The sequence below is a fragment of the Ochotona curzoniae genome, unplaced genomic scaffold (genome assembly GCF_017591425.1).
Source record: "Ochotona curzoniae isolate NIBS_2020 unplaced genomic scaffold, NIBS_Ocur_1.0 contig_2321, whole genome shotgun sequence".
NCBI lineage: Eukaryota > Metazoa > Chordata > Mammalia > Lagomorpha > Ochotonidae > Ochotona > Ochotona curzoniae.
Window position 1 is genome coordinate 18,741,813 of NW_024465421.1, and position 72,089 is coordinate 18,813,901.

At 43.3% G+C, this 72,089-nt stretch overlaps 1 protein-coding gene and 1 non-coding gene across 3 annotated transcripts; both read right to left on the reverse strand.

The window, feature by feature from the left end:
• Positions 1 to 10,085: 10,085 nt before the first annotated feature.
• Positions 10,086 to 49,599, reverse strand: ATF7IP2 (activating transcription factor 7 interacting protein 2). 2 transcript variants are annotated; one of them, XM_040973349.1, is made up of 11 exons: positions 48,893 to 49,599; positions 31,262 to 32,106; positions 28,334 to 28,455; positions 27,122 to 27,256; positions 25,932 to 26,027; positions 21,620 to 21,777; positions 16,410 to 16,483; positions 15,144 to 15,208; positions 14,283 to 14,358; positions 11,583 to 11,647; positions 10,086 to 10,834 (listed from the first exon to the last, which is right to left on the reverse strand). In XM_040973349.1, exons 2-11 carry the CDS (start codon positions 32,094 to 32,096, stop codon positions 10,421 to 10,423), a joined length of 2,040 nt encoding a protein of 679 aa, XP_040829283.1. In that variant the 5' UTR covers positions 32,097 to 32,106; positions 48,893 to 49,599; the 3' UTR covers positions 10,086 to 10,420. The 2 variants fall into 2 exon arrangements, with proteins under 2 accessions (XP_040829283.1, XP_040829284.1); XM_040973350.1 differs by lacking the exons at positions 28,334 to 28,455; positions 48,893 to 49,599 and having other exon boundaries at positions 31,262 to 31,607.
• Positions 49,600 to 58,880: 9,281 nt separating this feature from the next.
• Positions 58,881 to 58,987, reverse strand: LOC121152086. The gene has a single exon (XR_005883223.1). It is a non-coding gene; the product is annotated as a U6 spliceosomal RNA (small nuclear RNA).
• Positions 58,988 to 72,089: the final 13,102 nt, after the last annotated feature.

Consider the following 72,089-nt stretch of genomic DNA (forward strand, 5'->3'; position numbering starts at 1 on the left):
CGTAGAGAAATAAGAATAACACTTTTAGTGTTTTCAGCAATGCATTTTGAACACAGGTAGAATTAGTTACAGAGAAACCAGCAACTTCAGTAACAGTGCCAACGTTGGGAAATCCGGACGGGGACATGTTAGTGCTAGCTGATCATTAACCAAGGCCCACTGGATGTTTCTGAAACCCAAAGCATGTGTGCCAACCTGGCGTTTGCCGTTGGAAGCATCGTAGCCTGGACGGGCTGCCTTTGCAGCTCAGCCCAGCATGCTTTGGCAGAACACTGGATGTGCCATGGTCCGCGAGATACAGAGCTGGGTCCTCACTCAGGCCATGTGGTGGTCCTCAACTCCTGGGACCCACCCAGGGAGTACAAGGCGGTGACCACGAGTGGGATCAGGGTTAGGGCAGCTTCACACATTGATGTTCTTAAATGCATTGTTCAACCCTAAAGCGTTAATACTAACTCCTTGACATTTAAATCCTAGTTCCTTAAAGTAAACCTGTTGGCAAGTTTCCCTACTGGTCTCAGAGAGACTTTCTCTAGTGGGTTGTTTGAATCAGGATCCAAACAAAGTCCACGTTTGCTTTTGATCAGGACGTTTGGAACAGTGTTCAAAAAGGCCAGTCTCCGCCGCCTTTTAGCCAGTGGTTGTTGAAGACACTAATTTTCCCTGCGGCATTTCGCACATCTGGATAATTGTGGGTAATTGTGTCCTCAAAGTGCTAACTTATCTCCTGAGCGCCCTGTCAACAGGTGGCCGTACGCAGAGGCTTTCTGGGAGTCAGATGGAATCTGGAAAAAATTGTCTCCTGGCTGGTGTTGCCTATTTCTTACTACGTTTTCACTAGGAAGCACATCATGCCTGGGAGACACTGGAAGAGGCATCCGGAAGCCGTGGTGTGTTACTGGTACATGAAAGGCAGTTGACTCACAGGAAACTTCTCAAGAACCGTGAACAGAGGCAGAGAGCTCTGCAGCCCCCGCGGGATCTGCACACGCCAGATGGCACACCAGCAAGACCCCAGTGTTGGCGAGAGGGCGAAGACACTTTAGCCACACAGGTTAGCAGCATTTAACACTCTCGGTTCCCAGCTGAAAGAAAAAATGTATAATGAAGAAATTTGTGAGCACAGAAACTAAACATCAGGAAATTAAACAATTACTGGCTGCAAACAGTCATAATTGCCTTTTTAAAAAAAAAAAAGTGTTAACTTCTTGCCAAACCTCCAGTTAGCAGCATGTCTGGGGTGTGGAAAAGGCATGCTAGGATCCCTTTCTTGTTCGAGAGGGTGACAGAGATGTCGACAAACCTCAGTCTGTGTGAGGGAACACCCTGTCCTGAATGTATGTTAACATGAAAACATCCCAGGGTGGCATCGTGCAGACACACATCAGAATAGTTCAGTGCCCGGCTGGAAATGAAGGGTACAGGAGGCTTCAGTGCAACAGGGTTGATGTGAGTTGAGCAGTTGAAGGGCCCGTGTGCCCGGTGCCCGTGTTTGCAGGTGCTCCCTGCGATGCCTGCATCCCACAGGCAGGTGCCCTGCTTAGAATGGGAGTGTGGTGCAGAGTCGTGCCCTGGCCTGGAATAGCCACGCCCCATATCGGGGAACCTGGGATCAGAGCCTGCCTCCACTTCCAACCTAACTTCCTGCTCCTGTGTACCCTGGGAAGCAGCAAATAATGGCCCAAGGGTTGCAGCCCATGCCACCTCTGCAGGAACCTGGGCTGAGCTGCTGGCTCTGGCTTTGGCTTGACCCGGTTGTGGCTGCTGCAGCCATCTGGACAGAGAACTGACAGATACAAGGTCCTTGTCTCTCTCTGTTGCTCTGCCTTTCAAATAAATCATGTAATAAAAACAGGTGAAAAGGAATGAAATTGTTAGGGTATGCAGTGATGGATATGACACTATTGAGCTTTACCTGGGTTTGGTGTGTGGTGCCGGATTTTTGAAATCCCCAGATAATCATCAAGTCTGAAGTCAGTGCTGAGGCATAAAGGTCATTTATTCAGGTTAGCCTAGGTCTTCCAGCCACCTCCCCCAGCCCAGCATGGCCGGAGGGGGAGGGGCAGCTGCAGCCGAGGCTGCTGCAGGATCCTCAGGGAGGGCGAAAAGGAAGAGAGCACGTGAGCCAGAGAGAGAGAGAGAGAGAGAGCCCAAGCCCCCCAGTTCTTATACATTTCAGGCTATTAATTATACAGTCATGATTTAGCAGGCTTCTATTGGTGGGTTTGAAGCAAGCAACTTTCAAAAAGTACAAATTGATAAGCTATTGGGCTGTGAATCTTATCAAACACCAGGTACCTCCTTCCTGAGGAGTGGTCTGCCAGGTGTCCTGCCAGGTGTCCTGCCGGGTGTCACACAGACTATCAGGCCTGAGGTTCACACAGCCCCCAGCCGAGCCATTAAGGCAGAATCACAAAAGGCAGAAAACGCCTAGGTTCTTCAGGTGTTTATGGAAAGTAGTGAGGGTGAAGCCGCCCCTGGCACAGCCTCCAGTGTCCCAGGAGATGGAACAAATGCTTGCCTTGCCCGCATAGCTTTGTAAGACTCCTGAACCCCTTGTGGATCTATCTGTGCCGAGCCCAGACACTGACCTTCCAAATAACCTGTTGATTTGTCTAGAAAACGGTTTAGCTGTCTGTTCTCGCTGAGGAGTCTAAACAAAATGCCTGCGAACCTGACTGTCCAGGTCAGGCGAGCTCTTTTCTCCCACGTCTCTGAATGCTGGCTTGTTCCTGGTTTCACACTGGGACCTCAAGCAGTGAATGGGCTGTGGAACCGCAGCCACACCTCCCCTGGAGTCCCCAGGTGGCATCTTTTCTGCTCCATTGCTCTCCCAGCTCGCTCCCTCTTAGACGTTAAGACCCCCTCTGCTGCCCCCGCAGAGCCTCTTACTACTGTTTGTTCTGAGAAGTTAATTTTGCAGTTGCACTTGAATGATACTCCAGTTCACCTAAGGCCAGACTGCTCTTGATTTACCTTTTTCGTTTTTTTTTTTTCTTGCAAATCTATAAGACCTTAGTGTACTGATTTTTCTCCTTTTGTAGTAGAACAGTTTCAAAATTATTTGACATTTGAGTAGAGCCAGGGCCCCGAGCCCTCTGGCACCTTTCACTGTGTTGCAGTTGCATTAGCAGGGAGCTGCATAGGAAGCAGAGCAGCCAGGACGCCAACTGGCACACAGAGGATGCCAGGGTCAGATCAGCCTGCTGCACACCCTGCTGGACCCCAGGGCCACGTGTTACATACACGCCAGAGAAACTGGAAACCAGAATCCCTCCATGTCCAAATCTTCCCCACCCCCATACACTTGTGCTTCCTAATTTGTCAGCAAGCAGAGGATAAATTAGTGTAGAGGAGGCTCAGAAGTTCTTCAGCTGACAGTTAAACAAACCAGTGCGTCCTTGGCCCTCTGCTACCAGGTGTGGAGTGGGGGAAGGTCAGGAGCAGCTGGAGGATGATGTTATAAATGTGCTGGGGAATGTCTGGGAGGAAATGCCTTCAACTGGCAGGTGCAATTACCTCCCCCGCAGGGAGAGTGAGTCAGGGATGGGAGGTGGCGAAGAGGCCTTTGGCTTCTCAGCGTCCTGTCTGTAATTGTCTATGGGGAACGTGTCCTTTTGTAAAGGGTATCGTCCATCTGTCTCCATGGCTACCCCCGAGTGACGTGCCACCTCTGTGACCGCTTGCTCCGGGACTTTAGCAGTGAGGAAAACGTGAGATTTCTGCTATTCGTTCCCCAGCCTTTGCAGCTGCTTGCTTGTTTGAAAGACAGAGTTAAAGGCCCCGGCACAATGGCCCAGTGACTAAATCCTCTCCTTGCATGCGCTGGGACCCCATATGGGCACTGGTTTGTGTCCCAGCAGCCCCGCTTCCCCTCCAGCTCCCTGCTTGTGGCCTGGGAAAGCAGTCGAGGACGGCCCAAAGCCTTGGGTCCCTGCACCCGCATGGGAGACCTGGAAGAAGCTCCAGGCTTGGGATCAGCTCAGCTCTGGTCATTGCAGCCACCTAAAGAATGAGCCAGTGGGCAGAAGTTGTTTCTCTCCTCTCTTTAAATATGCCTTTTTAGTAACAAAATCAAACAAAAAACTAAATAAATCTTTTAAAATAAATCCTTATATGTATATATTTTTTAGAGATTTATTTATTTTTGGAAAGTCAATTTACAGACAGAAGGAGAGACAGAGAGAGAGAAAGATCCTTCATCCGCTGATTCACTCCCCAAGTAGCTGCAGCGGCCGGAGCTGAGCTGATCCGAACCCAGGAGCCAGGAACTTCTTCCAGGTCTCCATGCGAGTGCAGGGTCCCAAGGCTTCAGGCTGTTTTCAACTGCTTTCCCAGGCTACAACCAAGGTGCTGGATGGGAAGTGGAGCAGCCAGAATACAAACTGGTGCTCATATGGGATCCTGGCCCACACAAGGTACTAGTAGCTACCACGCAAGTAGCTAGTAGGCTACTGTGCTGGACCCAAATTAATAATCTTTTTTTTTTAAAAAGAAAGTCAGAAGAAAAATTTTCCATCTGTTGGTTCACTTCCCAAATGTTTAAAAATGGCAGGACTGGGCCAAGCCAAAACTAGGAACTTCATCCAGATGTCCCCCAAGGTTCAGAGGCCCAAACTCTTAGGCCATCTTCTGCTGTTTTCCCAGGCACATTAGCAGAGAGCTGATTGGTGGAATAGCCAGACACAAACTCAGGTGCAGAGTCAGGTAACCACACAGAGTATAATTGGACTCCAAGCAGGCTTTATTGAGAGTGCTCCCAGGTGAGGTTCACTGGTCCAGCAGAGACGGCGGGCCAGAGAAGTCGCACCCAGGGGTCGGGGCTGGGTACTTCTATGTGGGGATCAAAACAGGATGCAGGGTGGGTTAGTTTGGGGGATTAAAACAGGATGTCAGGGTACAGTTGACAGCCACCACTCAACTGCCGGGCCAGGCAGGGACTTGTAGATGTTAAATAAACTTCCCCAGGCTCAGTCGCTTTGCTGCCTGCTCCTCCTGGGCCCCCTTCACGCACCTGGCTAGGCCTTGAAACAGTTCTCATGTTGGATGCCAGTGTCGCGGAGGCTGGCTTTACTGATACGCCACAACCCCAGCCTGCGTGTGATCTTTATGTTTAAAAATTTTTTTTTGGTAAGATTTGTTTATTTAGAAAGGGAGAGAGAAAAGAGGAAAGAAGGAGACAGAAGAGAGAGCTCTCTCATTCTCTGGTTCCACAACACAGAGCTGGGTCAGGCCAGCACCAGGAGCAGCAGCTTCTTCCAGGTCTCGCCCGTGTGTTCAGGGACTCAGGCCGGCTGTTTTTCCAGGCACAGTAGCCGGGAGCTGAAATGGGAGTGGGGCAGTCAGGACTTGAACTGGTGCCCACCAGGGATGCTGGTGTTGTGTGGTGGTCTTGCCTTCACCGCGCTGTCCCCTCACCCCCTCCACGGGCGGCGCTCTAGTGCAGTGCAGGTTAGAGCTGATCAAGATTAAAGTAAGGAAGACACGTGTAGGGGAGAGAGAACTCATCCAACTTGGGGGAAACGTGATGGACCAGGGGCCATCTGAGATGCAGTAAATGCGGAGCCTGGTGAAGGACGGGCCTGGCAGCAAAGGGGAGGGCGTAGGGTCCAGCTGGAGGACAGGGCACCTCCCACAGTGCAGCCTCAGCATCGAGCCGAAGGAAGTGGTGCGGGCAGAGGTGTGGCTGGGAGAGTGCTGGCCCACAGAGGAAGCCAGGACAGACATGGGGTGGGGGCAGAGAGGGTAGGGGTGAGAGCCAGGGGGTGGAGATGGGTGCCAGGAAGGCTCGGCAAGTGCATGTGCTGCAGGAAGCTGTGGCTGAACATGCGTGCAGGCAGGCAGGGGAGGCACGGCACCCCAGGCAGGAAGGCCCTGGTGCCTGAGGCTGTTGAGCACATGGCAAGAAGTAGGTTTGTTTATTGCTTCTCTCTTTTCCTTCCTTCCAGTTCTTAGAATAGCATATTCTCATTGCACTTTGCAGTCCCACGTTTGACACCCCGATAAGTAAACATGTCAATGCACGATAAGCAGAAAGTGATAACGTAGAACAAAGAACAAAGCCCGGACTGTACGCAAAGGCGCCCCACAGTAATCGCAGAATGCCACCCTGGCACCTGCGGAGTACATGTTTTTGAACTCTGTGCTTTAGTAATCCTATGATGTCCATCTTTTTGGTATCGGTTTATTTCTCTAAGCCAAATGGCTTCCAGTTGCATTCACTTAGTTGCAAAAGGCAGGATTTTGTTCTTTCATGGCTGTGTACATTTTCTTTATCCTCATGGACTGATGGGCATCTGTCAGGATGGTGGATGCCATGCCCTAGACATTATGAATTGAGCTCCTATAAGGGATAACTCTCCTATATGCTGGTTCCATTTTGTTTGGGCAAATACCCAGCAATGAGATGGCTGGGTCACTTAGTAGATCTATTTTCAGATTTCTTTCTTTTTTTTTTAAGATTTATTTTCATGACAAAGTCAGAGATAGGGCCCGGCATGAAGGTTTCATTCAGGCTCGAGCCAGGTCTTACCGTCACCACCCCAGCAGGAGTGGATGGAGGCCCCAACCTGCACCTGCCATCAGCTCCAGCCTGGACACCTCGGCTCGGTTAGGGCTTTTTTTTCTTCCCCCACAGAAGCGCTGGAATAATTGGCCAGCGTTTAGTGAACATCTTTTGTCATGTTTTTATTGGCCATACTGTCTTGGTAGGAAATTACAAATTTGAAGCGGGAAGCTACAAACTTATCTTCAGTATGCAGGGCAATACGGTAAGACGGGAAACCAGACAAGCTTATCTTTGGAAAGCAGGGCAGAGGGGGCAGCAACATTATCAACAGCTTCAGCAGACTGAAGCTTAGTCGCTAGGAGACTGGAACTCTGTCAGCCAGCCGGGCTCCACACCATCCCTGCATATCAGGGACGAATCTTACTTAGTCTGGTGAACAGTATCCTGTATCTGATGCATCTTGGGATTCAGTTCTCTAGTATTTTGTTGAAGATTTCTGTCCATGTTCATCAGTGATATTGGTCCATTTTCTTTGTTGTGTCTCTGATCCTAAATTAAGGTGATGCTGGCTCACTGAAGGATTTCTCCCCTTGAGTTGTTTCAGATAGCTCAGAAAGAATTGTAATTGGTTCCTCTCGCCTTTGGTGGAGTTCTGTAGCGAAGCCGTCTAGTTCTGGGTTTTCCTTTGTGGCAGCAGTCTTTATTATTGATTTAATCTTCATCTTAGTTACTGGTCTATTCAGGTTTTTTATGTCCTCATAACTAAAGTAGGTTGTATGCTTCCAAAAACCTATTTCTTCCAGATTTTCCAAATTCTTGGCACACAGTTGTTTGTATGAATTATTTGTATATTTGAAATATCTTTTATATTTTTAAGAGGTTTATTTATTTTATTGTTACTTGAAAGAACTTACTAAGGACTTGGCATGGTGGCTGAGTGGCTAAATCCTCACCTCACATTTGCTGGGATCCCATGTGGGTGCCAGTTCCTGTCCTGGCTGCTCTGCTTCCCATCCAGCTCCCTGCTTGTGGCCTGGGAGGGGAGCAGAGCATGGTCTGAGGCCCTGGGACCCTGCCCCTGCATGGGAGACCTAGAGGAGGCTCCCTTGGCTCCAGCTGCTATGGCCACTTGAGGAGTGGGCCAGTGGACAGAGGACCTCTTCTTTGTGTAAATCTGACTTTCCAATGAAAATATTTTTTTCTTAAAAAAAAGATGTAAATTAAAAAACAAATTGATCAACTACACCAGCCAAGAGTTGGCAGCATGCCCCACATTGGGGACCCTGGGATGGGTGCGAGGCTGGGTGTGGCCTCTCCCCTCCCTCCAGATACAAGAAAAGTTCTGTGCTAGTCTCACACAGAACTGGTTACATAAGGAAAAAGGGAGAAGGGTGAAGGGAAAGAGGAGGTGGATACAGGCTTAGGAAGAAGCAGGCAGTTCTTGAGTACAGGTCTGCACTGCCTTCATTTTGCAGACAGGAGGCTCAGAAGGATGGAAGGAGCTGCCCAAATCTTGCTTCCAGACCCGAGCATCCATTCTGTAGCCCAGTAGTGTATGGCACATGCTGCTTTCCATTGAAGGCTGGGCAAACTGCCATGCTATTCAACTTCCCAGAACAAGGGCCAAGGGTGACCAATGGTAGAAAAGGCCACGCAGTCTCCGTGCGTCTGGTGTTGAGCCTGGAGCCAGCTTGGGTCAAGCCAGCCGGGAGCAAGGCTGCTTGTGCATCTGTCTGCACACTACAGCCTTCACGTGCTGGAGTCACAGGCTGAGAAAGCACGGTGTGGCACACACACGCACCTCGTCACTGCATAGCAAAGGGAGCTGTGAGGTCACGGTGTTGGGAACAAGCCCTCCACCTGCCACACTGATGCCCTGTCCTCACAATGCCTGTTCCACTTGTGCTTTCCAACATTTCAGGAAGTATTTTCCAATCTTGACCCAGCCGCAAACTGCAATCCTGGCACAGGCAGCTCCAACTTAACTACAGAGACACTGTCTGAAACCCTAACTTCCTCCACCTTGTGCTTCATATTGTGTCAGAGGGTCCCTCTCACGGAGAACCAAAGGTTTGCTTTCCTTTTACCTTGCAGCTTAGAAATGTGCTCTGGTAAAACCAGACTGTGTATCTGGGGTTTCAAGCTGGAGCACTTTTCATGTTCCATGTGTCCGAGCACTTCAGTATGGTATGCACAGTGTAACTGTGGCCATTAGAGCACCAGGCAGTCACGACACTGTTCCCTACATCTGTGGCCCTGGGTGTGAGTATGAGTATATGTGATGGACTGTGATGTACATGAGCAGTCCCAACGTTAAAATCCAGTAAGTTGCAGCACAGGTTCCTCTCTTATGTGCTCAAGGCGGAGGCCCTGGGCTTCGTGGCTGTTGTGTGTGGCCCCTTAGCTTTTTATGGTATCACCAATGTTAGCGCACTGGTTAGTGTGGTTCTGTGGCTTAAGGAAGACAGACACTTGCTTCCTGGGGTGAGGTGCTCGTCTGTCCTTAGCCTGACTCTCTTCCTGTGTCAATGGTAGTGAGATGGAGACTCTCGCCTTTGCTTCTACAAAGGAGACGGTGATGCTGCTGAAGGTCCCCCTCAAAGCTGTCTGCCTTGGCGCCTTCAGTGTGAAATCTCCTTGAGGCATGTGAACTCATCAGGCTTGCAGATGCTTTTTCAGTAGCTTCAACTTCAGTGATGGCCTTCAAGATCTTGCTCTTGGTGCCAGGTCTTTGCTAATTCGCATCACCCCGAGGGTCCAAGCCTTGCCCAAGATGAACTCCTTGTCCTGCACTGCAGGGCATCTCCCATCCCCCTGCAGTCCCTGAGCCTAAGGTGAACCTCGAGGAGGCCAATTCTCCTCACTATGTAGGGTATAGAATCTGGCTCTTTGTTATGTTTTAGACAAACACTGGAGCCTGAAGGAAAAAAAAAAACCTACAAAAAACACTTTTCTTAGTGAAGATGTTAAAGCATTCACAAATCAAGGGAAAGCACTCATTTTTTAAATCCCAGAACGTATATCAAGGAAGAATGCCCTTCTTTCCAACATTCTCACAGGCAGGGTTGTTTTCTCCACAGGCCAGCTGCAGTTGTAACTGGCCCGCACTAGGCCCTGGAGGACACTGCCGTCTCTGGGCCACGTTTAGTCACAGCCTCATTCAGTGTTCTCTAGGTACAGGTGTGCACGAGACATCAGCATGAGCCTCTTAGTGTTATGTTCTCTGAATACTGACAGCAACCAGGAAATGAGCAAATGGTAGCTATTTAGGCAATCAAGTAACTTACATTTGAGGTTGAAACAGTAGGTCATATGATGCTTTCCTAAGAGGCACTGTTTTGTGTACATAGAACATGTTATTTAGACATAACGACACACAGACTTAAGAGATTACTTCCCTCAAAAGACTGACATGGACCCTACGCCCCACAAAAAGGAGGCATACACATTGCACTCTGAACGTGAACAGAATGGGAGGACGTCACATCACCTTCGTGGAGATGCAGCCTAGGAATGGCCTCTTTCTTGTAGCTAAACTGACCAACAAGCCAGTCACCAACAGCTGTCGACAAAACAGTCCACGGCCGATTTTATTCTAGGGCCCGGATATAAGCAGCGGTAACTCTGTGGTTACTGAAGGCACTGCTCAACGCACCTTAGCCACATGGGTCCATGACAGTGTCATCTTTCACAACGCAGACATCAGAAGCACATTACTGAGTACAAAACTAATTCAGAAATTCATGAAAACATATGACTCAATATATGAAAAGCACCTGTCCCTGTGACAGGGTTCCCAATCTGAACTGGCCCTTTAAATGGCAAGTAGTGCTTGAGACACTGTAAAATAAAAGCCCAAACATGAAAACAGAACATACAGCACACAATATGTAATTACTGAAGACACTTCTTTTAGGTAAGGTTTTCAGAAAACCCAGGGATAGATTTTATATCACAAAATGGTCCATATCTCCCAAAAATATCCTTTGACTGGACAGTAAAATAATACTTGTTGGAAGCTAAAAACTGAGATAAAGTACAGGCCATTGGGAGCGGTAAGGCTTTGATTTCTCCAATCTTCTTCCAAATCAGCTTATTACCGGCATTCTCGTGGCACAGGAAGAGGTGGTAGCTTTCCACAGGTGCACACTTGGGGTTGATTTTGGAGATGTTCCACGTCAGAGCAATGCCCTTGGGCTTCAGAACCCGTTTCACTTTGAGCTCAGGCTTCTGGGGAGGGAGTGTGTCTCGAAGCTTGTCTACCAGCTCAGGTAATAGCGGTGGTGGCTCTGGGAGGGGTGGCAGGTGTGCAAAGGAGTCCAGAACCTAAAACCACATTTGTAGATATAGATTATTTTAAAGAGGTTATACATCGCATCACTACTCCTTAAGCCATTTAGCAAACCAACACGAATGTTTCAAGAATAAATAGGTAAGCTGGGTTCAGCCTCTGTTGGAGTTAAGGAATTCGGTACTTCGGAAGATCAGCAGTCCACAATGGGTTTAAATTGCAGACGGTTGATACAATGTTCATTGAATTTCCAAATTCTGTCCCCAAAACCTACTCATTATGATGAACACTGTCAGTGCACGAGGGCGCCCATTTCCCTCCGCCAACAATGGCTATTACTGTTACTTATTCTGACAGGCAGAGAAACAAGGGTGGGCAGAGTGCTCCTGTGCTGCTTCACGCCTCTAACGCCTGCCATGGCCGGAGCCAGGTTAGCCGAGGCCCCGTGCCTGGGCCACCTCTGCTCCTGGGCACAAACGAGGATCTCCAACACGGGACGCAGGTATCCCAACCAGCACCAGATCTTACTTTTTAAAATAGAGACTGTCCCTCCATTGGTTTGCTTCCCAAATGGCTCGAGCTGGACCAAGCTGAAGCCAGGAGCTTCTTCTGGGTCTCATGGGCCATCTCCAGCTGCTTTCACAGCAGTATGATTGGAAGTGGAGCAGATGGGACACCAGTGCCACAGGTGGTAGCTTCACTCACTATACCAGGGTATCATTTAAATTAATTCCTCACTTAATTTGGAATGCATGGCCTTCAGAGAGCATTTGATCACCGTACCTTGGCTGCATCCGGTGCCTCTGGGGTTGTTTTCAACACTGACTCCGAGGTGGATACTGGACTTCCTATGAACACAAGATTGAGAAAATAAAATGTATCTGCAATAACCAGTTCAACAGCCTTTAAGCAAATAGTTCACAGCTGTGTGTTCAAGTATGAACTAAAAATACCAACACATGGCATATGGAGATAGTTTTGAGTGGGTGTTTTTCCCCCCAAAGGTAGAGAATTTTCCTTCCTTAAGGGTAACTACATCAGGCAGTGTGTCCACATGGATGAGGGGCTGTGCTCAGTTAGCCTAGAGGAGGACTTGCCCACGTTAGACCACAGAGGATGTCTGCAGCACATTCACTTCCACACAGAACACACAAGTCTTACAAATAAATTTAAAAAAAAGGTAGGTGAGGGCAAAAGGAATTTCTACTAATGGGGGGGTTGTATTAGTTTGAAACGAATTTGGTATAAATTGTGGACTGTGGAAAGAAAGGAGAAACAAAAATACAGGGAGGTAGAGAACAGGGAGGGGGATAGAGAAGACAGAACGTGTGTGGGGGCTGACAAAGTGTAGCAGGCACGAGCAGAGTCTGAGTACAGATGGAGTTGGTTAGGGGGTTTATGTTGGAAGGTATTACGGATAGCTCAGAAGCTCAAAACTTCAGAATTTTGAATAGATTAATAAAAACCATCTTGTGTCTACTTGTATGACCAATGACAATCACATAATATACTTCATGAATGCTCTAAATGAAACTTTTTTAAAAATTTATTTTTATTGCAAAGTCAGATTCTGTATATATGTGTGTGTGTGTATATATGAGAGAGAGAGGAGGAGAGAGAGAGAGGAAGATCATCCGTCTAATGATTCACTCCCCAAGTGACTGTAATGGTCGGAGCTGCGCCAATCCAAAGCCAGCAGCCAGGAGCCTCTTCCGGGTCTCCCACGTGGGTGCAGGGTCCCAAGCCTTTGGGCCGTCCTCTCTCAGCTGCTTTCCCAGGCAACAAGCAAGGAGCTGGATGGGAAGCAGGGCCGCCAGGACTAGAACTGGCACCCATATAGGATCCCAGCGTGTTCAAGGCAAGGACTTTAGCCACTAGGTTACCGCACCCTGCTCCAAATGAAATTTTTAAAATTCTTTTCAAGGAGTATGCTGACTAGAAGGAGGATGAGGGGAGGACGTAAACAGATGATGGGCGAGAGGGAAAGGGGGGGAGTGGGAGAGATAACAGGGGAGGAGACAAAGGGAAGGGGAGTCAGGGAGATGTGGAGAGCGGCAGGGAGAGGCAGAGATGGAGCAGACGAAGAGAGAAACCAAGGAGAGAGAGAGATGGAGCTGGCAGAGAGAGATGAAGAGAGGGAGAGATGGGGAGAGACAGTGGATGGAGACAGAGATAAGAGATGAAGCTAGAGCAAAAGAGAGCAGGAGCGAGAGAGAGGAAGGGCGGAAGGGGAGAGGGAGAAATGGAAAGTCCCGTGGGGGACCCTGTGCCCGTGTGGGAGACCCAGAAGAAGCTCCTGGCTTCAGATCAGCTCAGTTCCGGCCATTGCAGCCACTTGGGGAGAGAATTAGCGGATGGAATATCTTCCTCTGTTTATCTTAAAAAAGAAAACTGTTGCTGCAGATGTTACTTTTTGCATCTTTAACTTACCTGTATCTCCAAACAACTGATCTAATGTAAGACCCTAACAGCAAGACTTCCACTCCCGTACCCTCCCCTTTGCACTGTTGTTCTCATACGTTAACACTTTATTTTCCTTTTACTTAAAGAACTTAGCATTTGATAAAATTCACTGGCAATACATTTCATTTGAAAAGTCCTAATTTTACTTTCAGTTTTGAAGGATGTATGCATTTGCTGGCTACAGATTTTTAGGCGGATAGTCCCCCAGGCTTTAAACGAAGTCAGTGGACGTTCCTTTAGCTCGTATAGTTTTAGCCGGCAATCTGGGACTTCTCTGTTCTCCTATCTGTAGTATATCAATTTTTATCACTGTTTTTTAGGAACTTGATTATGATGTGTTTTTATGGTTTTGCGTTTATCTTTAAGTTTATTTAAATTATTAAACATGAGTTTATACTTTTCATTACTTATATCTTAGCCCCAGGAGAGTATATTTCATTTTTGCTTACATCTCAGACAAAGGGTTCTGCAGCTACTTTCCTTCTAAAGCTTTTCATCTCTTCTTGTGCTCCCTTTTCAGTCAGGGGACAAGAGGCTCACGATGGCCCCACACACTCCAGAGGCCTTCCAATGGGTGAAGGATAAACAATCATGGGAAATCCATACCCAGGTCTATCACCACGATGCGACAAACAGAAGCAATTAGTGATACGTAACAAGGTAGATAATGCTCAAGAGAATTAAGCTGAAGGAATAATGCCAGTCTCAGTATATTGACTGTACCACTGCATTTATCTAACACTCACAAACTCAGTTATATCTAATTAATCACAAAGTGGCTGCTAGGGTTAGTGACTGGGAACAGGAGGTAGGTATGGCTAATTAAGGGGAACATGGCAAAGACAGTTCTACTCTCAGACTGTAGTGAACAGTTAATCTACATGTGATAAAACTGCAAGCAATTTAAAATAAATCCACATGAAAGCACAATAAGACTAAGTTTCTAAGTATTTATAAAATCCAGGTATTATGCTTTCTACTTTCTTAAGAGATATTTAAAAGAAAAAGTAAGTCCTTTACTTGTGTCGCTGTTGCTGCTGGATAGGCCTTCTTTTGTCAAATCAATTATAGAATCAAGTTTCTTCAATTCTGTAGCCTGAGAAGGTGTCAAAAAAAAACACAAAGTTTTAAGAGATGCTTTTAAAAAGTGAGATATAATTTTAAAACTACGATTGAGAAGCTAGAAATTGAACACTGGTTTAATTTAGTAAAGATAACCTCTTCTGTTGAATGGTTTCTGAGAGTGTAAGAAAGTCTAAACAAAGCTGGTGTACAGCTGCAACTGTTTACCATGAACTCTCTGCCTCTGAATGTGCAAGCTGGACTGGAACCTGGTCATGCTAGCTAGTCACACATTTCTTTACCAGTTAATGTTAACCAGTCAGACATTAATGCAGTGTGCAAGTTAGACCACAACTTCCTTATGGTTAACTATTCAGACATTAATTTCTCAATTACAGTAATACATTCTATAAACTAGAAAGAAACATGGTGGATGCTAACTGAAGACACAATAATTTACTAGTTTTCTAACCAGTCTGACCTTAATCCATTATGAGCTGGATAGGAACCTGGTTATGCTAACTAGTCACAAATTTCTCAATTATGTTAATGTGTCAGACTTTAACAATGTGTAAGCTGGATGGGAACCTGGTTACGTTCACTACTCAGGCAATTTCTCAGCTCATTAATATAATATTTAATCTTAACTGGAACATCCCATGATTAGGGATGCAGCACCCACTGAAGCAACCACCCTCACCTCATTTGTGAAGACAGGAAAAGAATGAATGACAAAACTAAGTTATCGTACACACAGTACATTTTAAAACACCAAGAACATATTTAAATGAATAATCAAAGATACTATTTATTACCCACCATAACTTCTGTGTCAGCATTAAGTGAACTGCTAGAATTTCCTGTTGACGAAACCTTCCTCAGATCTGAAAGAGAATTAAGTAGATGACTGTTCAAACACAATAATGGGAATGCTAATGAGCTCTTTTCATATAATTATAAAAGTAATTCTTTAGACCTTGTCCCAAAGATGGTGAATACAGTTTATAAAATGTAATTATGAATCAAAAGATTTTTTTGCTTCTGTAACTTTACAAATAACTAGTAATTTTTTTTTTCCTGAGCATCTATCTGGACAATATTCCAGCATTTGAAAAAATAAGCTTGGAAATGAACATACTGTTTTCTTCAGAATGGACTGCTTGACATGGCTGAAGAACTTTCTTCTCGAGGCCGGCAGGAAGCCTTAGGAAAATGCTTCACATCTTTAGTAATCTCTGATTCTGTCGTTACAGCCCAAACCAGAGGACAATTAAGTGGCTTTAGAAATGGAGAAAAAGCCTACGAAATTATACCATAGAATTAAAAAAAAAAAAGCTCTTCTCAGCTGTGGGCAGTGGCCGAGGCTGCACTATCCTAGGCAAGCATAACCCTACTGGAGAGGGGCAGCTAATAGCTGATGGGCGCCCTGGGCCTGGTCACTGCTAAATCTGTTAACCAGACCAGTGTGCCAGCACAGTCACCTATATTTAAAAAGACATGAAATGGAGGAAAAGTGTTCTAAAATTAAAATGTGAATATTCTAATATAGTAAAGAATGGATGTCTGATAAAAACTTCAGGGCCAGAGAAGATGGCTATTGCAACAAGAAATTTCTCACTGGAGATCTAAAGTGAAAGTTTCATAGAAATAAAAACCTACAAACTCTAAAAAGCAGTAAAGTGTTACAAAAAAAGGCAGAAATCAAAAGAAATCAAAGCTAAGAAAAAGACAAGCTTTAGACCTAATGTAAATTACAAGATTATTTAATAGGTGAATTACAAGATAATTTAATAAACCAGACAAAAAACAAACCAGCAGTACTAGCATGCAGACAAGGCTGGCAATTCAAAAAGGCATGTTCGTTAACACAGTTTTATGGCTTGCAGAAGCTGTGATAAACACAGTGCAAAAGTCCTAAACCAATAAAATGAGCAGAAAGGAATGATAATTAGGAATCACTGGTTTATTTAGGTACTATTCAACAGATATAAATTAGAACATTTCAAAGAATAAATATAAATTAAGATTTTTCATAAAGATTAACTTTTGAATTTGGTAGATCATATGCTAATCAATTTAAGATACCTGTTGGTTTTGATGTAATTGGAGCTGTCAAATTAGGATTTTCCACAGAAATCAACAAAACATCATCATTGTTACTAAAATAAAATTGAAAAGAAAAATAAACATGCATAATCAGGCTTAAACATGCAATTAATGGTTATAATTCCCCTACATTAGCATTTTATTACATGTTTTAATTGCGCAATTGTGAACAGGAATGTATTACCGATCCAATTATATAGCTAAAAGTTCGAGGAAATCCAGTAACAATAGACCCATTATACTTAATAAGGATTTATTCACACTGAATATCAAACATACAGTGTTTAAATAGGAAAAAAAAAAAAAACCACAAAATTCACTAGCACATGTACTAGCCCAAACACATGTAGCTGGAAAGAAAGCCATTACAATAAAAACCCACTAATCTCCGTTATATCACTCCAGCAGCAATATTTACCATGAATTTTCTAAACTCAAGCAGTGATAGCAAACACTTCTGATTATGGTTATAAAATATTCTGAGCTAAAGATCTGTTTTCACCCCGACATTTTATAAATTGTATCAAATCTGAATTTTTAAGCATATGCACGGACACGCACATGTCCTGTCTGTCGGGTTTCTTCCCCAGATCCCTGCAACAGCCATGGCTGGGCTGGAGCTGGGGAGCCGGGAAGCCGGGAGGAGCTGCACCCAGGTCTTGAGCACGAATGGCAGGAACCTAATGACCGGGGTATTACTGCTTCCTCTCTGCAGGAAAACTGGAGCCAGGAGCTACGTTTGGAATTGAATAATTCCATGTATTTTGATATGGGAGTCTTAGCTGACTATAATTACTAGGGTACATACTGTATCAAGTTTGACATTTTACAAGTTTAAGCTCATCAAAATGCTTCATCAATGTTCTATATAGCGTTATTATACAATTTTCTCGCATTTTGGCCTGACACATTTTGAGTTAATTTTGGATTTGGTATCACATTCACCCTCTATTTTCTAACAATATCTGTTGAAAATATTTTGTGTACTAAATGGTGTTGGCATCTTTGTTGTAAAGGTAGGGGTTGCAAGTGCTCATGCCCGCTCACTGGGCGATAACACCTCCCCTAGGCAAGCCAGTGCTCTGCAGCCTTAGAGTAAGTCTTGAATGTGGGGAGTCTAAGCCTTCCAACTTTGTTATATAAAAATGTTTTCATCTTCAAAGTCTTTGCATTTTCATAAAGGTTTTTCAACACCTTTGCTACTTTCTACAAAAAAGGCTGCTGGAATTTTGACTGAGACTCTATCAAATGGACAAAACAATTTGGATGGAATGATAGCTGAATGATAGCTTAATAGTACTTTTTTGGTTAATGGATGACGTCTGTCCTTTAAAGTTTTTTTATTCTTACTTCTTTTATTTTTCACTGTTCATTTCCTTTAGTTTTCCTGTGCAGATTAAATGAGAATCAGAGAGACAAGAAGATAGCACCCATCTGTGATTCACTCCCCAAATGCTTGCAACAGTCAAGGCTGGACTGGGACCAATGCCGATTACAGGGCCATCACCTGTGCCTTCCATGGCCTGCGCTGACGGGAGGCCAGTCAGAGGCGCACTCTATCTATAGCAAGATTGTCATCTATAGCCTCAATAACAGAAATTATCAAGTATGTCCACAGATTCCTGGAAATTCACAGAAAAACCGATCTACAGGATGTCCAAAGGCATGAAAATAACGACAGTTAACGATTTTAAGAAAATAATAAAAACAGATGCAGCATCCATGTGAAAACTAGACTATCAAACTGCATTTAGGGGCCGGCATGATGGCAACTGGCTAATCTGCCTGCAAGCGCCAACGTCCCGTATGAGCTTCCTGCTAACGTGCACCCTGAGAAGTGGGATGTCTTGGCTCAGACACCCAAGTGGCAGCCCCGAATGTTCTGGATTCCACACTTTGACCTGGTCCAGCTCTGACTATGCAGGCATCTGAGGACTGAACCAGTGGATAGTCTGTCTCGCTGCCTTCAGGTAAGTGAAAATAAATTTTGAGATGGAACAGAAAATAAGTATTAAGATTAGACTTATGAGCCCCACACACACCAGCAGGATTGCGTTAAGTACAATATTTGTTTAAGGGAATAATTTTCATACAGGATTTAAAAAATACATTTTCTACTGAATAATTATAACATCTGTTACTCAAAATGTAGTAAAATCATTCATGTAAATATTTAAAATAAACTTGCCCTCATAAACAGCATGTACAGCTATAACTTATTTTGCTCTCTATACTGTGTCTAGCTTTAGATCCCTAAGTAATAGATTTTGTCTTGTTTGAGCTTCTCTTAAATGGAACCATACTATTCTTTCTAGGCTACTTCTCAACAATGTTTTTGTGGGCGTAAACTCAAATTTTCCCATGTGTCTGAGGTCCCTTCCTATTCATTATTGTACCACTTCCACCTGTCTGGATTGCACTAGGGTTTCTTCTATAACTGGGGGGTGGACAGATTTCTCCATATATGATCTTTTGGATTGCCAGTTTCTGGTTTTCAGCTGTTAATGGAAAAAGCTCCTAATAAATTTTCTTACAGAGGCATCCTGTTGCACATGTCTATCAATCAAATGATGGAACTACTGCACCAGTGATATATACATCTTCATTATTTATAGGTAATGTCAAATAGTCCCTAGAGTCCTGCACCCCGTAGCAAAATATTAAAGAACAGCAATTCATTCCCTTTACTTTCAAACCTCATTAATGGCTGGTATTGTCAGATTTTGAAATGCTTTATTTTCTCCTTGCTGATATATTCTCTCACAATGGTCTTAATTTGCATCTTCCCAATTCTAAGTTAAACACCTTTTCATGTTTGACGGCCATTTGGTGTTCCTTTCTCATGAAGTGGTCATACATGTCTTTTGCCGATTTCTCTTGTATCATTTGGCTTTCACTCAAACACTTTGAACTCTCTCTTGCCGCTCTCTCATCAGTAACAGTCAAACACTTTGAACTCCTCCTCTGGCACTAGCTCACTGGTAACAGTCCTTCACAGGATACATGTGCTCAGAGTATCTTTCCCCACATGATGGATTTTTGAAAAGAAGTTTCTCATTGTAATCTGGCAACTGGTTGATTTTTCCTTGAACGTCTGTGTTAGGTAATCTTTCCCCAGAGGCATTTGGTGCAGTAGTTAGGTAGCTGTTTGGACATCAGTGCCCCACACTGGATTGTGTTCAAGTCTTGGCCTCCTAATTTTGGCTTCCTGTAAGGTTGTACTAGAGAAGCAGCCATGTGGGAAACCGGGACTGTGCTCCCAGCTCCAGCCTGGCTCAGCCCCAGCTCGTGTGGGCACTGAGGGAGTGAACAAGGCAGATGAAATTCTATGTTTCTATGTCTTTCAAATAAATAGCAATTTTAAAAGAGAAATCTTCCTGTATCCAAATTCACATTCTATTACTCTAAGACCTTTATGCTTTTCCTTTAGATAGCTCCTCAATCCAGAAATTATTGTTTTTCTAAGGGGTAGTGTGTCACATTTTTTTTGTTTGCAAATTAAAATAGCATCTTTTGCTGAGGATTAAATCACTAAAAAATTGATATACAATCGCCATCATGTATGTCTGGGTGTCTGGACTTTTCACAATTATCCACTTGTCTAGCACCTGCCAATGTCTGCCTAATTACTGTAGCTTTGTAGTATCCTGATATGCCATTTGATAGCAAATTCCTTGTACTTTATCATTTCACTTATCTTGGCTTCTTAGCCCACTACATTTACAAATACATTTTATAACTCAGCTTAATGCATAAAACATCACATTGGACACTGACAGAAGTTCTACTCTATATATAAAATTAACTTAAAAGTCTAAACATTTCATAATACTGCTTTGCCCAAAAAGTCAACATCTACTGAACTATTTTTTATCAATGTTTTTAAATTTTATTCAGTTTTAATCCCTGATTGAATGTACCTGATGTTTTGATATTGTAATACTATAGCTTTTCAAATTTTTAATTTCTTGCTGATATAGGAAGTATACAACTGATTCCCTACATATTTGAATTCAATCTTGTATATATATGTAAGGGTACCTCCTAAAGAGTCAAAATTGCACATAAGCCCCTGCAAACACTAAGAATTTGGCTATGATTGGGGTAGACTGGTAATGCTTCTCCTTTATTTTACAGCTTCCCTGTGCATGCAACAGTTGTTTCAATGGATGATACTGTTCCAACAGTGGGGTCATTATATTTTCGTCTATTTAACACGAAAATCTTTCCAAGGAATCAATGTCAATAAATAATACCATACAGCTCACAAACTACTGATAATCACCAAAGATGAGAAAAAAACTCATTAATATTGTTCCTTCACAGCCCCAATCCAAGCCAGGACCACATATCATGTTTTTATGTGAAAATAATCCTACCAGTTCTCAGCCTCAAGTCTTTTAGACTACAGATTAGAAGTCTCAGCTACGTTATGACTTAGTAAAACAAACTAACATGTTGACCTTTATTTGAAGTTATCATAATATTATTTCTAACAGGCAAGGAACTAACTTTGGGTATTTTTCTCCCTAGTCTTCCTGTTGTTTCGTGTAACTTTTTAAAGCTACTGCTTTGTAGCACCGTGGTCTGCTCATGAATAGAATCAGAAGGCACTGCAGTGAGCCATGGGATCTCTACAATCACTATTATCAGTTATGAGAACCAGCACAGTAAAGGAAAACCCTGATAACACAACCAATGCAAAATTTAGTAATGTCATAAAAATCCAATCCTACCTTCATAACAGATGAAAAGTCTACATTTAAATATGAAGATTTTAATTGAAGGATGGTGAACTGAGAAACAGTATATATGTGTAAACATACTCACATAAATAACCTTGTCCAGGCCCAGTGCAGTAGCCTTAGTGGCTAAAGTATTCACCTTGTATGCACTAGGATCCCACATGGGTGCCAGTTCATATCCCGGCCGCTCTACTTCTCGTCCAGCTCCCTGCCTGTGGCCTGGGAAAGAAGCAGAGGACCACCTAAAGCCTTGGGACCCTGCACCTGCATGGGAGACCCAGGACACTCCTGCCTTCAAATAGCTCAGCTCTGGCTGCTGAAGCTACTTGGGTAGTGAACCAGTGGATGGAAGATCTTTCTGTCTCTCCTCTCTGTAAATGACTTTCCAATAAAAATGAATCTTAGAAAAGCAAAACAAAATGTCCTTTTTGTAGAAATGCTTACCTTTCAGAAACAAACTCAACATGATCTGCTGACAATGTAATATTTTCACTTGCTTTTTCTAAAGGGCTGGAAGCTTCATGTTTCGCAGAATTCGTTCTTTCACTTAGACTTTTAACTGACTGATTCTCAGCCAGATTTACGGTTTCTGAATTTGCAACCTGTTAAGTGGGCAAAATAGGTAAAAGGGGTTAAAGAAAAAAGAAGTTGAGGAAGGTAAAATTAAAAATAGATAATTTTCACTTGGCAAATATTCTCAATATTTCCACATATGTTCAGCAAAACACAGTAAATTATTATAATTTCAATTGCTGCTGATGAGTATTCTCTTTCAGAAGGAATTAAAAATCCTACAAAGAAACAAATGGTGGTACATACAATTTCTTACTGTGGATACAAAGGAAAAACTAACTAAAAAAGCTATGTTACACAAGTTTTTATTAGTTTTGGGAACCAATAAACCTCAGACTTCAACAAGGAAAGTTTGAATTTCTGTTAAACTTATCAAACAGAAATAAGACTACCAATATGTTCGTCTAGTTGGTACGTTAGTTTAAAACTCAGAGTGAAACATGTTGGCACTTGTACCCAACCTGGTATCTTGTAGCATTTACAATGCTTATTTACTAACCAATCCAAAAGAACCAACAGATTGCCCAATTTATGGACTTTTCAAAGGGATTACATGAATAAAAATGAAGATATACAGAGTTACAAAATGAACAGGTTTTATAGGTATAGGAATATTTGATATCCTTTCAATTCCAGGACAAAGTGGCCCTGACACCCTTTCATCTGCTTTTCCACCAAACTACCTTTACAATGGAAATAATTCAGCAGATAATCATCAAACTCTGAAAGGTTTGAGGGAGAAGAGTCTGGTTGAAAATCTTACAAGGGAGGATCAACATCACGTTTGAGGGGCCTGAGTGTTTGTTAGTTTTTATATATCCTATACCAGGTGCCAACGGTGCCAAAAACCAGACCTGTGACAGTGGTGGCTTACCCTTACTTCTCAGGGAGTCCAATTCCCCAAGCAGTGTCAGTGAAGCAGCACAGGACTAATGGGCTGTGGCAGTGTTCACATACATCAGACAGGGGTCAATCTCCAGAACTTCGCACTCAGAACAACAGCAGCCCAAGCCACTGCAGTGGCAGCAGGGCCACTCTCACGTGGAACAGTGGTAGGGTATGTTCCACACCAGGGACAGCAGCAGGCCAATCTACTGCAGTGACATCACTGCGCATGGAGGTGACACGTGCAGGGACCGAATGGGAGACCTACTGGGGCCAAAAGAATGATATTAAAGAGGAAAATACTGCAAGAACTTTGAGGAATTTCCAATTATGATTGGACCTAAGTTCACAGAAAAAAGCCAGGGCCTACTACACTGTATCTATACCTACACCTGCTGGGACAATATCTGCCCACTGTCCTCAAAGAGCCTTCTGTGTGGCGAAATACTGTGACCAGCTGATGCTTCCAAGCCACCGACAAGGGGCTATTCAGCTACACCTTTGGTCTTCAGAACGTGCTTTTCTGACAAAGAGCTTCTAATTTTAGAATCTAGCAATCTGGATAGGCTGAGAATTTTCCAAAATCAAACCCTGGCTCCTTTTTGCTGAACAGTTTTCCAGATTTTTCCTTCTTACACTTTCAGAAGTAGTAAGTATTAAAACTTTCCCTTAAACTTCTCACAAAAAGTCATCAGTCTAATAAGACTTAAAGTTCACTGCTTAGAAGTTCTGTTTTCCATGCAACTGCTTTATAACCATGATTCAGTTAAGGCTTACTGGCGCTCCATAATAGGATCCCCTTTCTCCAACAGCTAGCAATGTTCCTCATCAATAGTGTTTTTTATTTTAGAAGATCGCACAAATTTTCTTTACTCATTTTCTTCTGAGACCACACAGGCAGTCTTCAGCATCCATATTTCTATTAAAGAGTTTGTCCAAGGCATTCCAACTTAAAAAAAAATATCATGTTCCACCGTCCAATTCCAAAATGCACTCTTACATTCTGAAGTCTTTGTTCAACTTCCTGGCACCAAATTCTGTATTAAATCTAACACAATCTTAGCAACTGCAAAAAACCAAAAAACCAAAAAACAAAAACAACAAAAACCAACAACAACAAAAATATTTTATCACAGCTCTGGTGTCGGAGTTTGAGCTCAGTTTCACTAAGCCAAATTCAGTTTTCAATGGTTCTAGAAGAAAAGTTAAGCTTTTTTTTTTAACTTGGGAAGAAGCTAGAAACTGAATAAATTATCTAAAGTATGCAAAGAAAATAATAACCAGAAACCAGAAAAGAGAATAGAGTCTTAAAATCCTTACCAAGACTGATCAAGGGAAAACAAACACAGATGAACCGTCTCAAAAATAAGCAGACTATCTCACTACAGCTCTAAAGCTATTAAAGCAAAATGAGGTTTTACAAATACTTGTATGCCAACAAATTACACAACTTAGATGAAAGACTGTGCAAAGGAAACTTAAAAACTGATACAAGATGAGAAAGAAATAATTAAATTTTTAGGCAAAAAGCTCCACAATTCACCAGTTTTCAGTGTTTTATCAAAAGGAATTCACTGACTTAAGGGAGAGATTCCTCAGAGTCACTTGCTTCTCCAATAGGAAAGAACGTTAATGGCCAGCATCGTCTGCAAGGAAATTCTGTAACTACATTCAAGTAACCCCATCCCCACGGGTTGGAGCCCACCAGACTCCAACAGCACAGCACTGCAGACCAGTCAGGAACCCTACATGTATGTGTGTCTCAGCCTCAGTTCTCATCCCTATTATTAGGGAGCCTGGGAATTAAGCAACAGCTGCTCGGCGTCTTGCCCTGTGCACTGCAATAAAACACCAACTTCATCCACCACTTTTGTCAGAGAATGGTTTTTCTGTGCATCAGGTGAGTGGACCTGGACTGGGGAATCATAAACAACCCCATTAGGGGAATTGCTCAGCAACACCATATGATCCGGCAAGCCCACTAGTAGGTATATATACCCAAGTGAGGAACACATCACCATGCTTAGACCTAGCAACACTGCTCACAATAGCCAAAATTTGTAATCAACTAACACGTCTATCTGATGAACACATACAGAAAATATGATATATACCATTCAGCTATAAAAAGGAACGAAATTCTACCATTTGTAGCAAAATGAAGATAACTGGACATTATACTGAATGAAATAAGCCATACACAGAAAGACAAAGACCGCAAGTCCTCCCTTGTATGTGGGAGCTAAAACTGAAACAAACAACTGCCTGTCTGAACCAGTATTGTTGAAAATGCAGTTCTGTAAAACTTTTACACCTTTTGACAAATCAATGGTTAGAATACTATACTGTTATAGTTTTAATGATCTGTGATTACTTTCAAATTTATTGAATATGGGTGAAATGGTCATTTTTCCATTCAACTATGGTTGATAGTCATTGTCTGCATTCCCACTAAACAAGTGTCTTTTTGCTTTTTACTCGCTAAACTCATTTGGGGAAGCATTAAGTCTTTTTACACTAATGCAAAATTTTTTAAAAAAACTTCATTTCAAACACAAAAAAAAAAAAGATCAAAAAGATGGGGGGAGGAAATATATCATTTTACTCTAAGAATTTTATCTATGAACTATATTTAATCTGTTAAAAATACAAAGAATTAACTTTTTAATTACTAGTTAGTTACAATTAGTAACTTTTTAATTCTAATACAAAGAATTAACTTCCTAAAACACACAATTCCAGGCCCCGGTGTGTTAGCCTAAAGTTTATTTCAAGAAGCCTGCATCCTGGGGCAAAAGATCTCTTGATCCAAAATGTGCTCTCTCTCTCCAGCAATCCAGCAAATGGATTTTTAAAGGGACAGGGACAGATGTACAGGCTTTGTTCTGAGGAAAGTCATCCAGCTTAGCGGTCAACTGGGTGTGGAGTGCAGACCCCTTGACAACAGGAATAACATCAGTACTTTCACGTAGTGATACCAAAATGCAGAAGGATGATTAGACTAACACACAAGTGATGAGAATTAGTAGAATATTTAAAGTATAACCTAGACATTGTGTCTTGATTATAATTCTTTCAACTTTCCTGTATATGTTAGCTACTTCTCATACGAAGATGGCATTAGGGTAAGGGGAGCACCTTAGGCAATCACCAATCTCCTCCCTACTACCTTTACTGAAAAGAAATACCACCTTCAACACCTTGTGTCTAAGCTTGGAAACATATTCACTTCTGATAGGCCAACTACTAATAATGTGAGTCAACTAGGTTATGAAGACTCCTAGGTGTTCATACCAACCTTATAGGTTGTATTACTGGATACATTTGGTTCTGTATGGTTCCTCTGAAATGATAATACTGCTTGAACACGTCTTTGAAGCCTTGTTACTTTTGTCTAAAAGAGAAAAACATTAAACCGGAACACTAAATAACATGACATACAGAAGTAGAGGGGAAAAAAAAAATGTAGAGGGAAAATTATTTGATAGGGCAATTTTGTGAGACTTAAACACCTTTAAATAAATGAGAAATGTATACAGTTGTCTCTTTATACCTCCAGGGATTAGCTCCAAGGCCCACTCCTTCCCAAGCAATGACGCTCAAATCCCTTATGCAAAATGGTTATCATATTTGCAGAGAACCTACACGCTCTCTTGTAGATTTTAAATTGCCTCTAGATGACATTTAGTACATACTGTGTAAGGAGTTGCAGAAAATAATGACAAGAAAAAGTTTGTGCATGCTCAACAGACACAATTTTTTCCTGATTATTTTTGATCCCTGGCTACCTGAATCCATAGACACAGGAACTCAATACAGAAGGGTGACTATGCAAGCATAAAGATTCAAATTAATTCTACGCTTGCATGACAATGAAGAACTGAAAGTAAGAACATTAGCCAGTAAGTAAGAATAGTAACTAGTACATAAGAGAACTAAAGTTGGCAAAAACAAGTAACCTTACAAGAATAAAAGACAAAAAAATTCCAAGATATTTTCAAACAGACTGTATAAACTCTAATAATAAAAGATATATAAAAAAGAAAGTGCTTATGTCTTTTTAAAATGGTCGATTCACACACAATACCTGGTGGTTCTCAGAGCATTTTTCAAGGGACATGACTGCTGAATACAATACAGTTGTCTATGTTAGACTTACATTGGGTCATATGTCTAACAGGAAAAATATCACCACATTCTACTTAACTTTTAAAAACTTTTTCATGATATAGCTCCATGGGCTCAGGCACTTCTCCTTCCACCCTCCCCTTCAGCATCTTCCCCCATATTTTAACAACAGTGCTGTCCTTTAACAGTCCCAAGTCCATCCTTTACGTAAGTGCATCTTAACATTGTAGGTATAGACAGTGCTAAAGCTCAGCAACCTATTGTCAAGCCACATTGAGCACTGTTGTTTAAAATATACTTAATTTCACTGGGAGTCAGATTCTACTTTTTAAAAGGATTTAAATCAAATTGGAAACTTACAAAGAGTTCAGTAGCTTTTGTGTCATGTCTAATCTTGCAGTGTGTCTTTCCAATGCGTTCATTCAATTCTTTCAGTTTGTCGTCAAACAGTTTGAAATGTATATTGTTGATCTCCTGTTGAATCAAATGTCTGACCTAGAGTTTTAAAATAAAAACCGACATCTGAAATTTCAAAGTAATTTTATTAATTACATTTTAGAAATTAACTTGCATTCAAGCTAGCAATACAACAGTTATGGATTTTATTTTATTTTTTCAAAGATTTATTTATTTTTATTGGAAAGGAAAATATACAGAGAGGAGGAGGGACAGAGAGGAAGATCTTCCATCCACTGATTCACTCAAGTGGTCACGATGGCCACAGCTGAGCTGATCCGAAGCCAGGAGCCAGGGGCTTCCTCCAGGTCTCCCACATGGGTGCAGGGTCCCAAGGCTTTGGGCCGTCCTCAACTGCTTTCCTAGGCCACAGGCAGGGAGCTGGATGGGAAGCGGGGCTGCTGGGATTAGAACCGGCGCCCATATGGGATCCTGGTGCACTCAAAGTGAGGATTTTAGCTGCTATGCTATCACGCTGGGCCCTACAAGTTTGTAAGAATTAGTATGTTGTTCACACTTTCTGGGAGGAAACAAAGCAAAAGGAAAAACTAAAGACTCAACTACTAAGCTAGTTCCGCAGGAGTCCTTTACAAAGCCTGCTGTTTATTAAGTGAATGCATATGCACAGAATATATGCTTTTAACATGCACGTTGGAACTGGTGTTGTGGCACAGCAAGTTAAGCCATAGCCTATAATGCCAGCATCTCACGAGTACAGGTTCGAGCCTTGAACTCTACCTCCGATCTAGCTCCCCGCTAATGCACCTGGGAAACCTGTGGGACGTAACAGGTATGTGGAGCCCTGCCACCTCAATGGGAGACCAGGACGAAGCTCCCGGCTTCCGCTCCGGCAGGCCTAGCACTAGCCACTGTACCCACTTAGAGTGAACCCACATATACAGCATCCTGTCTCTCCCTCTAACTTTAGTGAACAAATCTTTACGTTAAAACAGCATTTCTGTTTCTGAAATAGTTTGCAGAATTGCTTGGGAAATTTTGGTTGGTTATAGCTTTCACGTCAAAGAAATTCTCTGTACTATGTCACTGTGGAGATGCACTAATTTAATATCTGCACTCATCAAAAATGAGGATTTCTGTTTATAGCAATTTTTGTACCTGTTGCAGTAAGGCTGTTTGCCTTTCCAGAGGCAAAACATTTCCATTAATCTGCTCTGAAGCTCTCATGTGCTTGGCATTCTCTTCTTTTCCTGAAAACATCCTCCTTTTTTGATTTTGGCCTTGGAGAGACACAAAATTAGATAAAAATATTCCTTCAAATTTAGGAATCTTCTACGCAAATAGAAAAATCAAAACATGACAAAAATGTAACAGCACAGAAAAATTCCCAAACTATTCTATTTAAAAAAAAAAAAGAAGAGTATCTGAGGTAGGGTTCTGAAATCAGATACATTCCTCCAACAGTCTATTAAACACATATACACTAGGGTCAGCACTGCCACATGTTAGGTTAAGCCTTTGCTTGCAGTGCTGTCACCATATTAGCGACATCTGTTCGAATCCTGACTGCTTCACTTTCAATACAGCTCTGTGCTAATGGCCTGGGGAAGCAGCCGAGCATGGCCCAAGTGCTTGGGCTGTTGGTTCCACGTGGGAGGGAGACCCAGAAGCAGCGTCCAGCTCCTGGATTCAGTCTGCCCCAAGTGCATTGGTTGTGGCCATTTGGAAAGTGCACCAGGGAATAGAACACTATTTCCTCTCTGTAACTCTGCCCTTTCAAATGATCAAATTTTTAAAAATACATGTATGGGGGCCTGGCGGCATGGCCTAGCGGCTAAAGTCCTCACCTTGATCGCACCAGGATCCCATATGAGTGCCGGTTCTAATCCCAGCAGCTCCACTTCCCATCCAGCTCCCTGCTTGTGGCCTGGGACAGCAGTCGAGGACGGCCCAAAGTCTTGGGACCCTGCACCCGTGTGGGATACCTGGAGGAGGTTACTGGCTCCTGGCTTCGGATCAGCATAGCATCGGCCGTTGGGCTCACTTGAGGAGTGAATCATTGACGGAAGCTCTTCCTCTCTGTCTCTCCTCCTCTCTGTATATCTGATTTTCCAATAAATAAATCTTAAAAAAATACATGTATGCCAGTGAAAACTCAGCATATTCTAGCATTTAAATTCTCTAGTTACCTAAATGATTGCATATTATTTCTATGAGTACAGTTAAACAATCCTACATTATTGAGTATGTAATACCATTATTACTTTTATGTAATTTAAATTTTGTTAAGATTTTTAAAATTTTTATTACAAAGTCAGATATACAAAGGGGAGGAGAGACAGAGAGGAAGATCTTCCATCCGATTCACTCCCCAAGTGACCACAACAGCTGGTGCTTTGCCGATCCAAAGCCAGGAGCAAGGAACTTCCACCAGGTCTTCCACAAGGGCGCAGGGTCCCAAGACTTTGGGCCGTCCTCAACTGCTTTCCCAGGCCACAAGCAGGGAGCTGGATGGGAAGTGGAGCTGCTGGGACTAGAACCGACATCCATATGGGATCCCAGCGCGTTCAAGGAGGACTTTAGCTGCTAGGCCACCGTGTTGGGCCGTAATTTTAAATTTTCTTAAATGAGGATCATTGTACAGCTGAGATAAAAAAAAATTTTTTTTCTTCTTCTATGTCAATAACCAACATAAACACCATGCCTCTAATGAAATTTCCTTTTGATATCTTTATGGTTTTATAACTCTAGGACTTCATTTATTATTTAGTTGTATGGTTCTCCATATTCACACACATTCATAATACATCCATGTGTACTACTGGCATTTTATGCTTGACACATCATTTATAGGTCAACTGAAATGGGTTCACTAACAATTTTAAAAACCCTCTTTGAACAAGCTCTTTTGAATCCTGTCAGAGTTTGAAGTGCTGTGACTGGGAGGGTTAAGCAGTTGCCTGCAGCACTGGCATCCCCTGCGGGTGTCAGTTCAAACCCCAGCTCCTCCACTTCCCATGTGGCTCCCTGGTCATGAACCTGGGAAAACACTGGAAGATGGCCCGCATGAGAGAATAGAAGTTTCTGGCTTTAGCCTGGCCCAGTCCTAGCCACTGCAGCCATTTGGGGGGCAAACCTGGTGCCTTCTGTCTCCTCTCTCCAACTCTGCCTTTCACATATAGATACATATTTCTAAATAAAATAAAACATATGGGTAAAATGAAAACAACAAAACTGACAAAGGCCACCTTTTAATTGCTACTTTGATATTATGAATTCTGGTAAAAAGTGAATAAAATTTGGCCTAAAAGATGCCTTTGAATATATTTTAAGTTTGGTGCGAAAGGTTCCTCTCGATATACGATAAAATGAGCCTTAACTTCACGTGTCCGCAGGCGATCATGCAGCGTCAGGCAATCATAACAGGCCAACTCTTCAGACACGTTCAAGCAAGGGAGATCGCAGCTGGGACCTGCCAGACTGTCTCTACTTCACCCCCCAACATGCCAGTTACTTCCTTTGTCAACCAACAGCAACTAAACCATTTTGGGTCTGAGCTATTGCCCAATCCCAAGATTTGCAAATAAAGATCTGCAAAACTAAATCTGTTGTAATTTTCTCTCAACAATACGTTCCCTTTCTCCAGCAAGAAAGGTTCAGAAGGAGTGGAATTATGCAACAGGTTAAGCTGCCACCTGTAGCACCAGCATTCATGTCTGGGTGTTCCACTTCTAACCCAGCTCCTTGCTAATGTGCTGGGAAAGCAGCAGAGGATGTTCCAAGCACATGGGCCTGTGCCCCCACACAGGAGATACGGACGGAACTCCAGGCTCAGCGTACACAGCCTGCGTCAGCCCTGGCCACCGCAGCCATTTGGAGGAAACCGGTGCAGCTAAGCTCTTTGTCTTCTCCTAACACTAACTTTTAAATTAGTAAATATTTTTACACAAAAGGTTCAAAAACAAGATATTTAAGTAGTCATCGTTTGTTTTTTCCTTGCTGAAACTCATACGTACTCTTGCTATATTTGAGGTTGTGAAAATCTCTCAAAGGAAAATATCTTAATTTCACCAAAAGATAACTTACCGATATTATCATCAGTGTCAAGTGGTGACTGCCACTTTGCTTCTGTTCTTTCACAATTTGAAATGCTGAAATAACAGGTTTTATTATTTTCTTCATTTTTCTTGTCTTCAGCAATGGAGATGCTGGAACTGACTGAATTCAATCTAGGTCTTTTCTCAGCAGGCACAAAGTCCGAGTCTGAACTTAAAATGTCATTTTGCGTTTTACGAGATGACTCTGAATTGGAGGTTTTTTCTGTCGTGGAAACCATGTTGTCAAGTCTCTCACCATCCGCTGTATCTTTTATTGTAGTATTTGGCATCTGGAGAACATTACCCAATATAGAAGGTGGCCACCAAAAGGATTTTACATTATAATTCTCTTTAAGTTCAAAAAAGGAACTTGTTACACATGCCTGATATTCAAAATGGTTATCAGAACCGACCTGTGATTCTTTCGCTTTTTGTACACAGAGATCGCCGGCAGGATCTACCGACTTCCTCGGCTTTTGGTTAGAACATGTAACTTGTTCATTACTAGTACAATGCAATCTGTTTTCTGAATGAACAATTTCTTCAACCGGTTTCATTAAACTCTGAGGAAGTACTATATCTCTCTGTGAGGATACTGTGGTTTTGCTGGAATCCAATGAGACATCAAAATTTTTAGAATGTCTACATGTACTTGTTACGAAATTATTATTTAAACTGACGTTACTTTCAGCTGCTGCTGGTCTCAGGGCTTCAACATGCTTTGGCTTACTCAGCATCTCTGCTTGCTTTCGGCAACTTGTAGGCATTGTTTTTTTGGCTTTCAATACCTTTGGTTTAGGCTTACTTTTATCTGAGCTGGCCATCTTTCATAACCTAAAATTTAAAATATCATAGTTAAATATATTTCTCCAGTGAACAAGTTATTTCCTGAGCAATATTTAAAAACACCTTGAGGCTGTATTTTTCTTGCTTTCGATGATTACTTCTCTTAGGAAGCACATTTCCATCTACCACAGCTAGAAAATAACTTTTTCCAAGATTCAGATTTTTATATTACCACAGTAAGCATCTATTTGGTACTAACTCTGAAAATTTATCTGATCATTTTTGTTGTACCACGTGAGCACTATCAATCACTGCTGATAAATCAAGATGGCCACTGCTTAAAGATTTAATTGTATTTTTTTTATAAAACCCAAAGCCAATGCAGCACCTTTTTAACCTATCTTAATGTTTGAGCTTTCACAATACATAGTGGTACCATGAGTCCTCAACGGTTATGAGTACACAAGCATTAGGATAGTCAATGAACTAGAAATGGGTGTTCAAACAAGCACACAAATTTTATTTAGCTTATGTAATACTTTTCATCATTTAGGAAAAAGTCCAGCACACAGCACAGGAAAAGTAAATTAGTGTCTTAGTATCCACATCTTTGACTTGCAACATGGGATAGTAAATGGTTTTCAGAAAGCACTACCAGATTATATTTAAACTGTATATTGGGAAGCTGCAGAAAATGGCCCAAGGCCTTGGCACCCTGGCACCCACAAGGGAAACCCAGAAGCAGCTCCTGGCTCCCAGTTTCAGACTGGTCCAGCTCTGGGCATTGCAGCCATTTGGGGAGTGAACCAGTGGATGAAAGTTCTTTGTCCTTCCCTGTTTCTTTCAAGTAAAAGATTACAGAAAAAAAAAATAGTAATCAACTCAAGAATCTAGCATAGGCAGCAGGAAATCAGTCCGGCAGTTCTGAGGCCAGTGATTCAAGTTCCATACTGGAGTACCTGGGTATAAAGGCTCAGCGCTGGCTCCTGGCTGCTGTAGGAAAATGCAGACCCTGGAAGCAGAAGTGATGGCTCAAATAACTGGGTCCCCGCCACCCATATAGGAGATCTGGACTGAATGTCCAGCTTACAACTTCAGCCTCAGACCAGTCTCAGCCATTTTTGGCATTTGAAGAGCTTTCTGTTTATCAAATACAATAAATTCTTAGAGAGTCAAGATAAAAACCTGGAACCAAAGGTACAAGTAACCCAGCCAAAAGCTTATCTATAACTTACTAATTTATCATGATCAACTTTCTTACTTGAAACTTTCTTTAAAAATATTTTCAATTAACGAAAGTAACAGTTACAGGGTTGTTGAGATAACTGGTTAAAGTACATATTTAAAATGTAAAAACAAAATTTTAAAAATTAACAGATACTCCTATAAACATAAAATTGTACATATTCCTATAGTCCTATAGAATTTTAATTTATAGGACTGCACATTATCTGATTTGCTTTACATTTTTTGAATTATTTTCCATAGACAAAGTAAACAACTAAGTCCTTCCTTTAGGTGAAGAATATATTTTTTAAACACATAAAACAAACAGCTTCACCTAAACATGTAATGCTTGTTGATACTACTATATTTTGTACCCTAAACATAAAATTTTTACTTTGGCCCTGATGTAGTAGTCTAGTGGTTACAGTTCAACCCTAGTACCTCTACTTGGCTTAGGATATTTGTTGACATGGACGTTGCCGGCAGGAGCCCAGGCTTGTCTGAATAAACCGCCCTTATGTGTTTGCATTGACTTCAGACTCCTGATGATTTCTGGGGATCTCAAAATCTGGGTACAGGGCCCAGCATGATAGCGCAGTGGTTAAGGTCCTCACCTTGCACGTGCTGGGTTCCCAATGGCCCTGTTTCCCATCCAGCTCCCTGCCTGTGGCCCAGGAAAGCAGTCGAGGATGGCCCAAAGCCTTGGGACCCTGCACATGCCAAGGGTGACCAGGAAGAGTTCCTGGCTCCTGGCTTTGGATTGGTGCAGTACTAGCCGTTGCGGTCACTTGGGGAGTGAATCATTGGACAGAAGATGTCCCTGTGTCTCCTCCTCTCTGTATATCGATCTTTCCAATAAAAATAAATAAATCTTAAAAAAAAAATCTGGGTACAACACCATTTCAACTCCACTTCTGATTCAGTTCCTACTCATGTGCCTGAAAAAAACACCAAGTGATTGCCCAGCACCTTGGGCCCCTGCTGCTCAGGTGGGACCTCAGGTAAAGTCCGAGGCTCTAGATTTTGAGGCAGGAACCAGTAGATGAAAGGTTTCTTCCTCTTTCTGCAATTCCTTCAACAAGTCGTTTACATCTCTCTCTACACACACAATAAATTGATTAAGCTTGAGAAAATATAGGTAAGTCATTTCTCATCACATGCCGCAGGACAGCAGCACGAATTCAAAGATCTCCGTGGAATGTGACATATCTGACAAAAAAGAATTCATAACAGGATTTCCGTGATCTCTTGGATTTTCCCCAAACTCAATTAGATGGAGTTGTTCTTTAACTGAAGGAGCTGTGTGTGGACTAGAGGCTTATCATAAGCCAAGAACACCTAGTGTGATGGTTTATCTTGGAGCAATCAAGTCCCAAAGCTCTACTCTCATCTGGTCCTAAACTGTGCAAGAAGCCCTCCTAACCCTGAGGCTCTTTCTTCCTCCCTTTGTTCAGGTTGGCTTAGTTGCTCTTCCCTTTTGGCGGTCTTCTAGTTTAATTAACATAGGAAAACCAACCCTAGAGACTCTTTGTTCCACCCAAGACAGTGATTAACAAAAGCTTGCATATCCTGGCCTTTGTAACAAGAGTTTTGGACACCCTGGCTTTTTGGGATATAAAAGTCTAAGTTCTGAAGACAAACTGGGTCATCCTAATAGCATGGATGATGGCCACAGTGTAGTTTAATAACATCATTTCTCCATTAAGCATCTTCTTGTTGCCTATTCAATCAATCCTGACATTAAGTAATAAGCTGCATTTCCTAGGCCCGCGCTACAACTGGGATGTTAGGTCATTACCAACACTTAATCTCCCCAAACTAGCAGTTTTCCTTGTCTTCCCTGAACATTCTCATGCAGTTTTCCAGGTAACCAGCCAAACAGAAACCCATGCTCATGACAGTTTATTTCTGTTGCTTCTGAACTTTATCAACAATTCACTGATCAGGCATTCTGCATTCCTACTTTTTTTTCCCCCTAAATCATTCCTCAGACATGGTTCAGTCCATGTCTTCAGATAACTTACATTAGCAAAAGGCTTTTTCTGCCACCAGCAGGCCTGACAATTTCACATATCACCATGAGGCAAGGAAGGATTTCTCAAACACAGAATAAACCTTAAGTATAAAATGGCTACCATGATAACCAGAGAAGGTGGAGTTTGCCTCCAACCAAAACCGGAATGGATGGCGGAATTCTGATGTGCCCCACAGGTGGTGAGACCACCACTGCACCAATGAGGGGCACAGACCCACATCCCCCCACCAATAAGGGCCAAGGTGACCCCATTTAGGTTTCCGTGTCAAGGAGAGTTTAAAAAGCCCCTTCCCTGTCTCTCCTGCACTCTTCCTCCTCTGCAGCCCCCTCCTTCACGTCTCTTCCTGCTGCACGGGGAAGGGAAGCCCGTGACCATGGTTCCCCGAACTAAAGGCCATCTCAATTCTTTTCATGTAATTCCCTGGCGGTTGGTGAATCTAACATTTTGGCCAGCAGCTAATCTAACATAAAAGATAAAATTTTATATTCAAGATTAGTAAACCAAGGGCTCAAGAAGCTGTGGATCACTGGTAACTCTTACATACTACCTGTATGACTGTAAATTAGAAACAGCTTCAGAAAACAGGTGTCATGTGCTTTAAAGTTCAATTATTTGCTTATTTCATCACTGTCCAATAAGCTCATTCAAGAAATGCCTACACATACCCTTCTTAAGACAAGCACTAACAGTAACAACAGAACATGGAAAATTACCCAAACATACTTCACAGATTTCAAGATAAATTATGATAATCTAAAATCTACACATATGGCTGGGTCTGGGGTCAGAGGCCAGGCCACAGCACCTGCCCACACATGGGAACTGTGTCTGGGGAACGGCCTGGTAGAGGTTCAGAGCGTGAGGAAGAAAGCTGGGCTGGAGGAGGATCAGAGCAGACCACTGTACCTGCCTGCGCTCACAGGAACTGAGGCCAGTAGCTCTGAAGGGGCTGCTGCAGCAGGCTGATACACCCAACAATATGTATGGGAGACAGGGCTGGTGGTGGTACAGATCAGACCGTAGCACTTGCAAGAATGTGTTGTGGAATTCACGGAACACTCTATAGACCTGTGGTCCGACCACGGCGTACACGTTGCAGGCTGACTCCTTTGAAAGGATGAAGAACATATCCAGTTGCACATGAAGACAAGACAACTGGCTCCTCAAATTCCACAAAAGACCTTAAGTACCTCTGTAAACGGTAGAAAGTGGCACAATACTTAACCTGAGCCTGTGGTAGACATGGACAACCAAGAGGCCTTGGAAGGTACATGAGGCTACTGAAGAGCTCCTGTGAAAACTGAAGGAATGTGTCGCCTCTTTCACAATGAGGCAAACAATGTTTTAGAGCAATCAAGATGATGCAGGGACACAACCAGAGTCACTAAACAGAAGCCAGCAGTAAGAATCCCCTAGATGAGGGTTGGAATTGGGTCAACTATGCAGTAAGCTTAGTTAGGGCCACGAGCTTGAAATCGCCCCCACCCCTGCCCAGCTCTATGTCACTATTACCTATTACCACTCAAGAGAGCCCTAGGACATTCTTTTCCCCCCACCAAGATCCCTGGAGTGGCATCAAGAGTCCATTTCCATCCCTGGAATGTAGTCTGAGGACAAGGAGCAGTACACCCTCTTCGTTCACGCTCGCAGACACAGGAGGGAGGGTGGAAATATTGCTCTCGCCTGTCCTCTTCCTACCCCCACAGCAAGACCCTCTCCATCCCAACCAGTGGTCCACATGGATCTACAATGACTTCACCTTTGCAATGGACACTAAAATGTATTAACAAAACAAAACAAAACATGATGCTGATGTTGTATAGAAGGTTAAGTCTTTGCCTACCAAGTTGGCCCATATTGGGGGACAAGTTTGAGCCCCAGCTGCTCCACTTTTGATCCCGCTTCCTGCTAATGCACCAGGGAATGCAGTGGAAGTCCTTGAGCCCCTGTACCCACGTGGGACCTAGCTTTTGCTTGCCTTTGCCCTGCCCAATGCAGTCATTTGGGGAGTGAACCAACAGGCGGATGATCACTCGCTCTCTATCCTCCATTCTCTGTAACTCTACCTTTCAAATAAGTTAAAAAAAAATTAGAACACACTATATACAATCACATAGGTGAATTTTGGAAATATAATTGAAAAATGTTTCAAAAAACTATTTTACTTAATACTAAATACTATTTGTTTACATATGAGGTTTACAATGAAATTATACCTGACAAGAGGATTGCAGCCAGCACGATGGTAGTGGAATTGACGTGTCATATGGTAGTTTCAATGTTTTGAGGAACAATCCACGTTTTGAAATGGATAATTTATACAGCAACAGTATTAAATGTTTGTCTACATAATCAACAATTACTTTTTATTTTAACCATTCTGACAACATAAAAGGTATCTTGCAGTTTTAATTCGTATTTCTGTTGTTAGTGTTATTGGATACTTTTGCATCTACTGGTTAGCCACTGGTATGTATTCTTTTGAAAAACATTCATTCCATTCTTGTGCCCACTTAAAAAAAAATGTTTTCAGGGGGCAGACATTGTGGTATAGCAAGCCCCCTCTGCCATGTCAACGTCCCATATCAGCACTGGTTTATATGCCACCTGCTCTACTTCCAATCCAGCTCCCTGCTAATGTGCTTGGGAAGGCAGAAGGTGGCCCAAGTTCTTATACCCCTTCACACATCGGGCAGACTGGAAGAAACTCTGGGCTCATAGCTTTACCTGGCTCAGCTCTGGCTGTTGTGGCCATATATGGACTGAACCAGATCTGTCTCTTCTCTCCGTAACTCTTTCCCCCCCAAAATTTTAACCGTTTACTTACACTGAGGAAGGAAGAGATCTTAAATCGGTTAATTCACTCCTCAAACAGCCACAATGGCCCAAGCTGAGCCAATCTGAAGCTAGGAGCCAGGAGCTTCCTCTAGGTCTCCCAATATGGGTGCAGGGGTACGAGGACCTCAATCATCATCCACTGCTTTTCCAGGACACAAAGAGCTGGACTGGAAGTAGGGCAGCCAGGACATGAACCTGAACCCACATGGGATGCCGGTGCTGCAAGATGGAGGATTAACATATTGACACTGTCCAGCACGTCAAATCTTTTTTTAAAAAACCTGTTTTCTGAATTGTTTATAAACTCTATTTCAAATTAATCCCATTAAAATACTACTGAAGCAATCTATAGATTCAACACAATTCCTATCAAAATTTCAATGTCATTTTTCACATAAATGCTGAAATGATCATACGTGTGCAATTGAAACAAGACTAAATAGCTAAAGAAATCTTAAGTGAAAAGAAAGCTGGAGGCCAATTTTAGAGCATAATATGAAGCTCTAATGATCAAAATTGCATGGCACTGGCATAAACAAATGCACAGACCAATGGAAAACAAGAGAAATCAAATTAAGTCTCTGCATTTGTGGTTTATTTTGGACAAAATGCCAACAACACACAAAGGAAAACGGCCAGTCTTCAATGATACTGGGGAACTAGGAAACCACATACAGAAGAAATTAGGCTTTCATTGCACAACACATATACAAATTAACTTAAAATGCATTAAAGACATTAATAGAGGACCTAAAATTATAAAACTCCTAGACACGGTTTATGGGAAAGGGGAGAAAGTGCCCAGGACAGGACACTAAAGCGGTAGTAACACAAGCAACATTAAGACAAAAGAGGTGTTAAGGTAACAGATTTCCACTTTACCTACTTCAGCACAAAATGAGACGTCCAATTTTTTTGAGTTATCTTCTACAGAAACTCTAAACACCTGGTTCTTCTAAGAACATATAACCCTGTTTACTTCCTTCATGTCTGATACAGGCAACCACAGACCTATTAGTGACCACTGTTGGTAGTTCCAGCTTAGGCACATAGAAACCCAGATTATTTAAACACTCCCTTCAAGCCCCTCAGTGCCACAGTCCTTCACAGCCATTCCTCTATGGAGTAGAATTGCACTCTTTCCATCAATCTAGTCTTTTAAGGTGGCTGCATCTTGCTTTTTTCTATGTATTTCCTCCTTTCCACAGCCCTCTCTTCCTCCTCGTTGCCCTTCCTCTGTAAAGCAAAACTTGGCTGATAAATTAGTACTATACCAACCAGAGACATCCTGTTTATCCCTGCCTGCTGAATTATATCAAGGAAAAAGCATGTATATAGCAAAATGAACAATCAACATTATCAGAGAAAATATTTTCAAATCATATCTGGTAAGTTAATATCCAAAATACATAGGGAAATAGTGCTATCTTAATACTATAAAATGAGCAATAATCAAAGATTTAATCTTTAATATCTCAATATTTTGCAGTTTTCAGAACGTACACCTAGCATTTCTTGTCATGCTATCGTAATTCAAAGCTTTCTTAATTTCCTTTTTAGATTGTTCACTGCAAGTGAATGTGCTCCTTGGACTGAACGAACAATGGCTGTTGCATCTTAAACAGCATTTAGTATCCTGACAAAAGCTTTGGAAAAGATGTTAAACTTTGAAACACCAGTTGACATGCTTTTCAACTCACCTAATAAGTCTATAAATTTCAAGTTGTTTTTATCTTTAATTGTTCTTTCAGACTCCTCACAAACTTTTATTTCTTCCCTTCTGGTCACATTATAAAAATCTTTTTTCAAAGGCAGAGTTGCAGAGACACTCAGATAAAGAGATCTTCCATCTGCTGGTTCACTTCCCAAATGGCTGCAAAGGCAAGGGTTGGACCAAAGCAAGGTGCCTAGAATTCCACCTAGGTATCCCAAGTGGGTGACAGGTGTTTAAGAACTTGGGCCAAGTTTTTTTCAATTTCCCAGGCACACCAGCTGGACTGGAAGCAAAGTGGTTGAAATTCTGAGTTTTCTTGCAAGAGGTCATTGGTGTAGGAAACAGCTTAACCCACTAGAACAAATGCTGGTCCAGTCTTGATCCTTGTATTTTGTTGCCCAATTATCCCAACTGGACCTTCCAACACAATGCTGAATGAAAGTGGTCAGAATGCCTATCTTGGTCCTAATTCAGGTGGAACAACTGTCTTTAGAATCATGTTAGCTACAGGTTTTCCCCAGATACAGTATCAACATCCTGAACTTTCTGAAATTTTTTTTATCAAACACAGGTACTGGGTTTTGTCAGATGACTGTTTGCTTCCCATTAGAAAATCACACAGCTTTGTTCCCTATTCTATTGATGAAGTCAGTAATAGATTTTAGAATGGAAAACTAACTTGCAATAGGATAACTTTGTTAGAATGATACACAATTTTTTCCATCAGGGATTAACTTTTCCTTTAAAGGCCACTTGGATATTTATAATATCATTCACAGGCCACACAGAATTACCAATCTGAAATTCAGATGGCTACAGATATGCTGAATTTTGAGTTTTCACTGGCATTATCATGGCAGGGACAGGCCAAATGATTTTTCACAACAAACAGCTCATGGGCTGGACAGTGCCAACCATTGCTCCATGTTGTTGATTTTGAATTGTTAATACTTTGTTGAGGATTTTGTACGCACATTCATGGTACTGATGGGCAGTTTTGTTTAGTGATGTCTTGATCTGCTTTTATCATTAGAAGATTGGCCTGTAGAGTGATTCCATCCTCTTCTATTTCTCAGGAATTTGTGAAGAGTTGGTATCTTCCCATTTTTTCTTAAAATTCATTTATACAAAAGTCAGAGCTACCAGATTTCCAATCCACTGGTCCCTTCCAAGTGGTCACTAACATTTAAAGGGTATACCTGGCCAAAGGTTGATTTTTCTTTCTGGTCTTTGACACGAACTGTAAATGCCCAAGCACTATGGCCATCTTCCACTGCTTTAATTAGGCTACTAGCAGGGAGCTGAACTGGAAGTGGTACAGCTGGGACACCAACTGTCAGTCGTATGTGATGCTAACATTGCAGACAGCAGCTTTATCTACTACATTACGATGCCAGCAAGAACTGATATCTTTAAATGTGTGGTAGAATTCACCAGTAAATCCATTCAATTTGTGGCTTCTGTGTCCTAATTCAGTCTCTTTGTTCCAGGTTTGTCAAGATTTTTCTTCAATTTTGGAAATTCATCTTCTTGAGGTATCTTTCATCTTCTTGACGTGTTGCATAGAATTATTCCACAGCATACTTTTTAAATACAGTCCTCCAAATATACAGAATAGGTGTGTGTGTGGATATGCATGTTCACACAAAGCTAGATTTATCTGAGTAGCTGGCTCATGTCTTACAGCAATTGCGAATTCCACAATAGGTTGCCGTCTGTAGGCTGGATATATTGGGATGTGTATAGCACAATTCAGTCCAAGTCTAACTTCCTCAGAACCAAGAAAACTCTTAAGCACAAATCTGAGGCTAAAAACCTGACTTGCCAGCAAGGGGAAACAATAGCATAAGTCTTGGAGTTTAGAGGCCAGCATCTGACATCCAAGGCCCAAGTATATTGTAGGTCTGAGAGACCAACTCATCTACATTTACTTTCTCCAAACGCCCAGCGTGTGGATACACCTGCTGATAGAATGACTGGCCCCTCCACCTAGCCCCATCTAAATTAATCACATTCCTATCTGATTTGTAAACACTGACACATCCAAAATAGGCTTATCTAGGTTTGCAGGCAATCTGATACCATAAAAACTTCACACCCTTGCATTTTAACTTCTGGAAAGTAAATAGCAATGCCTCCTCATTCATTCCTCATTTTAGAAACTTGACTTTTTCTTAAATGTCAATTTTGCTGATAATTTCAAAAGTTTCCTTCACTTTCTCTATTTTTCCACTCTCTACCAATCCTTGTTTTAATAGTCTTCCTAAAAACTACTCTAATTCACATCATTAGATTAGGTATGGGGTCTTCACTTTCATTCATCTCAGAGTACTTTCTCATTTCTTTCACGGTTTCCTTGGCATTCAGTACTGTTACCTTCTACACATTAATGATTTCTCCACTTCACTGCCATCAGATAATTTTCATATTATTGCAATCCTTAAGTCTGTTGATTTTATAGGTTAACACATTTGCATTGGAGAATGTCGTATGTATACTAAAAATAACATACAATTCTGTTGTTCAAAAGAGGTCTCTTGTTCAGCTGGTTTATAGCAATGCTCATGTCTTGTTTCCTTGCTGATCTTTCTGGTTATTGATTCATCATGTAAGTGAAATGCAGAAATATTCATGACTTGTTGAATTGCACCATGTCAAATTGTTGCTGCACGCATCCTGGTACCGTCTTTAGATGCACCTGTAACTGTAATACCCTCATGCAGGACTCTCCCTGTGTCTCTGGCAATACTTTCTTTGCTATAGTCTATTTTGTCTGAGGTCAGTATAACCACGCTAGGTTTCTAATAGCTATTCTATGCATGACCTTTTCTCCTTTTACTCTAATTTGTATCTAAAACCCAAAGTTTCCCTTTGGTACTACATTTTGAGCATCTTTTCCCCTCTAATGGCAATTTCTGCCACTTGACTTCATTGCTTAATCCACTCATTTTACATTGCTAATTGCCATTTTATCTGTGTGCATGTCAAATTTTTGTTCTACTTTTCCAGCTTACACATGGTACTTTTTAATGCACGGTGGTGCCATTCAAGTTTTTCCATTATTTAGAAACAAAATCTATACTTTCAAACATTGGTTTCTAGCCAGGCGTGATACTCTCTCAGCTAAAGTCCTCGCCTTACATGCACTGGGATCCCATACGGGTGGCTGGTTCTAATCCCGCTGCTTCCCATTCAGCTCCCTGCTTTGTGGACTGGGAAAGCAGTCAAGAATGGCCAAAGCCTTGGGACCCTGCAACCGCATGGGAGACCTAGAAGAAGTTCCTGGTTCCTGGCTTCAGACAGGAGCAGCTCCAGCAGTTGTGGTCACTGTGCATCATCAGATGGAAGATTTTCCTCCATCTCTCCTCCCCTTTGTATAGATAATTTTGCAGTAAAAAGAAAACTTCAAAAATTATGTTGGCCCTTATAAAATAAGGCTGTTCTTATTCTCTGAAAAGTTTATGAGTGAATGGTGTTATTTCTCCATTACCTGTTTAAATCGTTCATCAACAATATCATGTCAGCCCACAGTTAAAAAGTTTCGGTTACCAATATTTAGTCTATAGGACCCTTCAAACTTTAAGTCCTTTTTTAGTTGCTTTTTCATTTCAAATTTATCAGAATGAAGTTCTTCATAACTTCCATTTGTAATCTGTAATGCTGTCCTGCATTCTTGGCATTTGGTGATTTTTTTTAATTCCGTCATTTGTACCACAAACTTGTGCATTTTCTCAAGATTTTCAAAGCACTTACTATTGGAATGAGAATTGTGGTACAGCAGCCAAAGCCAACGGGCAGTGTGTCCTCATCACAGTGCCTGTTCAAGCAATGACTGCTCCGCGTCTGATTCAGCTTCTTGGAAACAAATGCTGGAAGCCAGCAGGTCTCGATTTCCATATGTGGGTTCCTGCTCTCCATTGGGAGACACAGATGGAGTTCCAGGCTCCTGCCTTTAGTCTGTTTCAGCCCTTGTTGCTGCCTTTAGAAGATCACTCTTGCTCTGTCACTCGGCCCTTAAAAACAAATACATTTTAATGCTCTCTTAGCTTTGTTGGTTTGATATTGATATTGTATAGTGTCCATTTCATTCTTATATTTTGCAATTCTGATGTTCTCCTTCTTTTCAGTTTGATTTGCTTGCTGTTCCTTGTTCCAGCTGAAGGTGAAAACTCCTATCTTCAATTTTCACTGTTTAATTATTAAAGGATTATTTTGGAAGAGCTCCTGAGAGATCTTCCACCCATTAGTGCCGCCACTGCTGCTGACACTAAAAACGACGAGGCTTACTCTTGAGGGTCCTGGAAAAGCCGGAACCGGACCTCTCACTGCCAAAAGCAGCTGCGTTTAAATCCTGATCTCTGCTGCTCCCGTCCCCATTGGCTTTAGCATGCCTCCACCACTTCTCCAGCCTCTTTCTACTGCCCTCCTTCCCACATTTCTTCCCGTACTTTCCCCGTCTCCTTTCCGCCACCTAATCTCTCTCGTCCATCTTCGTCTGTCTGTCCATCCGGCCTAGTCCGTCCGTTCCCTAGCATTTACTGGCTACATTTATATCATTCTCCACCAATCACTTCTCTCCGTGGGTTCACTTGGCGCTACATGACAGGCCAATAATCGCAGCAGGGGCATTAGCCTAACCCTGTGACTTCCTGTTTACCTGCTGGCGAGACCTGCTCCGCCTCCTGGCCCTGGGTCAGCCGCCATCTTGCAACGGCCCCTTCCAATCCCAGGAGTGGCTTTAGCACCCTGCTCCCCACACATTAGTTTCACTTCTGAGGTGGCCACAATGGACAGTGCTGTAACAGACTGAACAAGTCAAGAGCTTCCCCCAGATCTATTCAATAGCTGGCAGGGGCCTAAACACTTAGGCTATCCCAGTAAAAAAAACTGGGCTGGCGGTACAACAGGCAAGACAAACTAGTGCCATGGAAGACACCCAGCATTCTAGGCAGCAGCTTTACTCACCATAGTGCAAGCTCCCAGACCCTATTTTCCTAACCTCCTATCTTAACTACCACTTTGTTCAAAATATTTTTTTAATTTACATTTTAAATTATTTGACCTATGGAATAATTAGAAACCTATTTCTAAGCAATTAAAATTTTTCTGGTGTTATTTGTTACAGAAAGTAAAAAATTCCACTGTGATCACACAATTTCTAGCAATTTCAGTCATGAGATAATTTCTTAGCTTCAATTTTTATAAAAAGTGTGTTGAAAAGTACACACGTTGTAACACTGATGTTCTAACTTGGACAAATAATCAAATTGTGCTGTTCAAGAACTCCCAATCACTAGGACTATTAAAAGTAGAAAGCTGTAAACACAGAGTCCAACTTCTTTGCTTAAATAGTTTGAAGCCATGACTGCACCTTAACTTGGGGCTTCCCCAAATGAAACATCTGTATCTCCAGGAATATTTCATTTTAGGATCAGGATGGTATCTTTTTTTTTTTTTCCTTCAGAGAGGAAGAGAGGAGTATCTCCGTCTGATGATTCACTCTCCAGGGTGCCGCAATGGCCAGAACTTCTTTTGGGTCTCCACTGCAGGCTTTGGGCCATCTGGACTGCTTTCCCAAGACACAAGCAGGGAGCTGGATGGGAAGCTGAACAGCCAGAATCAGAACCAGCACCAATATGGGATCCTGGTGCATGCAAGGCGAGGACATTAGCTACTAGGCTATCATGCCAGGCCCCAGGATGGTATCTTAAGACATATGCATTAAAGAGCAACCCACATTAAAAATTTGAAGAAATCTACTGAATCTTTTTAAAAGACTAAACATTTTTAAAAGCTAGTACTTGAACCAAGGTCTTAAAAAAAATGGTCCCAGAATGATGTCTCAGTGGCTAAATCCTTGCCTTACAAGTGACAAGATCTCACATGGATGATGGTCTGTATCCCAGCTGCTCCATTTCCCTCCCAGCTCCTTGCTTGTGACCTGTGAATGCAGTAGAGAATGGCCCAAAGCCTTGGGATACTGTACCCACATGGGAGACCCAGAACAAGCCCCTGGCTTTGGATCAGCTCAGCTCCAGCCGATGTGGCCACCCAGGTGTGAACCAACAGAATATTTTCTCCTTGTAAATATTTCCCAAAAAACCCCACTTACGTCACAGGTACAAAGCAGATGTGGTATTATGCAGACACCATATTATCCTTAATAGGTATAAAGTGATTAACCAAATGATAAAAACTAATGGCCAGCTTGTGTCATGTGACAATATCATGAACATGCATGTCTTACTACACTAGTGTGGGTTATGGATCAGCAGTATCAGCTCAACTTGAGTGCTAGCAGAATTTTATCTTTGTTGAGATATATGAATACATATCTCAACAGTGTAACATGAGATGCTCAAAATAAAACACTTGGTTTGAGAGTTGGGGGCCCTAGATTCAAGCTCCCATGAATACTGAGGGATTACTATGAGTATTTTGCCGTTTTCTCTACTCCACACAACTGCTATAGTTCAGATTCATTTATATGAATATTCTCTAAGCAGCCATACAGTATGATTAAATTATCTTCCTCACATATTTTGTTTTCTACGGAGCCATGAACCTAGCCACCCTACAAAGCTAAACTTCACTTTTTCAAATTGTTCAGAATTATCACAAACATTTTCTCAGGTTAAAGATCACCTCCCCAGGAAATACATTTCTAGTTCTGGATTGGCTAAGTGCATGAAGCCAGCCCTGAGATGCCGGAAACATCAGTTTGTGTTTCAAGTGTTGCACTTCTGATCCAGCTACTGTGCCATTGGCCTGCAAAAGCAGAGTTTGGTCTAAGCATCTGGGCCTAACCCACGAATATGAGAAACCTGGAAGACTGCCTCTGCCTCAATCATGTGGCCTGCTGGGAAGTGAACTAGTAGATTGAAGAGCTCACTCTTAACGCTTTCAAAATAAAGGCTTCTCTGTTAACTGTTTGATAGAGGCTGTCTCTTTTTTGTTGTTGTTGTTGTTTTGTTTTTCTTTTTGGTAAAAGCTTATTGGAAAGGCAGAGTTATAGAGGAAAGATCCTTCATCACTGGTTCACTTCCGAAGTGGCAGCAACGGCTGGAGCTGAGCCAATCTGAAGCCAGGAGCCAGGTGCAGGCTCCCAAAGCTTTGGGTCATCCTCAATTGCTTTCCCAGGAAACAAGCAGGGAGCTGGATGGGAAGTAGGGCCACTGGGATTAGAACTGGCGCCCATATGGGATCCTGGTGCATTAAAGGTTAGGATTTAGCCGCTACGTTATTATGCCAGGCCCTCTCTTCTCCCTCTTTAAAATTACACGCTTGAAATAAATCTTTAGGGGGCAGTCCACTAGCAGGCTAATCCTCTGAGGCGCGAGCATGCCCAATTGGCACTAATTTGAGTCTTAGCTGCTCCACTTCAGAGCCAGCTCCCTGCTAAGAACCTAGGAAAGCAGTAGAGGATGGTGCAAGTTCTTGGGCCCCAGACCTATGCGACAGACCTGGAAGAAATTCCTGGCTTCCAGCTTCAGACCAGTCCTGCTCTGGCTGCTGCAGTCATTTGTTGGGTGAACAAATGGATGGAAGTTCTCGCTCTCTTTCAAGTTAAGTATTTTTTTTGTCAACTAAAACATACTAGAAAGTCACTTGAATTACTGTCTCCTTGGTAAATACCAGACAAAAAAGCCTTAAAATTTTTTTGCCTCAGCTACAAGTCTTTTCTTACCAACAGCAGTATACACAAAACATTCATGGAAATTATTGTACTAGTAGACACAGAGTGCCTCCATAAAATGGTTCAATTTAGATCTGTATTTAGATCTGCAGCCTTAAAGCTTACTTAGGCATTCAGTATTCACTTCATAGCTTATTATTTCCCTTCCCTGCAAAAAAAAAATCATGCTTCTCTTTCCATACTGCCTGATTACAATTAGTCTCAGCCAGACTGATAAGGTTACCCATGTCTGCTGTATTTTTAGGAGTCATTTGGGCACAATGGTCTAAGACGTTGCCCAGCATGCCTGCATCCCATTTAAGAGTGCCTAGGCTGAAGTTCTATCCCTGCTTGATTCCAGCTTCCTGCTACCGTGAACCCTGGGAGGTATGTTGCCTGAGAGACCTACTTGGACTTCCTGGCTCCTGGTTTTGGACTGTGCCTACCCAACTTACCCCAAGTAATGCATTTGGGGAATGAACCAACAAATGAAAATCTGTCTTGCAATTAAGATACGAAAACAGGCTTAAGTCTCAGACAGCTGAGAATCAAAATTATATAAGAATATGAGACAGAATGAGATGGTGAATTCAGTGCTTCCATCTTTCTGTATCATTCACTTGTGAGAATATTCAAAGTTTTTTTTTTTAAGATTTATTTATTTTATTGGAAAGTCAGATACACAAATATCTTCCATCTGCTGATTCATTCCCCTAGTGCCTACAACAGCCAGAGTTGAGCTGACCCAAAGCCAGGCGCTTGTTCTGGGTTTCCTGTTGAGGTGCAGCATCCCAAAGCTTTGGGCCATCTTCAACTGCTTTCCCAGGCCACAAGCAGGGAGGTGGAAGGGAAGTGGTTCAGCTGGGACACAAATTGGCAACCATATGGGATCCAGGCACTTGTAAAGCAAGGACTTAGCCACGGAGGCTATCGTGCCGGGCTGAGTTTTTAAGTTTTCATTAGCTACCATTAGTCTAATTACATTGAATGAAATACAGCTAGATGTACACACCCACTATAATAGAACTATGCTGTGGGAGTACAATGGCTTCTTAAAGGAATAAAGCAGCTTAAAAAGAAATACAATAAAACTGAAGGCTGAATTGAAGTACAGGGCAGATAATGTAAGCAGAGCAGAAAATTCAAGATGAACCCAAATAAACCAGTTCTTAAAACACGCAAATCATGTCCAACAAAGTACCGCTCATGCTTTCTGTTGAGGCAGAAGTCATTCTGAGGATGCGGACTGTACATATCTGCAGGTAAGACTGAGAATCAAGTAGATTAATTTAAGATCAGATTCGAAACATCTACAAACAAATTGATGGATAAAGAAAGGCATACTTCACGAAAGCTGAATTCAGTGTAATTAGTCCTTCATTCAGGTGCTTCATATTTGCATTTTCAATAGCTTTCCTGTTAGATAAGTTATCTTCAATTTCTTCCCCATCTGTTTTTGCAAAGTTATGTCGTAGATTACTTACTGGCTACAATACGACAAAATCATAATGAAAATGGCATTAAATTCAATCTAGAATTAACAGTCTAAGTGGATACAACAATTTCCCTCATGTAAATGATTCATCATTGTCTTCTAAATCTTACATGTCTTAAGAACAAAAAAAAGCTGTGCCTGAAAGCAAGCCACACGCACTGCTCTTGGAACCGTCCGCATCCCCACCACACAAGGCAGGGGCAGCTTTCTCAGTAAGTTTTAAGCAAAACAATTGTTTACTTCTGTTTAGACACATTCTTAAACCTGCCTGCCACAATTGGGGAAAAAACTAGGGGTCAGAGGGAGAATAATTAGGAAAAAAAAAAACCCACATAAATCTTAAATTATCCTTAAACAGAAGCTTTTCTATTTAAAAACAAAAGGGTTTCATCAATCACAGCACCCGATACAGGTAAGCTTTAGTTTTCTTAAAAGGTAATTCATCATGTCCCTCAGAATTTTACATTCTCTCCGACATTCCAGCTCCTACTAAACACTGCGTATTGAGATCGTTTGGTAAGATCCAGTCAACTATTCTAGAAATTGTTTTAAATTTCTTCTCCCCCACCCCGAAACAACAACTCAAAAGAAATCTGGGGGAGTTAGCTAAATGTTATCCATTCACTTGCAAAAGCACACGGGAGAAGACTCGAGCGTTTTACTCACGCAAAACCAAAAACAGAACAAAAAGCCCCAACGCAGCGAAGCCGCTCGGCCGGGCAGTGCCGACCGCCATGCGGGGCCGCTCGACCCGCTCCCTGCGCCCGGCTGCGTGCCCGCTCCTCTCCGGGCCAGGCAGTGGCCGCGGCCGTCCGCGCTCCAGCCGGCCCAACGGAGCTCGCCCCGCCGGGCTCACCTGGCGCTCCGCGGACCTCAGCGCAGACCCCGCGCACCGCTGCGCGGCCCCTCAGCTCCTCCTCGGTCCAACCGCCACTCCCGCGGGGTTCTGAGCCGCCGCCAACGTACCTGGAGCCACAGCGCACAGCCGGCTTCCTCACAACCGACGCCGGCCGCCAGCCAAGGGCCAAATGAGCGTCCCCGGCTACCGGCTGAGGTAAATCTTCCTCCGCCCACCGCCGACGACTCTGGGCCAATGGCAGCGAGAGCGCGCGGCACAACAGCCAATCAGAGTGCAGGCCGAACGGCGGTGGCGGAGAGGGGGGAAGTGGAAGTTGGCCCAGGGACTTAAGCGTTGAGCTTTTTAGACGCTTTTTTCCCGTCAGGCTCTGGCGTTTCCACCATCCATCTAGGAGGACAGGGCCCGAGTTCAGCTTTTCTTTGCGTCGACAACTATGAATGTGTATATAATTTTTTAAAAACCCGTCACCAAAATCGATCATTAATTTGTTTGAATTTTTTAAATGCCATACGAAAGTTTTCGTTTATTACCGAGTTTTTCGACAAACCCTTAAATTTTGCGATTCGAGACCACAGGCCTAATATGGTTTTCTTTGATTCCGTAAACTGGGAATCTGTAAATTGGCTACACTTGGTTTCATTAGGTCCCCTGTGAGCCAATGTGGTTGGTAGCCGCGAGCAAACAATCAATAATCGAGTCCAGGCTGCAGAGAGGGCAAGAAATTAAGCCCTGGTGATGACTGTAAAACCCCCTCTGTATCAAAAAGTAGAACCACCTGCTTTGTACAACTCACTACAAAAACATGAGGCAAAGACTGACATAAAAGGTCAGTAAGTTCTCCAATGCGGTCTGAGATTCTGGGAGTCTTGGAGGTCAATAGTGAGAGAGGAGTTAGAGTGGGTAGTAGGCAGTTAGGGTATTCTGGGTCCCCAAGTAAAAGAAAATTTCCCCACCATGTCTTGGATTCACCAGGGCACGTCTCTTCCAAGGGACAGGGGTGCTATTAGCATATCAATTCCCCACCTGAAGTATCAGCCATCAGCTCTGGCCATTGTGGGAGGGCCTCAGGCTGATAGCTTTCTCATTGAAAGGAGAGCAGGAAGAAGTAATACACATCTGCCTAAGGCCTGGAATGTCCTATGTCTGGCACCTCTGTGGCCTTTTGTCCCAAGGCCAGGTACCATGGAAACCAGGAACTTTCTTTGTTCATGGAGAAACATCTTTGAGGGAAACCTTTAAAAGGCGCATTCCCCACCATTGATACAGGTTCTTATTTTCCTGCCATTATGGCAGAGCACTGGGGTCCTTTTCCTCCTGCCACTATGGCAGGGGGTGAGGGTCCTTTCTATCTCAAAACCCCCTCCCGTCGCTAGGACGGGAGTCTTCTCTTCTCAGCTTTTCTAATAAATCTTGCTTTAAAACTAAACTGTGTCCGTATGAAAATTCTTCTTTCCTGCGAGACAAGAATTTGAGGTTGCTGCCATACTCGGAGTCAAAAATCCTGCAACAATAGTATTTTTGATAATAATATAAAGGTATTAATATGCTTCATTCTGAGTCGGGAATATTCTAGAAGCATATGGGAACATGAGGTGTGCTATCGTAGCAAGATTAAAAGCAGATAAGAAAAACCACTGTTTTAAGCAGGACATTAAGGGGAAATATAAAATAGTGACATTGTTCGCACACTTTTTTGTGTTGGAGAATAACTTTGAATACAATTAAATGATGTATAAGGTTGTTAGGAGGGAGATTGTGTAGGAACAAATGGGAGATGAGCAATTTGCAACTGGATAAGGAATTTGGGCTTAACAGTCCAAAGTCAACAGTCAACAATGAATAGCCTTTGCTGGGGCCCCCTCTACACTTCTTTCTCAGCTTGAAGTAAGCAGAGTGATCGCCTGCCCCTATCCCTGATAATGCAGCCAATGGGCATTCTCTGGGGAAAAAGGATGTTAAGGAGCTAGATGGAATAATAGGCAGCTAGCGTATGTGGTCCCTGGTGAAGTCATCTTTGTATAATATATAATATTGTTTCTCCCCATTTTTCTGCTCTTCCAAGAGCATGTTTCCCCCAGCTACATCTTTCAGGCCTGATTTTACAAAGCACAGAAGTGGGGATTTGTAGGAGGACATTGTGACCCTAGAAGGTCAGCCAGCACAGGATAATATTTGCATGAGGACGACCGAATGGCCACCTTTTGTATACCTGATTGGATGTCATTTGCATAGGAACAGTTGAATGGACAGTATGTGTGTGAGGACACTTGGTGGAATACACAAGACAAAAGGAGTTCCAAACAAAAGCATAGAAACTGTTACTGGGTTTTGTTAATGAACTCAATACTTCCTCCCTTATCCCACAAAACCCTCAGTGTATAAAGTCTGATGCCACTAATAAATTTCGGTTTTGACCATCAAAAAAAAAAAAAAGAATAGCCTTAAAACGCATTTGATTTAAAGTGGTAGGATGTCCGTGTATCACTTTAATAATTGATATGTTTTAAGTCGGACAGTCTACATTCAAAATCACACTGGTCGCTTTTCAGCCACTTGGTCTTAGGCAAGTTAAATTCACTCTCTGAGGGTCACGATGATAATACCTCTAAAATAGTAACATGGCAACAATAAATGATTTCCTGAGTCATAAATTATCTCAGATTCCAGATTAAGCAATCATCCCTATAATTTAATTGTAATATGTTATTTGAAATGTTATGAAACTTCTAGAGTTGCTATTTTACTTTTTAAAACTATTTATGTACCTGAGAGCCGTTGCTAGAGTGGAGAGACAAAGAGATCTTTCACCTGTTGGTTCGTTTGCCACAGCCAGAGTACTAGGGCGCCAGCCCTAGATTTCTTGTTTTGCCTGGAGCAGGCTAAGTGGGGCTACAGTTCTGATCCTCTGACAGGTTTTGTCCTGGGCCTTTGATTGGCATCTAATATTCTGCTCATCAAAACTGTGTTTTAAAAACACCACTTTGAGTTTCTGGAGTCTTCCTCTCTTGGAGTCCCCTTCCTGGCTGCTGTTGCAGAAGGCCTTACAGAAATCTTGATTTGTTCACTGTCTTATCGGCGTGGAGCTTCTGTGTGAGACAAGAACCAAAGTCATCTTCCGTCACTCTTTTCCCTGTAACATAATTACATAAACCTCTTTTCCTAAAGGGAAGAAACAAGTAAGACAGATACAGGACAATGGAAACTCATAGAGATTTAGAGCATGAGAAGGATTCAACCCATGGGTGCTGCCTTGAAGATGGAAGGGACCACATGGAAACCATGAAGAGGAAAGTAATTCTACCAACAATCAGAATGAACCTGCGAGCAGATTCTTCCCCAGAGCCTTATGGGACCAGCGTTGAGTTCCAAGCTTGTGGAGGTCATCAGCAGAGCTCCCAGCTGACACCACTGTACTCCTGACTAAGAGAACCCTAAGATTATCAGCCGGTGTTGTTTTAAGTCACTGAATGTGTGCTGCATAGAAAAATAATACATTGATTCCCACATCCTTCTCAGTTCTCCCTGCATTGCTCAGATGACTTTGTCTTCAGTGTTCTGGATTCCTCTACATTCTGCCCCCTGGGGAGTTACTTCCTGAGAGTTAGAAAGCAAAAGAAAGACAGCTGATCGTGTTTTGTCAATTCTTGCCTCAGTGATGGAATGCAGCTGTAACAATTGTTCTTTTGGTCATTCCCCAGATAGCCACACTAGCCAGGTCAGGTCAAAGCCAGAGGCTTCTTCCAGGTTCCCCATGGAAGTGATACAACCCAAACACTTGGACCATCTTAGGCTTCTTCTCCCACTAGCAGGCAGCTCGATCGCACCTGGAGCAGCTGGGACTCAAACTGGTGCCTATATGGGATGCCAGCCTCACTGACAGTGGCTTTATCTGTTATGCCACAATGCCAGATCCCTGGGAAAACAGCAGGAAATGGCCCAAGTGCTTGAGCTCCTGAGCCCACGAGGGGGATCCTGGCTGGCCTGGGGACGCCCTGGTGGTTGGGGCCACTTGAAGAGTAAATCAGTGGATGGAAGATCTCACCTGATGAGTGAGTGGGTGGCAGGGTCTCAGGCACTTGAGCCACGTTGTACCTCAGGCCTTTAGCTGGGAGCTGGATTGGAATGGAGGAGTCAGGACTCGAACCAGTTGTCACATGGTTTAGCTAACTGTGTCACAATACTCTTCCCCTAATTAATCATAACTGGTTTTCCCTACAATTTTTAGTCTTTAAAAACAAAACATGGAGGGCCCAGCGCAGTGGCCTAGCGGCTAAAGTCCTCACCTTGAACGCACCAGGATCCCATATGAGTGCCGGTTCTAATCCTGGTGGCCCCATTTCCCATCCAGCTCCCTGCCTGTGGCCTGGGAAAGCAGTTGAGGATGGCCCAAAACCTTGGGACCCTGCACCCGCATGGCAGACCCGGAAGAGGCTCCTGGCTTCGGATCGGCATAGCATCGGCTGTTGCACTCACTTGGGGAGTGAATCATTGGACGGAAGATCTTCCTCTCTGTCTCTCCTCCTCTCTGTATACCTGACTTTCCAATAAATGAATAAATCTTTAAAAAAAAAAACATGGAGGAAACTAATGGGGTGGCAGGGATTTGGGGAGGCAGCAAGGGAAATCCTGGATCCTATAGAACTATATTATTATTAAAAAAAAATTCAGAAAACCAGATTACTGTTTAAGACCTGTCAGGACAAGATTTAGTAAAGTAAAACAGCGGGGCTTTTCGTCGTTAGCCAGTACAAAATAGTATTTTCTCTTACTTTTTGAACGCAGTAGCCAAGAGCTTGTGGATTCGGAGAAATGTGGAATTACAGCGTAGAAAAGCAAGGCTGGTTCAACCTGTACGCCTACATTTTTTTTTTAAAGGGGAAACACCGTAGTTTCGGCTTCCGGAAGTGAGCACAGTGGACAGGAAGTCGCCCAGGAGTGTGCGGGGTGAGGCCCCGCACCCCAACTGACCCTGGCGGCCCCGCGCCCCGAGAGCTGATGGCCCCCCAGGGCCTCCCCAAGCCCGTCCTGGGCCACGCGAGCGAGTGGGGCCGCAGACCCCTCAGGTAACGGAGGAGGGGACCTGGCGGGTGGCGGGGCTGCGGGCTGCGGGCCGCGGGCGAGGCGGGCGAGGCGGGCGAGGCGGGCGAGGCGGGCGAGGCGGGCCGCCCCCAGCCCCCCAGCCCCACGCGGGACGCGTGGCGTGACCTCCGGGTCCCGGAGAACCCAAGGGCCACAGCTGACGGAGGTGGACGGTTGGAACCGTTCGGGCAGTTGGTCATGAAGCCAGAATGCTGTCTGGCACTGATGCGGGCCTGTCCTTACCTCGTGGGTAGGGTCGCCGTGGCCAGGCCGCTGCCGATGAGCCGTGCGTGGAACAGGCACTGCCGCTTCCCAGTGCTGGAAAGAAATAGTGGGGCACTGGCAGGTCTGGCTGACTGCTGCAAGTTAAGTCACGAAATGGCAGCTCCAGTCCCTGCTGCTCCACTTCCCAGCCAGCTCTCTGCTGTTTCGCCTGGGAGAGCAGTGGCGGCTGGCCCACGTATTTGAGTGTCCAGCACTCATGTGGGAGACCCGCAGAGGGTTCCCGACTTCAGCCTGATTCAGCTCGGCTGTTACGGCCTTTCGGAGAACGAATCAGCTAATGGAAGATCTCTCCCTCTTCCCTCTCATTCTGTAACCCTGAGTTTTAAACAAAATAGCTGAAAAAAATGGATACAGCCCTACTTTAAAACAGTTTGGGGCGTAGTCGGCATTGGTCTGCTGTCAGACATGCCCTGTGTCTCTCTGTTGGAGTCCTGGCTGTTCCGTTTCCCATCCAGCTCCCTGCTAATGCACCTGGGCGAGCGGCAGGATGTGCAGCCCTCGGGCTTGCGCTGCAGCACCCACATGGGCCTGGCTCCTGGATTTGAACTGGCCCCGCTCTGGCTGATGTGGCCACTTGGAGAGTGAGCGAATGAATGGAAGATGTTTCTCTTTTTTCTGTAAATCTGCCAGGGTGTTAGTATAATGTTAGAATGCTAGCGTTTAGGCAACGTTAGGCCCTTCGTGCCCAGAAACTGCTGCTTTGCTAGGTCAGGATGCGTCCCGACCATGGGAAAACTCCACTTTAGCGATAGATAGGTCCTTTGTTCCTCTGTGGCCTTGTGAACAGTGTCTCTAACCTTATCTGTAAAATACTGCCGGTGCAGGAGGACAGGGGTGCAATCATTCGGTCCCAGGAACAGAGGGAGCCATACAGATAATGGGTGTGGGAACGGAATGAGCTGTTTAAACCATGGGGCCATAAAGATAATGTGTGTGGGAACGGAGTGGACTGTTTGTACCTGGAAGCCATAAAAATGACATGTCTGAAGTCTGTTACTCTGTGATGCTCTACTATGATGTATGTGATGGCCGGAAGGGGGCCTATATAATCTCTGGCTCTCTCTAGTTCGGGGTCCGACCTCTCCTTGGCTGTCCTGCATGCCCCAAGAACGGTCTGACCCCGGCATGCTGGCACAATAAACTCTGCGTCGTTTCTGGGGAATTGGCAAAATCAGACCCTAACACTGCCTTTTCAGTAACAATTTTTAAAAAAACATGTAAAAAAAAAATTCTGGCTACATCTAGACATAGAAACGAGGGTAGGGAGCGGTTTGCAATGCATGATAGCTAGAAAATGGCATGTTTTTAAAACAAGTAATTGGTTGGCTTGTGCAAATGACTTTTTTGAAGGAGAACTGTTAGGCTGTTGTGGAAGCAAAGCCCAGAAGGACGTCCGTCCACGTGCGTTCACTGCTGTGAGGACACGGGGCAGACGGCCGGGAGGAGGAGGAAGCTGCCAGACTGGCGGGATGTAGAAGACTTCCGCCTGTCGTTAGCGTTGTGTTGTGTGTGTGGCGTTTTCCTCACTGTCCATGTAGTCAACGTTGCCGAGTCGGTTCTGGGCAATGTGTCGTCTTTTTAGATAGTTCAGAGGACCCCCTGTATCGTGCAAGGTGGATATAGTAAAAGCACATTTTATGTGAATCAGTTTGTGCTGTCATTCGCAGGGAAGGCTCTTTTGGAATGACCATACCACTTGCCTGAGCAAGTGCACAGTGTGTGTGTGTGTGTGTGTGTGTGTGTGTGCCTGCATTGTTCCAGAGAAGAGCAGTCAGCGTGGAGTTCTGGACCAGGGTGCTGGTGCTAGGTTACGGTGCATGCATGGTGTTTGGCTCTGCTATGCACATTATAGTGCATACAAATATAAGGCACCCCGAAGTGAGGACGCCTTACTGTCTATCGAGAAAGTGAGTCTCCCCAATGATCAGCGAAGACGAGGCTTGATGCAAAAGCATGAGCCTTTATTCGGGTACCAGCGCGCTGGGACTGGGGCCAGTTTTTCACACAGGAGGGTAGGCACACCAGCCCTGAGCCATTACACAACATTCTTTTTATAGGCCAAAATCACTTACACAGCATTTAAAAATCACTTGCACAAAGGGTAAAGGCTAAAACCATAAAACCATAAAATCATAAAACTAGGGGCTTCTTTTTTTTTTTCTTCTGACCGTTACATCATAAGACTGCTGTTCCTTGAGTTGGCTTTTCTCAGACCTTTGGAGCCTCTATCAGGAACTCAGGGACTTGACTTTGTACCCTGAGTCCCAATTGAACCTAATCATTTACCAAGAGAAGTCCTATTCAGCTATTCTCAGCAAGCAAGATACAGAAGGCAAAAAAAAAAAAAAAAAAAAAAAAATTAAGTTCCCCTGTCCTAATTTGTCCTTTTCACAAGGACAGGCACCTATACATTTCAGATGATAAAGAGGCTGTCTGCTATGGCAAAATATAGTTGTTAAATTTACAGTGATCTTTATATTAAAATTCCCAGGGAAGATTTTCTCTTAAAAATTTGAACTCGATGGCCCTTGGGATTGATAGAGAAGGGACAGCAGGGTGAATCCACCGATTCCCTCGTCTAGTGGCTACAATGGCCGGAGCTGACCTGGAACTGACCCAGAGCTGAGCCAATCCAAAGCCAGGAGCCACGAGCCTCCTCTGGGTCTCCCCCACGAGCACACGGTCCCAAGGCTTTGGGCCTTCCTTGACTGCTTTCTCTGACCACAAGTAGGGAACTGGAAGGGAAGTGGAACAGCCAGGATACAAACCAGTGCCTATATGGGATACTGGCACATGTAAGGTGAGAACTTTAGCTATTAGGCTACCGCATTGGACTCCCCTATAAATGTATTTTTCAAATATAGTAGGAAATGAGTTATGCACTACCTCTGTGAATGGGCGAGTGGGCTGGCAGGACTTGTTTGATTGCAGAAGGTGGGAAGGAAGGAAATGCAAATGATAATATACTCATGTGTTTGTTCCTGGGTAGTTTCAGACGCAGGCGTGTTTGTGAGATAGGCAGCTTGTTTGGCTGTCTGTGTAAGGCTATAACTAATATACCAATGAGTCCCAGTTTTGTAGCTTAGCTTGTGGGCTTAAGGCAGTAAAGAGGCTGCCAATGCATGACAAAGTAAAGTTAGTAAAATTAGTACATTTTGTACACTCTGTGTTGCAGTTCATAGATAAAGCCATTTCTACTTTTGGAAGCGCACTTGTTCAGACATCTCCAGCCATTACCCGGGCCTGTACTTGCCAAGGGGATTGGATGGAGAGAAGGAAGTCAGGAGGGCATAACTCAAGCCAAAATGGTCATATTTAGCGGACACCCTGGATTATGACGGTTGCTATGTGCGTACAGTTTTATTTAACAGAACTGAATACAGAGCATTGAAATCCAAATGAGAATGTATATAAAACATCTAGCCTTTGTGGATGCTTCAAAGTGCTTGATGTATTTAAAATAAGTGGTTATGGACTAAATTTATAAATCATTAAAAATAGGTGGGAATAGGACTGGCACTGAGGCATAGCACGCTAAGCCTCAACCTGCAGTGTTGGCATCCCATATGGTCGCTGGTATCTGTCCTGGCTGCTCCGTCTTTTTCCTTTCTGTTAAAAATATGGAACACTTCACAAATCTGTGGGTTATCCTTGCGCCGAGGCCATGCTAATCTTCTCTGTATTGTTCCAGTTTTAGTATTTGTGCTGCCGAAGCGAGCACGGCTGCTCCACTTCTAATCCAGCTCCCTGAATGTGGCCTGAGAAAGCAGCAGGGGGTGTCTGCTAGTCTTCAGGCCCAGCTCCTGGCTCCTGGCTTAGATTGGCTTCGCTTTTAGCTCTTGTGGTCATGTGGGAAGATTCTCTCCTCTCAGTGTAACTCTGTCTTTCAAATAATAATAATAATTATATATATGTACATTTAAATTTAAAAATCAAGATGACACTTGGGGAGTGAATAATCAGATGGAAAATCTTCCTCTCTGTCTCTCCTCCTCTCTGTATACCTGATTTTCCAATAAATAAATAAATCTTAAAAAAAATATATACCAAGTCAGCAACTATGCTGCTATAGGCATTTTAATAACTTAACAAATATGTATTATGTATAGAAAATACATTGGACCCTTTCCTAGAAATATCTTTAAAAATTTTGTATACAAATTTAGTGGAGAATTTTGACAATGAATAAAAAAATCCACAAAAATTAAAAAAAAATCTAAATGAGATTGTTCTGTGATTCTATTTGCATGAGTTACTTAGAGTAGTAAAATTCATACAGACCTTGGATCAGCAAAATCGACAGCATTTAAGAACTATCCGAACCTCTTGGGCAGAACCCTTGAAAGTTGCACACACCGGGGCTCTGGGTGGATATTGGGTGGTGCTTCCCCATCCCTAGGTACTGAGATACTTGGCAAGCTGGGTGTGGCTTCCCTCTTTATCTCTCCCTTCCCCCTAGAAACAATAAGAAATAGCAAATTTGGAAATAATTATTTCACTCATTTATCTGTAACCCTTGATCCTTTCCATCGTGATCAACTATGTAATTACCATGCAAAATAAAAAATAAAAATGAAAATAAATAGTTCATAGAGGAAGAATGGTTACCAGGGGCAACAAATGGGGGGAGGTGCGCAGTGCTGGGGCTGGGGAATGAACGGTAGTAAGTGTAGTTTCAGTTTGAGATGATAAAGGGGCTTGGAGATGTGTGGTGATGATTGTGAAACGGTGTGAATAAGCTCACTGTCCTGGAAGAATACACTTACAATGCTTCAACAGGTGTGATGTCATGTGCATTTTATCAGAATGAGAATCTTTTAATTGTTGGGAAATATTGTATTTGCAATGAAGTTTGTTAAACTACTGTGTGAAGAGTATACTCTGTTTATTGGGTTGAGAGGGGCTGGCAGGAAACTTGTAAATGTTTTTGCTACTGTCCTGGCAGACTGCAGGTTCCCTATCTCCGTATGGTAGGTGCCTTTCATTTTACTTTGCGGGTGCTGAATTTAGCTTGCTTTCTTGCCTTCTGTGTTTTGCTTGCTGAGAATAGCTGAATAGGACATCTGTTGGTAAATGATTAAGTTCAACTAGGACTCAGGATACAAAGTACAAAAGTGGTCTTGAGATAGGCATCTCAGGAGGAAACAAAATAAAGCCTAGATTTTGGTGGTGGAAGAAAGTAGATGTTTATTTTGCAGAGGGCAGAGCAAGAAGTACAGACTCAATTCTGGACTCTCAGAAGGAATGGAGTAGGTGGATCTTACAGATTAATCTTGGAGTTGGGTGGTATAGCTCATGAGCAGGTCTCTGGCTGCTCCACAGTGCCTGTAACCTTGAAATCCAGTTGGAGATAGCAGAACTTCAAGCAAAGGCAGAGATGAGGGCATGGTAGAGTCTGCATGAAACGCCTTAGGGACAAGGGCTCAGTTTCAAGTGCTGCAGGTAACTTAAGGCAGGCAGGGGCTGGTTACAGGTGGTTCTCGGAAGGTGGGGAATTACAGTGTGGCCCAGTTTGAAGATCATCATGCATCTGCATGGTGCACACACATTGAAGCAGGCCAGCTGAAATGCTCAGTATGTGTGTCTGAAACATGAATTTACATGACTTCTCAGCCGCAGTCTTTTTTAGACATACTGCTTATCCTTTTAAAAAACGACTACTTTCTAACTGAAGACCTTTCACAATTGATGGAAGTAAGCACGTGTCCCTGCTATGAAGGAGTAAGAAGCAGCTGCAGTAGTGTTTGGCATCTCTATACAGCTTTCTGGCATCTGCTTAAGTTGTGCTTCCCTGGGCCGTGCAGGCCTGCCCCCACCTCCTCCTCTGCCTGTCCAAAGGCTGGGGTCTCAGCTGTGTTTTCTGTGTCAGTCGCAGTGTTTACTTCTCTTGCCTGTAACAATCTCTCTCTTTCCCAAAGCCATTTGCTATTTTTTAAGCTACTCATTCCTCTCTCAAGGACTTTTATCAGCCTCACTCCCTGCTCCTCAAGGCCACCCTGCTTTGTGACTCCCCGGCATGTCTGCTATCCAATTCCTGTGCAGGGCAGCTGGCCCCTGAACAGAATAACCACATTCTCATGCAGCTTTTAGATAAGAGGCTTGAGGGAAGTGCAGGAGGTATGAAGTTGGGAACCACTTCTTAATAAGGCTTTAATCACATGGAAAGCCAAGGACTTTATAGCATTTCCTCATTTATTTTGGCATTTTTATGACCATTAGGATCTCAGATTTTTCTTCCATCCTGAATCAATCTATACCCCCTCCCCACACACACACAGTTTTGCCTACAAATATATTTGTACAGATAACCCAGAATTAACAGAAAACTATATATACCTAGTTATACAGAGTTTCTGTGGGAACTTCCAACTTCCTATAATTAGAAAAATTTTGGCCTGTACTTGCAAATTCAGTAGTTATGAAATACAGAATTAAAAGATAAGTTTGTGCTGGTGGAAAATATTTTGGAGTTTATGTGAGGAACCTGGGAACCAGAATTCTAGCCATTTGCCTGCTGCTGATTGCTAACTGCGATATTTCTGCTTCTGTAACTGCTGTAACTTCTGTCTCGCTTGCCTGGCTAGGAAACTGTGTGAACTCACGGGCCGAACAGCCTAAATGACATTTGTCCAGTCACGCTGAAAGAGCATCTCACCAGGCAAAAGACCCCTGATCTGCCCTTTTAGATAAGACTTGCCTGCTCAAAGTGTATCCCCATAGCAACCTGTGTTTACATAGTAACTCCCGCTCAAAGTAGAAGAGAAACCCAAAGTAGAAGGATAGGACCCAATAGTTTTCAATAGTTGACCAGTAGTGTGCCTTGGAAAGATAGTTAACCAATAATATGTCTTAGTGAGGTCCTAAGAGTTGGCCAGCAGTGTGCCTTAAAAGGTTAAGTAGTTAACCAATAGTGTGTGCCTTAAATTGATCCCTTTGCATGTCCCCTGTGACCCATGAATTTACCTTTGAACTAACCAATAGTGTGTCCTAGAGATAAGATCCTATGTAGATGAAGGATGACGAAATTATGATTCTGATTGGCTGTTTGGCTGTATAAAAACCTTGTAGTTTAGAGGCTCAGGGTCTTCGTGTTCTTCAGAGACCTGGGCGAACTCGAAAACACTCCTGTGTGTTTACATGGAAGTCTGACTCCTGGTGACTCATTTAGGGAAGCCCAAAATGGCGATGGAAGCAGCAGAGATGGTGCGGGTCTGCTGTCGCTGGCTGTAGAGCTGTGACACTGACCAGGCACGGTGACCTGCTGTTGCATACAGAGCTGTAACACTGATCCTGCACAGCGATCTGTCGCTGCCTGCAGAGGTGCAACACTGACCCAGCGCGATGACCTGCTGCTGCCTGCTTGCTGCCCGCTTGCTGTCTGCAGAACGCCTGTGCAGCCATACCCCGTGCCACCAGGAGCCAACCTGCTGCCCTGACACTGATCCAGGCACAACACATGCATATGAAGGATCTTTAAAATGTTCATGGAAAATGCATATTTTGGGGGGGGAAATGCATGGATTTAAAACACTTGTTTCCATCTAAGTAAACTTTTGACCCTACTTTTTCATGAACTTTTTGAATTACTCTCAGTGCAAGGAGCAAAAGCACAAGCCAGTCTGGCTTAAAGCAGTAAACAGAGTAGACTCACCTGACTGCTGAGTCTGGAGGCATGCGATCCAGGCAGAGCTGGATCCAGGCACTTGACGGCAGGTGATGGAATCTCCCCATCTCATTGCCAACCCTCGTCCCTTCCTCTGGCTGGCCACCCTTAAATTTGCTGGCTCTCTTCAAGGACGACTTCTGGACCTTCAGACCCCTAGAAAACACAGGCTTCTATCCAGAGAGGTGACTACCCCCGAGGGAAGAGCTCTACTTTCTTGGTAACTCTGGGAAGGCCCTGGATCCGAATCTCACTGCTTTGGGTTTAGGTCCCATGCTCATCTTGTAACTAGTCACAATGACCCATTGACAAAATGCTTTGGGTGGCATGGCCTAGTTCCTGTGCCCACCGTAGATGCAGGAGTTGGGCACGTGGAAGTGGAAGGGGCAGTTCTCCCTGAGAGCGTGGTGTCATCAGCAGAGGGAGAATGGGTACCGGATAAGCAAAGCCAAGAGCCCCTCACTGTGATTAACTTGTCACGATGATCTCCGAGGGGGACACTGAGTGATTAAACTTTTCTTTATGCTCCTTTTGTTGTTATCATCACCCTATATCACATTTCAGTTGAATTTTAAAAATTCAACCAAGCAAAACTCATACAACGAATAAGAGTGGAGATGATTGATTTTGTTCAGGCAGACAAGTTGTGGTCTTCTGGGTTGTCAATTTCAAAATCTGGGGGATGAGCGAGGAGAGGGTGAATGATTTGGACTCAAGACTCTGAAAAGCAACAGCAGGGTGAACATCTGTCTGCTTTTTGCCGGAGCGACTAGAGCGTAAGGGGGCAAGGAAGAATCTAAAGAGATGATGCAGAGAGGCCAATGACTGCCTTCTTCAAAAGCCTTCGATAGTGTCTGCAGCTGGCTCTGAAGTGTGCCCCTCCTTCTAAACAGGAGGAATTGGAGAGCAGGTAGTCGAGTGAACAGACGCATGATGAAGCAGGCACTATAAGTAAGATGTTAATTGTTGAGTCTAAGTAATATATGGGTATTCACTGGCAAATTTTGACAATTTTCCACACTGAAAAGTCTTCATAATTGAATGCTTGGAGATATATGTCAGTGGTTCCAGGAGGCTGCAGAATAAACACATGCTGTTTCCTAACAGTCTTTCCTCCCTGTCTTAACTTAGCAGCCTCTTATCTGAGTCACCAGCCTGGGCTGTTTTCCCCAGAGTATGTGTGGTTTGTCTAAGGAGCTCCTTAACAGTTACTGGTCTGACACCTTCTAACCTGGCCTTGACCATGATTGTGGCTGTTACAGATGGAGTCAGGCTTGGTTGGCCAGAGTTATCATGATCACTGCAATTTAAAATAAGATGAAAGTTCAGAGGAGTTAAGTAGTTGCTCTAACTTCCCAGAGGTGGGACCTAAGCCCAGGCCCTACAACTCTAAATGTCTACTCCCTAATGCCAACTACCAGGCGGCTTCAAAGACATCCATGCGGAAGTGAATTTTAAAAACCAAGTTTGTGCTGGTGCAAATAATTTTGAAATCCATGCATACTTTCTCATAATGTGCATTTTCCACAGACTTTTTGAAGACTCTTTGTAGGACTGGAGAACAAAGGATTGTAGGGCATGGTTCAGTATGTCAAGATGCTTATAGTCTAGCAGGAGAACAAAGCAAGTTCATGTAAAAATGTTAATGAAAGGCCCAGTGCTCTGGACAATAAGATGCTGAACTCTATGATTGGTATATACCTGCAATGAAAAAATCTCAACTGAATTTGAACTATGGTAGTACAACAAGGTGGAAGAATCCACCATGGGCGGAGGGCTTGGGGGAGGGGTGAGGGGAATCCCAGTACCTATAAAACTGTATCACATAATACAATGTAATTAATAATAATAATAAAAAGAAAGGCCCGGTGCGGTAACCTAGTGGCTGGGGTCCTCTCACCTTGCATGTGCCAGGATCCCCTTGGGCACCGGTTCATGTCCCACTGCTCCATTTCCCTTCCAGCTCCATGCTTGTGGCCTGGGAAAGCAGTAGAGGATGATCCAAGGCTTTGGGACTCTGTGCCACATCGAAGACCCAGAGGAGGCTCCTGGTTCCTGGCTTTGGATCAACTCAGTTCCAACCGTTGTAGGCACTTGGGGAGTGAACCAGGAGATTGAAGATCTTTCTGGATTTCCTTCTCTCCATAATATCTGGCTATCCAGTGAAAATGAATGAATCTTTAAATAAAAAGTACTAATGAAAACTAGAAAACATTCAGTGCCATGAGGTAGGGAGGGATAGTTATAGAGCTAGGTATTTGAAGAAGAGTGTGATTACATTTGATTGAGAAGTGCACCAGATTTTGGGAATCTTGCAGATGGCTAGAAATTTTATTCAAAGATCAATTTTGTATAGGTAAAATGAACATATGTCCGGATAACTCAGGGATGCTATGCGTCAAAAGCCGTGTTTGATTGGTTCTTGCTCATGTATTTGATAAATATCTGTTGAGTTTAAATATGTCTGATCCTGGGGATAGGATAATAAACAAGACTGTCAGAGACCCCTTTCCCATAGGAGTCCCGTTCTGTTAGGCAGGAGAATAATAAAATAGAATATGAATGGAGACCTATGTACTTAGAGCTGGGGTTCATTGTTACTGATGAGAGGTGAAAGCTGTGTGGATTGGCAGAGAGCTACGGTGTATAGGTCGGCAGGCATGTTCCTTTGGGAAAGGTAAACTTTCCTGCCTCTTTAGCATGGAAAGGGAAGATGTGTGCAGAGAGAGACCTAGCACTGAGAGTTGAAGAGCATTGGTACCTGTCGGAGTTGCCAGGAGAACAAGGGGTCAGGGGAGGCCACTAAGACTAACGTAGCATAACGTCACTCACTGACAAGAATGTTGGAAAGATGGATAGTGATGCAGGTGATGTCTCTGGTTGAGGATGACACTAGCTGCTGTGTGAGGAATGGAGTTGAGCAGGGTGAGACTGGAAGGCAAGCGGAAGCAGATTTCCACCTACCTACACTCGCGGTGGCGGAAGCTGGGCACATCGGGTCACGTCCATCTTACAAAGGGAAATGATTGTCATAGTAACAGAGAACACTCCCTGTCCGTCGTCTTACCCCTGCCCATAGACAACAAAAAGCATGTCGCTTTGCACGGTTTTCTGCTCACAGAGTGTACCTTTTCACATTTATTGACTTGGTACAATATGGCCATTTTTCAAAATGTCAGAGGCCATTGTCTTGAATGCTCAGAGTCCTAGCAAAGCTGCTTGTTCCTGTGAGCTGGGCATGGAGCCGCTTCCTAATTATAGCCCTTCTGAATTCCTTGTCCTTTTCTTTAAATAAAGCGTCTAGCCATATGTTCAATGAGTAGTATTCTGAAGTTTTATAGCTTACCTCATTTTCTTTGGAATCTGTCAATGTCAGAGTTTTTTACAGTGTTACTGTAAAAATGTACTGAACTTTGGTTGAGAAAGCTGGCTTTTCTGAAGATAAAGCGATTTTTAAAAGAGGCTGTGTGGGAGTCTGTGTCCTGGTTGCAAAAATAGTGAAATCAGGCCTTTCAAGTAATTCCCTACTTGGAATTTAGCTGGCTTTTTAAATGTTGTCTTGGCTGTTTTGCTAGGGTTTAAACCTACTTTGTGTGCAGATCAAAATCATCTTATACTTTTAAGAAGTAAGGCTACGGAATATGTCACCCAGAGACAGCTGGAGTTGGAGAAAAATGGAGGCTTAATAAAACACATTGAATAGATATGAGAATGCCAATGGACATACTTTCCTGTCCCTGAATTAAACGATACCAGAAGCAGAGACTCTTTTCAATATTCTTTTTTTTTTTTTCCCCAAGGATTTATTTATTTTAATTTAAAGGGCAGAATTGGAGAGAGAGAGAGAGAGAGAGGTTTTCCATCTGCTGGTTCATTCCCCAAATAGCTACAACTGCCATAGCTGAGCCAGTTGGAAATCAGGAGTTCAGGTCTGTCACACGGTGTAGCAGCCCAACAATTTGAGCCATCCTCTGCTGCCTTCAAAGACCATTAGCACTGAGGTGGGTCAGGAGTGGAGCAGCTGGAACTTAAACCAGCACCCACATGGGATGTGGGTGCCACATGTGGAAGATTAGTCTTATATACCACTGCACAGGCCCCGTTTATCAATATAATAATATGTTAAATAGTAGAGGAACCAGGCATGAAGCGCATAGTTGCTTGTTCCAGAAAATTCTTACTAGTTGAAGATAAAACAGACAACCAGCCACCAAAATAGGTTATTTGTCAAGATTTGCTTCAAGATTTGCTTTAAGATCATTGTGCCCATGTGCCTAAAGCTATTATGTCATAAACTTTCATCAGTATTCAAGCACTGTTAGCTAAATGAAAGGGACCAGACTACAACACTCCCAAATACTGCTGCTTTGGATTAAGACTGATTTTGAGTATAAGGCAATTGAGAATCAATAGATATCAGAATACTTCTTTATTCTCCTGTTATTGCCTGGAAACAGGCCTGACATGTCCCTTTGAGAGGTATACCATGTTTTCCCATGCTAGTACCAAGGAGAGCAGAGTAGTTCTTGTCATTGAGATGGGGAATCGACACCAAGGTCAGATTCCATACAGACCTGACTCAGTCCTTATTGTCCTCTTGTCCACTCCATGCATTCCCTAGTCACTTACCCCAAATCTATAATCCCTTGAAGTTCAAGCCATCTTTTCTTTATTAAAAGACTATCTAAGCTCACAAATTCAACTGCTTTTGTCAGTTTTCATTTCTTCCTGCGAACACACACACGCCAATATTAATTAAAAATGTTGTACCTTTGCTCCTGTTTGTGTTTTGTGAGTTTAATTTTCAGGCCCTAGTTATAAAAAAGTGAGGAAAAATGTTTGCCCTCTTCAACACTTATTTTCCCATTTTGAAAGACCTTGAAGATGCTCTCAAGATGATTTTCCCCTTTACTACCTTAAATACACTTAGCTTTGCTTGGTGAACAGGTCGATCAGAGGAGTCAGCCAGCAATTTACATACACTCAGTGTGTTTGTCTGTGCAACATGAATACAATAAAACTTCCATCAAGATGCAGTGCCAATGACTAGCATCATGGTATAGCAGGTGAAAAACACCACCATATGGTCACTTGTTCCTGTTCTGGCTATTCCACTTCCCATCTAACTCCCTGCTATTGTTCTGGGAAAAGCAGCAGATGGCCCCAGCTGAAGCTGGGACTAACTCAGACCAGACCAGGTTAATACCCACCTGCATACATGTGGGTCAGGTTTGGGGTTAGGCTGAGCTTGGCCAGTTCATAGCACCCATTGGCAGTTGTGAGAGTCAAGAAAGGCTGCAGGCCAGGCTAGGTTGGGTCACAACACCAGCCAGTTCACATTAGGGTTGGGCCTGGGGGCTGGCTGGGCTTGGTTAGGTTGCAACACCTGCTGATATGAGCTAAAACTGGGGGCAGGCCAGGCAGAACCAGGCTGCAGCACCTGAAGGTGAATGTCAGGGCAGACTGTTATGCAGCACCTGCTGGCACATGAAAGACTCTGGAGCAGGGTAAGCCTGGTAGGGGGTTGTGGGGGCTCCCCTGCAGAGTCACTATTTCCTCTCTGGTGAGTGTGAGAGCTGGGACTTGGGCTGACCAGATGTGAGAGCTGGGACTTGGGCTGACCAGACTGGGCAGAGCTATAACACTTATTGTGAATTGAACTGGTTTGGGGGCAGAGCTGGGCTGGGCTAGGCTACTGTATCCACTGGTGCATACCTGAGCCAGAATAAGTACAGGTAGAAGCCTGTGCCCACACTCAGGTACAGCCAGCAAAGGAGATCAATGACACTGGCCACCATCTACCTTTGTCTTGGTCCCGTTCCTGTGGTCACCGTGAAGAGCTTAAAGTATGCCTGTCAGAATTCTTCCCTGGAATTTTATGCGAAGAGCTTAGGTAGAAAGCTATGGCTGATACAGGGGCCAAGGCACATTGATCTGTTTTTTTTTTTATGAAATGCAAGAGATGAATTTCACATCTGAACAGTTCAAAGAAAATTCAGACAATTCATATCCACATAATAAGTTCACTGGAACAGTGAGCTTAGATGTCACCGCTTTCAACAAAGGAACCAGACACGTTAATGGTGAACCTTTGGACTTCTAAGAAAAGCAATGCCATATAAAAATGAGATGATACTGAATGATTTTTAGGACTCCCATGGAAATTTCCTTTTTCTTTTCCAGTGAGGTTGAAAATAGCTGAAGCAATGGATGTTTATGATGGATTGGTCAAACAAACTCATCTCCAAGGTGACTTAAAATGCTTTTGGAACCTTCCTTGATAGAGACCACATTTATGTGTTTTTGTTTGAACTTGCATTGTGAGCCCTGCTTGCCAGCTTGTCTTACATCCATATTTTAGACTGAAGCTCCATCTTCTGGAGAAGACATGGCAATGGCTCAACCCATCAACAGGCAGCCAAACTGGATTGACAAGTGTCTCTCTTAGTCATTGAAACAGTTCTCATTGGCGGTTCATTTTCCCCCATTTGCAAGGAATGTCATTGCAGTGGGGCAAAGGTGTTTGATGCTGTGCACCCTTCAATTGGGTGTGAAGTCTTGTTATGCTCTCTAAGTCTACATGAGTTGCAGGGCAAGCAGAAAAGCAGACATTCCGTTAGGGACACATACGCAGGACCAGAATATTAGAAAGACATCTACTTTAAAACTTGGCTCACTGCAAAACTGGCTTCTGTAAACCAGGTTTGCTTGCTTGCTAACTTCAGCTTTAGTGCCAGGAAGAATGTGGCTCTTAGTCTGTGTAAACACTTGCCCGTTGGATAGCCTAACCTAAGTGATGGTATTGCTGTTTCTCCTAATGCTGTCTGGCTTGCCCTTACCTTCAGATTAGCACTCAGCTATAAAGTTTCCCCTGACAGCCCAGGCCAAAATGCACTTCTTTTACAACTGCAGGAAGAAAGACTGCTCAACCTTGAGAAGACAAGATCTCTTGACAGTTTCCCCTTTGTCACATTTTTCATGCCAGGGTGAATTTAAAAGCCCCTAGCTGCAGCCTGTCGGGGCTGCTCCCCTCTTCCATGTGTGCTGATCTGGAACAGTCTGCTGGTCAGTGAAGAAGGAATCCCGAATGCCTCAGAGTTTGCCTCTGACTCAGTTTTGGGGTAGAACCTATCAGCTTGCACGTGCAAGCTACGGATCACCCTTCTTGGCACATGGACGTTCCTAGCATCGTTTCACGGTCGTAGTTCTGCAGCAGAGACGGGTGGGCATGATCCCTGTCCCCCAGGCCCGTGTCTCCTTGGAGCCCTCAAAGCACTGAGTGGGTGCTGGGTGTTGTTTTCTCACTCTCTAGAGAAATCAAGGTCTTTGCAGCTTCCTGAATCCAAATATTTTATGTAATCTGCTCAGTTGATTAAACGTGGTCATTTTTTTTTTCATTTTTTTGAAGTGAATTTAATTTTTAAAGATTAGGTTTGGATGGACTTAAGGGAAAAAAAAAGTTGTGCTCATATAGAGGTTAGCCTGCTAGCCATAGCACTATGCAAACCTGTATTATTATTATTATTATTTTTGCATTAGTATGGTACATTTGTTAGAATCAATGATTTATTTGTGGAAGGTTTATTATTTGAAAGGCAGAGGTACAGAGAGAAGGAGAGACAGGTCTTCTAGCCACTGATTTACTCCCAAATGGCTGCAATGGCTGGGACTTGGTCAGTCAGGGGCCAATAGTTTCTTCCAGGTCTCCTACAAGTGTGCATGTGCCCCTAGGATTTGAGCCATTCTCTGGAACTTTTCCAGTAGGGAGCTGGATCAGAAGCGGAGAATCTGGGACAGGAACAATACCCACATGGGGTGGTGCCCTGAAGGCTAAGGATCAGCCTTCTATGTCACAGTGCCAACCCTAGCGAATTGAAAGTTTTTTACAGTTTAATTTCCTTAAAAGGCAGAGCAACACACACACACAGCCCAGAGGCAGGAAGAAGGAGATCGCTTCCATCCACTGGTTCTCTCTCCAAATGCCTACAACAGCTGGAGGAAGGTAGGCTGAAGCCAAGAACTCCATCTAGGAGCCAAAAATCCCTCATGCAAGTTAGGGAGCCAAATATCAGAGGAGTCATCATCTAGTGCCTCCCAGGATGCCGAGTGGCAAGGACTGGATCCCAGACGCTCTGTGGCATAGGAGTGTCTGATTGGAGACTTAAGCCGCTGCTCCCTGACCCTGGTCTGGTGTTGTGGTATAGTGGGTTAAACCATTTCCTGCAATGCTGGCATCCCATAGGGGCATTGATTTGCTTCATTTATGAGTCAGCTTACTGCTCATGCACCTGGGAAAGCAGTGGCAGATGGCTTCTAGCTCCAGCCTAGCTCAGGGCAGCCCTCTGTGGAGTGAACCAGTGGAGAAAGCATCTTTCTGTGTCTCCCCCTCTTTCCCTATAGTTCAGCCTCTGATACAAACAAAAAAAGCTTTAAAAGAGAGAGGAAGGGAGAGACAGAGAGAGGGAAAGGGACGGTGAAAGGGGGAGGTGAGAGGCTGTAGACTCACATACCATGTGACACCCACACCACTTCAGGGTTCTTTCAGCAATAAAAGGCCATCACTAGAGGTGGCCCGTTAAGTTTGTGTTACAAGCCAAAATTGGTTCCTGGCTGCTTGCCACTCAAAAACAAGCACAAAGGAAAGCTGGTGCAAGGTGGCAAGTTTGTTCTAAAAGCCAGCGTTCCTGGTAGGAAGGCAGCCTTCTTCACTGCCAAACTGCAAACTAGCAAGAGAACTTTTAAAGCAGATAGAAGGGGGAGTCAGGAGAAGGAGTAACAGAAGATAGGGCCAGCAGCCATGCTGGCCTCCAGCCAGGTGAGAAGGCACTGATTAGAGTCACAGTGTTGCTTTCATGTTGTAGTCACATCCAGTCCTGTGGTCACGCTGACCAGGGAGGGCCTGAGGACTTGATAACTCCAGCTTACTATTCCATGGCCAGTTTCGGAGATGCTCAAGCAAGCATTGTTTACCCATTGAATTAAACAGATACTTTAGTTAAGCACAAGCTCAGTAGTTAGCTTTTATTCATCAGAAAATGAAAAGGAAAAGAGTGTACTCAGTCGAGTTGCACTTTGCCCAGGTCTAATAGATGTGTTTTCTTTAAAGCTTGCATAGAGTGTGGCATTATCACAAGAGAAAATGGACTCGAAGGTTTTATCT

Bases quoted from the DNA above. Each gene is read 5' to 3' on its own strand.
- ATF7IP2 (XM_040973349.1), bottom strand. From the start codon at position 32,096: ATGGCCAGCTCAGATAAAAGTAAGCCTAAACCAAAGGTATTGAAAGCC. The intron at 15,209-16,409 runs GTATCTTAAATT...ATTCTCTTTCAG, and splicing joins AATTACATCAAAACCAACAG to ATCTGAGGAAGGTTTCGTCA. The intron at 10,835-11,582 runs GTACGGTGATCA...ATGTGGTTTTAG, and splicing joins AGGCACCGGATGCAGCCAAG to GTTCTGGACTCCTTTGCACA.